The sequence below is a fragment of the Malania oleifera genome, chromosome 13 (assembly GCF_029873635.1).
Source record: "Malania oleifera isolate guangnan ecotype guangnan chromosome 13, ASM2987363v1, whole genome shotgun sequence".
Taxonomy (NCBI): Eukaryota; Viridiplantae; Streptophyta; class Magnoliopsida; order Santalales; family Ximeniaceae; genus Malania; species Malania oleifera.
In genome coordinates this window covers 2,973,681-3,045,769 of record NC_080429.1, presented here as the reverse complement: position 1 = coordinate 3,045,769, position 72,089 = coordinate 2,973,681, and the positions used below count along the sequence as shown (strand labels likewise).

The following is a 72,089-nucleotide window of genomic DNA, read 5'->3' as shown; positions in this document are numbered from 1 at the left end:
AATACTAATATTTAAATATTAAAGAGAGAGGAAAATGGACACAGGAACAGAAGAAGGCAGTAGACTTCGTCGACGAATACAGGATTTCGTCGACGAGAAAATACCAAGAGACAGATATGGGCTGCTCTGAATTTCGTCGACAAATACAGGGTTTTGTTGACGAATTTAATGAAGGACTCGTCAACGAGGTGACGTGTGTCGTCGACGAATCTGACAATATAAATAGTGAAAAATCGGGATTTTTATCATTTTCAGCGCCCCTCTCTCTCCTCTCTCTCTCTCTCTCTCTCTACGTCTCTCTCTCACTTCTCTCTTCATTACCGGGCTTGTTTCTCGCCGGATTGAGATCTGAGGCTACCACGACACTCCTAGCGAAATTCTTTGCAAGTCTGGCGGAGCTGATCGTTGGAAAAGTTGGGTTGGATTTAGTCCCAATCTTAGGATAAGACATTTTATTCAGTATTTGTCTTTCCCTTAGTTATGAAAAATGTTGTAAGTAAGAAAATACTGATGTTTTGTTTTGGGAGATTTTGTTTTTAGAATGTTGAGTTAGGAACCCTGCGGGTATAGAGCCAGAATTTTATAGGGGCTTTCCAAAATTAAGGTAAGGGAAATATGCTATGTTAGGAGTTTTCATAATGCTAAGAGAGATTTCATGGACACATATTTATACCAGTTTATTATATAGTATTTACAGAATATGAATCTAAATGCTTGTGTGGTCTGAGTAGATTTTCACGTGATGAAGAATTTATACAGCTTTTATAATATATCATACTATACTGAATGCACAGAGATTATATAGAGAAATTTAAATGCTTATACAACTTTTATACGAATAGTTTCATGATATAGATATATATATATATATATATTACAGTTTTATACATAACAATATGTACAGTATTATAACATGCTATGTTTTCCTATTACCATAACATATAGAGTATATAGACAGAGTATACAGATAGATATACAAAGGTAGCATCAAGATGCTACAGATACAGTATACAGAAATTACAGTATTTACAGTACATAAAGATAGCGTTATGGTAATTTTTGGGAACATGATGAAAACAGTAAAAGAGTATATATGTATATATGTATATAGTATCAGATCCCTGTGAAAAGATTACAGACAGATACGGTTACAGAGCATGGTACCGTTGCTATATACAGATAGAGTGCAACCACATATTTTAGATAATATGTGGGTACCGTCCAATTGTGCTCGGAGTAGATGCAGCTCCCCAGTACGCTGGGTTGAGGGGTCCGGTTAAATGAGGTAGCAGTCAGTCCTGCACTTAGGAGTGGATGCAGTTTGGTCGGACTGGGGTAGTGTATAGTATGATGACTTACCTAGAGGGCCGATCAGGTTAAGTCCCGCCTACGGGCCGCACAACCCTATCATGAGGGGTCAAATCATGACGTATAGAGTTCTAGGGATAAAACACAATTATGTATATGTATACAGTTTTACAGTATATGATAAGTATGGTATGGTATTATCAGTATGAAAAGTAGAAAATACAGACGATACAGTATATTTTAAATTGTGAAAGAAAGATATGCTTTATAGATTATTTATTTCATTACAGTTCAGTTATTACTTAAAAGTACTCTTAATTTAGTTGTCACACACTAGTAATAGCATATTTCCACTAACTGAGCGTCGACTCACCCCATTACTTTAACATTTTTCAGGTAAGCTAGTTAGGTGAGCAGATCAGGCTCGCGGATAGAGAGAGTGTTGATTACCCTGATTATAAGGTGAGTTTTTGACAGAGTTGTGTATATTTTTTGGGTAGATGATGCTGGAGGGGTTAGTCTTGTATGACTATGGTGAATATACACTGGATTTTGGTACTGTATAGTATATATATGTGAATGGTTGTATGATTTATGTTTCCGCTGCTTACGTATGGGTATATATATAGATATATAATTAAAAAAATGGATAGAATTTTGAGAATGTTACATTAAAAATTTGCACTTCAAACTTGAATAAATAACTTCAATACTAAATAGTAACAAACAAAGTTGATGAAATTTTTTTTACTTTGAAGTTCATAATTTTGTGTGAATCAATATGAAAAGTATAAAATTTTGAACTCGATAACTAATTTGAGTAACATATCTATGACCATGATTTGATGTTTGAAAACTAATGAAAATCACTGTCCTCCTCTTAATAAAAAATCCAACAACTATAAAACTATATTATCAACATTTGAATAATGGAAATAATTTCAAGGATTCAAAATGAGCATCGTTTAGCTTAAGCTAGTGATCTTTTAATTGCAATACTGCTATATTTACCATCTAAATATTACACTGATCAACTGGTTTATGCAGAGGTACCATGCATATAGCATGCAAAATAATATATAAACAAAGAAATGAGTAAGTATAATATTTGAGAGGTATATATAGTACTATATATTTCTTATTATATATATATAACATATCTGTAACGACCTAAAAAATCTTAATATAAAGTGAAACATAATAAATAGAAAAGTCAACCCGAACCCGTGGATAATGGGGACACCTGTCAATCACGGCGGAAACCTAAATAGCAGTAAGTATAAAATTACAACCATCCAACCATAAAACATAATACCAGAGTCTACTTACACCAAAATAACATATATATATATATATATATATATATATATGTTTTCAATCTCCCATAACATTCCAAATATAACTAGGATCTCACAACAAAATAATCCTAATCGCAGTACAAAATCTTACCCTCCTAGTAGGGTAACTCAATAAGCTCAACGGCGGTCTTGACCCGTCGGTCTCTCTGGGTTTCTTGAAAATCATTTAATGTTCAGAGTGAGACACTTCTCAGTAAGGGAAAATAAACTAAATACAGTTGTGTGGTAACATGAATATTTATTGCAGTTATACATACTCAGTACGTTTCATATATCTAAAAACATACCTCATAACATGGTGGAACAATCATATACTTTCATATTTTCTAATAAATCATATCGTACATAAAACATCTGTTATAACTGATAATATTGAAAACATACCCAGGATGAATAACTAACTGAAGTCATGTATTAACCCTCATGACGGGTTGTGCAGCCCGAAGGCGGGATCCGACAATGGCTGGCTGACCACTGTTGAGTCAAAAATGTCTGTAAGTACGATGAGCCCGCCACACCCTGGTCTGGACAGTCAAGTGGAAGTCCACACTCTATTGAAAACTACATCGACTATCTATCTCCCACCCCCTCGTGGAGTGGTTAGCACCAATCTGATCATAGATATTTGATCTATAAGTTACGGTACCGTGCTTCTGAACTGAACTAAACTAACATCCAAGTTCTGATAACATATAATACATGATATTATAGCATTTTTCATCATTTCATAAATACGGCCTCGTACCGAAATCATTTCATATATACAGCCTCGCGCCGAACATTTCATAAATACGGCCTAGCACCGAACATTTCATAAATACAGCCTCGCCCCGAACATTTCATGTATATATACGGCCTCGCGCCGAAATCATTTCATATATATCATTCTGAAAATGAATCAATTATCATGTATTTTCAACATCATTTGTATTGTAACATTTCATATTCCTGAAAACATGCTTCATTCGTAATAAAGTCATATCGTAATACATTTCACGTAAAGTAATATTCATGCCACACATTTGTTGTATAAAGTCATACATTGTATTCTAAAAATCATAATTTCTGGCATCTCATACATATATATACATTTCAACATAATAGCAGTATTTTCCCAAACGTGCATTTCCCTTATAATATACATATGTAATACATGCTTCCTTGAAAATAAATTTACTCATACATAATAATAACTTGCATGGAAAATAAGTGCTTTAATTTATTCCCTTACCTAGTTACTGAGAAACCCCCTATAAATTCTGGACTCACACCCGTAGGATTTCCTAATCAATACCCTGAAAATGAAAACTCCCATTACTAAACTTTAGTATTTGCATGTGAATATCATTTCCTATAACTATAGTATGACCAAATTTGGTTTAAAAAGTCTTACCTCAACTCAGGAATGATTTTCAACAGAGTTCCACCGACGATCCGCTCCAGTAGATATGCAGAGAACTTCTCCAAGAGTGTCATGGTGGCTTCAAATCGTCGATCCGATGAAAATCCGGCCCGAAATCGAGGGGAGAAGAGGAGGGAGTTGAAGGGAGAGAGAGAGAGAGAGTGACATATTTCTTAAATTTGACGTTTAAATATGAATTTTTGATATTTATAGGACTGGAGTCGTCGACGAGACACGTCACCTCATCGACGAGTCCTGTAGAAAGTTCATCGACGAACCTGTACCTTCAACAATTTTCAGACTTCTCCAAAACCCTCTTGGGGTATCTTCTCGTCAACAAATCTTGTCTTCGTCGACGAGGTCCTCTTATACCCTCGTCGACGAATCCCCTGTGTTCGTTGACGAGGCCCTGATAATTTCCCTTCTTCTTTATTTAAATTACATTATTATTATTCGGGTCATTATAATATCATTGTAAGAAAAAATTATATTATTTTATAAATATTCCCTTAAAGTGATTCACATTCTACCTTTATTTTATGGTTCCAATAACCACATTACGTGGTAGTTGTGATTGTTTACATTCCACATTAAGTGCACTTGGTGGTTATTTGTCCAATGAGTGCATGAGTTAATAGTCTTATTAGTGATAAAGTTACAAACTCTTCATGTTTGTTCCTTGATGGATGGAACTAAGGAGGGAGTTCAAAAGTCATAAGAGTTATGTGAAGGGTACCTAGCCTTACCTATAAAAAGGGTATGTGTATTCCATCAAACTATCTCATCAAGTGTAAGGTAATGACTAGAAGACACTTCATAGAATTGTAACTATCTTTTCTAGAGATTGAAGTAGTTCTTAGTAGTATATTTACAAGTCAAGTACAATGAACGGAGGTACAAATTTCTTCCGCTGCTCATGTTTTTAACATATTATTATGTTTGATATTCTTTCATTTGGTATCAGAGTTAAACTTCTTAGCCTATGCTTGATTTGTAATATTGACTCTATTTGGAGTTGTTTTTAGACCTAAAGTTTTTCACCCAAATAACTAATTAATCTTGGAAATCAATATAAATGTAATGTGGCTTGATTTAAAATTTCGAGAGTAGCCACAACATCCCAATAAAGCAAATAAATTTAAAAGTTTGTACCATAATATGGTTATTGAAATTAAAAATTGTAATTAAGTTATGAAGTCAGTGACCCAACCCTATAGGGAAGTTGTTGATTTTATAATTTAGTTGGCATGAGAGGGTAAATTTATCAATGTGGTGAGGTTGCCTTATGGGTAACTTTTGTCATATTGATTTTTTATTTTTTTTTTGTCTTACTAGTAAATTCATGCATTTTGCAATCTTGACCCATAGGAAGGTGGAGTTTACTATATAAAGTTTTAATATTTTATTTTATAGCATTAAAGTCAATTCTTGGTTTTGCAGTTTTTTCTTTAGTTAATAGTGTAGAGACCTGAACCAAAAAAATAAAAGAAAAATAAATAAAAGAAAAGAGAAATAAAGGGAAGAAATTAAAAGAAAAGAAAAGAAGTAAATGGGTTTGGATATGCCAAATCGTCGACGGTTTTGGGCACTCTCAGGAAAACCATCGACGATTACAACCACCAAAAGGTTTTGAGAAATAATTTGGTTTGACAAGTGGCCAAACCGTCGACAGTTTCGTGCGGGGCAGCTTGCCTATAAATAGAAGTTCACTCATTTTTTTGAAAATTTATTTTCTCTCTTTCTCTCTAAAAGCTAGGGTTCCATTCTCTCTCTCTTTCCCATGCGTCTCTCTCTTCCCAGGCTTCCTGGGATCCACTCTCGCTCCCCGATCGCCTTTCCCTCCTCTCTCAGCTTGTCGGATCATTTCTTGCGGCGAGTTAAGGAAGCCAAGGTTCCGTATTCTCGATCGTTTTAGGCTTATTTTCAGGATCAGGTAAAGAGAATAAATTATGTCAGTTTGTTTTTAAAATTGAACCGATTAAATTGGAGTTTATGATTTTAGAAACATTATGCTAGTTGTATTTTAAAAGCCAACCGGTTAAAGTTGAGTATGGGTATGGGGATTATATTATATCAGTTTAATTTGGAAATGAAACGATTTAAAATTGAGCATGTGGATATAGGAACATCATATGGCATTTTCTAAAAGTAATATACATTTGAAATCGATGGTTTTGGTGGTTATATACATATTTTGGGAAAACTAGGGTGAGCAGGGTCCATCATCTCCATTTTCTATAAAAACATATATTTTAAGTTGATCTGGACTGTGGAGATGATTGTGCCCTTATTTTCAGGAAAATTTATTCAAGTATACTATGATATATGTTCTTCAATCAAATTATTAGGATATGATATGACAGTTTAATCATGTCGCATGAGATTAATTCTTCATAATAAACCAGTTGTGATTACTATGATAAATAAACTTGTATGTTTGGATGATTTTCTTTGTGTGGTTATTCGTGTATTTCACAATATAACGTTGGCAGGCTTGAGGAGGTTTTTATATTGTCCTTGATATAAATTGCAATATAACGTTGGCAAGATATGAGGGTTCATTATATTGTCATTTATATAAAGGGATAAAAACGTTGGTAGGTCTGAGGAGGTTGTTTTATTGATTTACTATGAATAGGTCATTGTGAAAGTGTAATAGTGGATGTATGTTGTGAAGTACATGTTGAGAACGATGGGGGGGATGCCCAGTACGTAAAGGGAATGATAGGGAGGGATGCCCTGAGAACCACTGGAAGTGAAGTATTTGTGCATTATACTTTGTGGGTTTGAGTGTGTATGTATGTGAATTAAATGTATTGAGATTGTGGATGTGATATGGTATTACGTACAATACATGTATGCAGTTTTTCTGTGGTATGATTTATGACATAGGTGTGTGTTGGCTTTTTGAATCCGATCTCTGTTTTGATGTTGATAGACACAAGTATCTTATATGTGTACCTAGTGTTTTCAACAGGTTTACAATTCATAATGCACACACAGAAGAGGAAGATGGAAGCCACAAGGGACACATCATATTGGCGCATTCCATGGAGAGAATTGCATTGAAGAAGAAGAAGATGACATTTTATTATAATTTGTAAATGCATTTAATTTTTTGTTAATTGGTTTGTAATAATGCATGCATCTGCATGATATAAATTGAATGCTCAGAATGACCATAGTCTAGCCTTAGGACCCATGCACTTAATGAGAAAGCCCCTTAAGCTAAAATGTCACATTTATACAAAAAGGGATAAAACTTAGGGTCAAAATTAGGTTTTTAAATAGCCCTGGTCGACCGAACCATCCTAGTAATATTCATCTTGGTTGACCAAACCCTCTGTTGGCTATAAGTTAATCTTGACTAAGCCACGATCGACCGAGCGGTCAAGAAGTCAACATATTGACTTCACTCGGTTAACCATTCTACAATGAACGTATCGTCCACAGTCGATCGAATTGATACGTGTCTGACCCCCAACTACTTGGTCAACCAAACCTAATAGGTCAAATTGACCTTGATTGACCGAACCTCATGAATGGTCAATCGAACCTTGCCTTTGTAAGAACTTGACCCGAGAAATGTGGATTAAACAAATAAGAAAAGGGGAAGGAATTTAAAAAGTTGAAAACAATAGGGCTCATCGATGAGAATCCTTCTCTCATCGATGAAGTCTCTTCTATGACTCATCGGCGAGGTTCAAAGGATCGTCGATGAGAGGATACCGAGAGATTTCTGGAATTTTGGAATCACAGGCTCGTCAGCGAGGCCAGCTCTGTTGTCTATGAATGCCCTTCTTCTGCTCATTGATGAGCGCTCCACTTCGTCAAAGACTCTAGTTGGGTCAACTAAATTATAAATATCTTATTCATTGCTTTATGGTTAAGAAACTCAAAACTCTCTCTCTCTCTCTAGAACTCGAAGGAGACTCTCTCTCTCTAGGATCTCGGGTCGTCTGTTACCTGAACCAACGATCCGACATTACTACGTAGATCAGGGGGAAAACCTCTATGATTGTAGCAAATCAGATCTTCGTCTTGAGGATTTTTAGGTTTTATCCCGAAATCGAAATAAGGGTCTAAATTCGTTTTTGATTTAGTAGATTTGTAGTAAATAGGATTGTGTTGAAGTATTGTTATTTGATTTTTAGGTTTTGGGAACTCGGTTCGTTGTTTTGGAGCCCTATAGTTCGTGTTTTTGTGTTCATGGAAAGGTAAAGGGATTTGTTTACATAAGTTAATTTAGAAAAATAAACTGCAAGAACTGTAGCTTATGTTTATATGTATGATATGACTGCTTATTTGCAAAGTTACACCAGATAAAAATGTCGATTTTATGATTTTACGATTTTGATAAAAAGTCAGGTTTTGACATATGATTTCCAAACTTTCCAAAACTTCTTTATTTGCATTAAACTTAATGTAGGAGATGCTTGGAACCCTTGTTTTCTATTTAAACAATGTTGTAAGAACCCGACTCGAGATAAGTGTATTAAATAAATGAGGAAAAGAGAAGGAAATTTTAAAAGGTAAAAATATACAGGGCTCGTCGACGAGGCTTCTTTGCTCATCGACGAAGCCTCTTGTTTAGCTCGGTGACAAGATTCAATAACTCGTCGATGAGGAGATGCCAAGAAATTTTGGGAAATTCTAAAATTTCAGGCTCGTCGATGAGGCCACCTTGGCATCGACGAACTTCCTTTTGCGGCCCGTCAATGAGGATGTCGTCTCGTCGACGAGACTGGCCAGGTCAACTTGTTTATAAATATCCTTGGCTTTGCTTAATGGTTAAGAAACCAAAAACCTCTCTTTCTCTCTTTAGAACTTGAAAACTCTCTCTCTCTTTCTCTCTCTCTCTCTCTCTCTCTCTCTCTCTCTCTCTCTCTAAGATTTTGGGCCGTCAGTTGCCAAAATCAACAATTCGACATTGCTACATGGATCAGGAGGAGAATCTCTACATTTATAGCAGATCAAAAATTCGTTTTGGAGATTTTTGGGTTTGGACCAAAAATCAAGATAAGGGTCCGATTTCGTTTTTGTTTCGGTAGAGTTGTAGATAATAGTTTTGTAAGGAAGTATTGTTCTTCGTTGCTTAGGTTTTGGTACCTCGGTTCGTAGTTTTGGAGTCATTAAGCTCGTGTTTTGGTATTTGGGGAAAGGTAAGGGGATTTTGTTTATATCAATTATTTTTGAAATCATAATCGGTAAACATGTAGTTTACGATTATATGTATGTTTTGGCTACTTATTTGGGAAAATCTATTAGGTGAAAATGCGGAATTTTCAGGTTATAGTTTTGGAGAAAATTGGGGGTTTCGAGTATCGTATCTATTTTTGTTGGAAAATCATATGTTGTATAAAATTGTAGTAATGAGATGACCGTACCTGTATTTGTATTAAAATTTATTCTCAAATTGAAAACGATAAGATTTGTTCTAAACTCAAATAAGTGTGGAATGAACTGTTGTATTTAAATGTTTTTGGTTTTGTAAAACAGTCGTGACAACTAATTATCATAAGCTGAGGGGTATAGGAACATGAGTTCCAAAATTGTTCCAGGTTTTGAGAAATTTGCCACGTCTCGACTAAATACCGTGGGCGAGAGTGTCCAACTCTATATCCAAGGGTGTGAAATATCGCCTATTTGTTCTGCCTAGTCACCGATGGGTGTGAGCGGACACCATATTAGTAACAATATCATTGTGGGGCTTCGGTTATTGTAAGGTATTAGGTGCTTGAGTGTGATGACACTGACCATATGTTTGGTATTGTATGTACTAGAACTGGATTGTGAAAATACTAGAACTGTATTGTGTTATGTTTTATGTTGAAATAACACTTGTATATCACACACTAATATAACCCGTTTTCTTCCTTATTGAGAGGTGTCTCACCTTGAATATAAAAATGTTTTTCAAGTCCTTCGAGTAGTCATCACTAGCGTCCTAGCGTAACAAGAGCATGGTTGTTGGTTAGCTGCGTAGAGTATTTGTGTAAGTACTGATTTTGTAACTGGGTTGTCATTGTTGGGTTTTGTAGACACCTAAGGTAGGTACTGTATTTTGGAGCATAGACTCTAGTTATCTATAGACTCTGGTATGGTACATTGTATGTATTAGAAAGTACATTTATGCTACGTATTTGATGTGTATGTGATTGTGTATAGGGTTTACATGTACCCCATGGGGTCAGACCCTCATTCAGTGTAATATCACGTATTTTTAAATGATACATAGATAGGTTAGGTTACTAAATTCACACCTGAGGCCCATTTGCGGGTTCGGGGCGTGACAACTTAGTATTAGAGCAAAAACCAAGTTGTTAGGTCTTGTGGACTTGGTTAAGCAAAGTTATGTGTACATACCAAAGTATAGGATGTAGGAAATAGGTAGAGTAGGTCGAGGGTTGTCTTGTAACTAGACGACAACTCATTGGTGATGTTCTATGTTTTTCCTGGAATGATGATTTCAGTAAAATCATGGCAAACCATTGATGGTTTTGTGTTGATGTGGTAGGACAGACCTGGACCCGTGAGAGTTGTAGTTAACATGATTAGCTTCCAATGATTGTATTAATTGTGTATGATGTAGGAATTCTAATTGATTCCTATCCTTTTTTTAGAATGGAGCCCAAGGATAACAACTTGGAAAGTGGTTCTGAGGGGATTGCGAGTGACGAGTGTCCTTTTGTGCCTCGAGGTTTGACGAGGTAGGTCATGCGAGAGATTGGGTGGAGTGTTAAGAGGCGTGAACATTCTCCTACTGCTATGGGTTGTACTATAGAGAGGTTCACCTGCATGCACCCCCAACATTTACAAGAGGACCCGATCCGATAGTAGCAGAGAACTGGGTGCAGAAGATCGAGAAGATATTGGAAGCTTTGTACTGCATTGACCAGCGGAAGGTTCTCTATTCTACTTTTCAGCTAGCAGGAGAGACTAAAAGATGGTAGACAGCGGTGAGTCTGCTTGAGAAGCAAAGAGCTAGTCTATCTGGTATGACTTGGAGTCGTATTTGATCTCAAATGAGTATGAGAAGACTCGGAGGTTCGATAAGGGTCTGAGGAAGGACATCCGCATGCTTGTGGGTATGCTGCAAATTCGAGAGTTTTCTGTTTTGGTAGATAAAGCCACCATAGTTGAGGCTGACCTCCAGGGGGATGAGGTGGTACAGGAACAGAATAAGAGGCCTATATCTTCTGGTTCTCAGACTGGTCCTCGACAGGGACAGTGGAAGAAGAAGAAGAACTATCGTTCGAATTATCGCTAGAATACCAAACAACAAGGTCCTCAGGGGGATCCATCTTCCGTGCAATGCACCAAGTGCCATAAATGGCATGACGGTGAATGTTAGCCATTCTAGGGTAACTGCTATAACTGTGGCAAACCAGGCCACATATCCTGAAACTGTCAAGCACAGAGGAGCGATATGCCTGCACAGAACTAGAACCGTAAAAGTAATTAGGTGCCTTGGGGAAACTATCAGGAAAACACGGCTCTGGCGAGGGTGTACCCTCTTACTCCAATAGATGCGGAACATGTTGGAAACTTGGTGACAAGTACCATGTTATTACTTTCAAATAGAGTTGTTGTTTTATTTGATTCGGGAGCAACCCACTCTTTTATATTTGCAAGTTTTGTGAAAGTATATGGGGTTGAAACCCAAGTGATGGATGAGTGGCTGTTTGTGGCTACACCGACTGGGAGTGTAACGATCTGTAGTAAGATGTTGGGAAACTGCCCAGTGGTTATTCAGGGAAGGCTGCTACCAAGGAACCTAGTAGTGTATGACATATGCGTATTTGACGTTATACTGGGGATGAATTGGTTATTCTCTAGATATGCGGTGATTAATTGTCATAGGAAGGTAGTAGTGTTCAGACCTCTTGGGGAGCATGAGTGTGAATTTGTGGGATCATGTGTGCGTTCGACGCCATAGATTATATCATCTATATAGGCGAGAAGGTTACTTTTGGACGGTTGTCAGGGGTACCTAGCTTGTGTGAAGGAACTGCCACAGGACGATCTGAAACTTGAAGATATATGAGTGGTTAACGAATTTTTGGATGTATTCCTGGAAGACTTACCCGATTTACCTCTTGATCGGGAGGTGGAGTTCGCTATTGATCTGCTGCTAGGCAAGAGGCCGATTTCTAAAACTCCACACCAGATGGCTCAAGCTGAACTTAGAGAGTTGAATGACCAGTTGCAGGAATTAGTGGACAAGAGCTTTATCTAACCTAGTGTTTTGCCATAGAGAGCTCCAGTGTTGTTCGTAAAGAAGAAGAATGGGTCGATGTGAATGTGCATTGATTGCCGCGAGATCAACAAGGTAACAATGAAGAACTGATACCTGTTGCCTCGTATAGATGATCTGTTTGACCAACTGCAAGGAACACAGGTCTTTTTGAAGATCAATCTATGGTTAGGGTTTCATTAGGTGAAAGTTAGGACTGAGGATGTGGCGAAGACTGCTTTATGAACCAAATACGGTCACTACGAGTTTTTGGTCATACCTTTTGGGTTGACAAACGTTCCGACAATATTTATGGATCTAATGAATAGGGTTTTCCATGAATACCTGGATCAGTTTGTAGTGGTATTCATCGATGATATTTTGGCATTTTCCAAGAGTTCGAAAAAGCACGGAAACCATCTGAGGTTGGTACTTCAGATTCTACGGGAGAAGAATTTGTATGCTAAGCTAAAGAAGTGCGAGTTCTGGCTGAATCAGATCGCATTTCTAGGCCATGTCGTGTCGAATGGTGGTATCTCAGTTGATCCTGGTAAGATAGAAGCAGTGGTTGACTGGGTGAAACCGAAGAGCGTGCAGAATGTTCGAAGTTTCCTAGGATTGGATGGGTATTACCGGCGGTTTGTGGAAGGATTCTCTAAGTTATATGGCCCTCTAACACGATTGACATGAAAGGATGTGAGATTTTAATGGACCGACGAGTGCGAGCAAAGTTTCCAAGAGTTGAAACACCGATTGATCACTGCTCTGGTTTTAACGATCCCATCTGGGGATGGTGGTTTTGTGATTTATAGCGACGCATCGCTGAAGGATTTGGGATGTGTGCTGATGTAACAGGAGAAAGTAATTGCTTATGCTTCTTAGCAACTCAAGGAGTACGAGAAAAATTACCCCATGCACGATCTGGAGTTGGTGGCAATAGTATATGCGTTGAAGATTTGGGGACACTACTTATATAGTGAACAGTGTGAGATCTTCACGGACCACAAGAGCCTCAAATACTTTTTCACACAAAAGGAATTGAACATGAGGCAGAGGAGGTGGCTAGAACTGATTAAGGACTATGATTGCACCAGTAGCTATCATCTAGGGAAAGCTAATGTGGTAGTCGATGCATTGAGTCGGAAGTCAGAGCACGCGTCAGTATCTGCAGTAGTAGGTCAGCATCATATCAGACAGGATCTGGAGAGTCTTGGCGTGGAGTTGGTGGATGGTAATCATCAGGCTTTCACTGCTAGTTTGGTGATATAACCGACATTATTTGAGAGGATTAAAGCTATGCAGGCTAATGATGCGGAGTTAGTCGAGGTCCTAGAGAAGGTGCAGTAGGGGCTGGCTACAAATTTTAACATCTCCGAGGGAGGTGTCTTGAGATTTGGAAATAGACTGTGTGTTCCAAATGAAGAGGGGATAAAAAGGACAATCCTGGAGGAGGCGCATTGTTCTTTGTATATGGTACCTCCGAGTAGTACGAAGATGTATCGGGATTTGCACAAGTACTTTTGGTGGAATGGCATGAAACGAGAGATTGCCCAGCTCGTGAAGTAATGCCTGGCGTGTCAACAGGTGAAAGCTGAACATTAGAGGCCGACAGGACCGCTGCAGCCATTGAGTATTTCAGAGTAGAAATGGGAGTATATTTCCATGGACTTTGTCACCGGGTTACCACCAGTACTACACGAGCAAAATGCAATCTGGGTAATTGTGGTCAAGTTCATTAAATCTGCTCACTTTGTACCAATGAATGTTAACTACTCCTTGAGTAGGCTAGCAGATCTATACGTGCAAGAAATAGTTAGAATGCATGGGGTACCGGTATCCATTGTTTCAGATCGAGACTCGAGGTTTACTTCTCGATTTTGAAAAAGCTTACAGGAAGCATTGGGCACGAAGCTTACTTTCAGTACAATGTTCCACCCCCATACTGATGGACATTCAGAGAGGACGATACAAATCTTGGAAGATATGTTACGGGCTTGTGTATTAGACTTCGGGGGTAGTTGGATTCAGTTTCTACCATTGGTGGAGTTTGCCTATAACAACAACTTCCAAGCTAGAATTGGTATCGCACTATTCGAAGCATTGTATGGTCAGAGATGCAAGTCTCCTCTATACTAGGATGAAGTCTGTGAACAATAGATATTGGGGCCTGAACTCGTATAATAGGCTTCTAAGAAAGTCAGATTGATCAGGGATAGGATTAAATCAGCTCAAAGTCGGAAGAAGAGTTATGCGAATGTTCGTCGTCGTGAGTTGGAATTTGAGGTTGGGGGTAAGATATTCCTAAGAATTGCTCCGATAAAAGGGGTGATGAGATTCTGGAAGAAGGGCAAGCTGCGTCCGAGGTATATCGAACCATTTGAGGTACTGGAACGACTGGGTCCGGTGGCCTACATGATTGCACTACCCCCAGCGCTCTTGAGGATCCATGATGTGTTTCACATATCCATGTTGAGGAGATACGTGCCAGATCTATCGCATGTGATTAGATACGAATCTTTAGAGATTGAGGATGCTTTGGTGTATGAGGAGATACCCATTTAGATTCTAGACCGTAAAGTTCAAAAATTGCGTACCAAGGAGATACCGTTAGTGAAGGTATTGTGGTGGAATCACGTGGTTGAGGAAGTTTCTTGGGAATTAGAGACGGAAATACGCCGAAAATATCCATAATTATTCTAAGCAGTAGTTTTGATAGCATGATCGATATGGGTATGTATGTATGTAATATTCTGCTATTGTAGTAATGTTGTGTGGTTAGTCTCTGGGGTAGTGTGTGATATTGTGAGCTCCCGAGATAGTGTATGTATGTAACCAATGTATTCCTCCGCCATAAGTGAGGGTATGTATGTTTTTGGGACGAGGCTGCTATGTGGGTGGCCGCCGGCTCTTTCTAGAGTCGAGTATGCGTTTAGGTATGTAGTTGAGTTGGTAAAAGATAGATTACAAATTTCGAGGACAAAATTTTGTAAGGAGGTGAGGTTGTAAGAACTCAACCCAAGATAAGTGTATTAAATAAATGAAGAAAAGAGAAGGAAAATTTAAAAGGTAAAAATCTACAGGGTTCATCGACGAGACTTCTTTGCTTGTCGACGAAGCCTCTTGTTTAGCTCGGCAACGAAATTCAGTAGCTCGTCGACGAGGAGATGTCGAGAGATTTTAGGAAATTCTGAAATCTTAGGCTCATCAACGAGGCCACCTTGGCGTCGACAAACTTCCTTCTGCGGTTTGTCGATGAGGACACCGTTTTTTCGACGAGTCTATCCGGGTCAACTTGTTTATAAATATCCTTAGCTTTACTTAATGGTTAAGAAACCAAAAACCTCCCTCTCTTTCTCTCTCTCTTTTACTCTAGGATTTCAGGCCGTCAGTTGCCGGAATCAATGATCCGACATTGCTACATGGATCTGGAGGAGAATCTCTACATTTACAGGGAATCGAAAGTTCATTCCTGGGATTTTTGGGTTTGGACCAAAAATCGAGGTAAGGGTCCGATTTTGTTTTTGTTTTGGTTGATCTGTAGAGAATAGTATTGTAAGGAAGTATTGTTCTTCGTTGTTTAGGTTTTGATACCTTGGTTCGTAGTTTTGGAGCCGTTGAGCTCGTGTTTGGTATTCGGGGAAAGGTAAGGGGATTCTATTTATATCAGTTATTTTTGAAATCGGAATTGGTAAACATGTAGTTTACGATTGTATGCATGTTTTGGCTACTTATTTAGGAAAATCTATAGGGTGAAAATGCGGGATTTTCGGGTTACAGTTTTGGGAAAAATTGAGGGTATATCATCTCTATTTCTGTTGGAAAATCATATGTTGAATAAAACTGCAGTAATGAGATGACTGTACCTGTATTTGTATTAAACTGTATTCTCGAATTGAAAACGATATAATTTGTTGTAAACTCAAATAAGTGTGGAATGAACTGTTATATGTAAATGTTCCAAGTCTTGTAAAACAGTTGTGACAACTAATTATCGTAAGTGAGGGGTATAGGAATATGAGTTCCAAAATTATTCCAGATTTTGTGAAATTTGCCACGTCTCAGCCAATTATCGTGCGCAAATGCCATGTCTCGGCTAAACAGAATCCCTTTACCTTTCCCGAATACCAAAATATGAACTCTACGACTCCAAAACTACGAACCAAGATACCAAAACCTAAACATCCAAGAACTATACTTCACTACAACTCGTACTACTACATATATTCCAAAATAAAACTAAAATCGGACCCTTACCTTGGTTTTGGATCAAAACCCAAAAATCCCTGTAATGAATATCTGATCCGCTAGAAACGTAAAGATTCCTCCCCTAATTCACACAGTAATGTCGGATCGACAAATCAGGCGACGAACAACAAAGAATCGAAGAGAGAGAGAGATCCCGCTGGTTTTAGAGAGAGAGAGAGAGAGAGAGAGAGAGTGAGAGAGAGAGTTTGGGGTTTCTTAGCAACTAAGTAAGAGAAATGGACATTTATAGCCCCAATGACCCGGCCAACCTCGTCGACGAGACGACGCCTTCGTCGATGAATCATCCATACATTTCATCGATGAACCAGCTCCTTCGGCGACGGATCCTATTCCAATATTTTACAACACGTTTGATATTTCTTCATCGACGAGACTCTGAATTTCGGCGACGAAGAGTACGAGGGCCTTCGTCGACTAGAACAATGACATCATCGACGAAGCCTACAAAATTTACCTTTTTACCCTTTTGTTATTTAGTCAATCTACATATGGTCGGGTTCTTACAAGCTATATCTTGGAGGAGTGTGAAACAAAATATTATTGCTACATCTACTATGGAGGCAGAATTTATAGCCTGCTATGAAGCATCAACACATGCCTTATGGTTAAAGAATTTTATCAATGATCTCAAAATTGTTGATTCTATAGAAATACCGATAAAGATTCTTTGTGATAATTATGCTGCAATGTTCTTTTCTAAAAATAATAAAAGCGGAAGCAAAAGCAAGCATATCGACATAAAGTATCTTAGTGTGAGAAAGTATATTAAGAAAAGAATTGGTTACAATTGAACACACCACTACATACTTGATGATTGCGGATCCAATGACCAAAGGTTTACCGATTATGCAGTTTAAGGGTCATGTGGATAATATGGGCCTTTGTGGCATTTGATTTTTTATTTTCTTGTACTTGTTGACATTTTGTCACACAAAGAGTTATTTTGATGAATTATTCAGTTTTAAGCGTATAAAGATAAATTCATCATATCCATCGGGATATTAAGGTTGGACCCGAATGACGTTGGTCATTCATAAAGGTTTTCCTAAAGTGCTTATGTAACGACCTGCTTAATAAACTGGGTTTATTTATTTATTTATTTTTATACTATGATAATCTATATGCTCTGATACCATACTGGGGGTAAACCCAATCATTAACCTAAGCAGCGAGAAGCAGAATTCAAATAAACATAACCATATGTAAATATATATATACAATACCAGAGTACTAACATGCTTCCCAAAACATACACATATATCTGTTCCCCAAAATACTCTCAACTATGCTGGGATATACAAAAATCCTCCACAATACTCACTTCACTGACAGGGCACTACTGAAGCCCCTTTATCTGCGAGCCTGGTCTGCTCGCCTACCTGGATCACCTGAAAAATGATACAACACTAGGATGAGACAATGCTCGAAAAGATGAAATATGCTATTACTAGTGTGTGGCAAATGAGTTACAGTATTATGAAAATATGTTTTCATATAATCATGTATAACTGGATACGTAAGTACAATACAAGTAATAAAATACACCACCTTTTCTATGTTGCTTAACATAACAGTGTTGTGGATTACTATTCAAAATACTTCTAATGTACATAAGTTTATTCCCCGTTTCTGTAAATCTGTATATACGTAATAGTTACTGAAAACTTTCCCTGTGGATAACTATGTGTCATGATTTAACCTCTCATGACAGGGTTGTGTGGCCCGTAGGCGGGATCTACACTAGCTGGGCGACTAGGGTAAATCACTATAATCCATTGGTCTGATCTGCCCACCTTAACCCATATCTGATGGGGAGCCTGTCCACGTCAAGGGCGGCCTAGGTGATCGACCTACTACCACGTATTATCTAAATAGGTGGTTGCACTCATAACATAACATAACATCTGTAGCAATGGTACCGTGCTTTGTAACTGCATAGTCCAATAGGGTCTGATACTATATAATATATCTCTACATACAACTATCTGATTTACCATGATTCTGAAATAACCGTAATAACCATGATACTGAATAAACTGTAACTGTAATCCGTACATCATAACACTGAGAACTGTATAATCATAACACTGAACACTGCATAATCATAGTACTGAAATTCGTATAATCATGGTACTAAAATTCATATAATCATGGTACTAGAATTCGTATAATCATGACACTAAAATCCATAAAATCATGGTACTGAAATTCGTAAAACATATCTCCGTACTATATTCCTATTCTTAAGTCACACCATACTTTAATACATAATTTTCATAATTTAGTAAACTGTATAATATTTTATAAATACCTTGCATAGCATATTTCCCTTACCTGACTACTGGAAAACCCCTATGGTTTACTGGCCTAATTCTCGCAGGGCCTCCTACATAACACCCTGAAAACAACATTTGTCAGAACAGAATATCAGTATTTCTTCGCCTACATCATTTCCTATAACTGTCAGAGGGCCAACAATAGGCTAAAAGACGTTACCCTGAATTTGAATGAAATCCAACTTCGTTTCACCAACGATTCACTTCGGCAGACTTGTAGAGAACTTCGCCAGGAGCGTCGTGGTGGCTTCGGATCGTCGATCTGGTGACTAGCGGGGCCAAAATTGAAGAGGGAAGGAAGAGGGACCATAGGAGAGAGAGAGAGAGAGAGAGCACTGAAAATGGGTTAAAAATCCGAGTTTACACTATTTATAAGGCCAGATTCGTCGATGAGACACACCATCTCGTTGACGAGTCCTTCAGTAAATTCGTTGACGAACCTTACCCTTCGTCGATGAAATTCAGAGCAGCCTAAAACCTTTGCTCGGTATTTTCTCGTCGACGAAATGAGACCTCATCAACGAGATCCTTAATACATTCGTCGACGAACCCTGAAAATTATTGAAATTATATTCTCCAAAATGCAATGTCGTCGACGAAGTCTATGACCTCATTCTGTTTTTGTTTCCATTTCTCTCCCTCTTATTATTAAAATATCATTATTCTTCGGGTCAGTATAGCTTACTTATGAAGTATTATACATTGCGACACATAGAAGGGAATGCTTGATAAATAAAGCGCTACCGCTATGGTTCCTTGTGTAGTATGGCTTAAGTGAGCGGGAGCAATCACAATAAAGATTATGTGCATGCAATTAAAGTTATATCATGACTCATTTGGATAAAGAATCTGTGTTATGTGAACAAAGTGGGAGAATGTAAGAAATATTTATATTATTTTATAAATATTCTCTTAAAGTGATTCACATTCCACCTTTATTTTATGGTTTCAATAACCACATTAAGTCGTAGTTGTGATTGTTATATATTCCACATTAAGTGCACTTGGTGGTTATTTATCCAATGAGTGCATGAGTTAATAGTGATAAAGTTACAAACTCTTTATGTTTGTTCCTTGATGGATGTAACTAAGGAGGGAGCTCAAAATTCATAAGAGTTATGTGAAGGGTCCCTAGTCTTGACTATAAAAAGGGTCTGCATATTCCATCAAACTATCTCATCAAGTTTAAGGTAAAGACTAGAAGATATTTCATAGAATTATAATTCTCTTTTCTAGAGATTGAAGTAGTTCTTAATAGTATATTTACAAATCAAGTACAATAGACGGAGGTACAAATTTTTTCCGCTGCTCATGTTTTTAACATATTATTCTGTTTGATATTCTTTCAATCATACTTTTTATAAATTATTGTAACAATTTTGAAAAATTAATATTTATGATCATTCGCTCATTCATTTACTATGACAATCCTTTGTGAATATAATAAATGCAATATATTGCATTATAATGAATTATTATGTTTAAAACATGTTTAGAATTATTAATAATTTATTTTTGAGTTAAAAATAAGATATACATCCTCAAAAAAACATTAGTGTACGATTATCAAATGTTTGCTTGCTCAAAATTCGGTTGTATTAAAATTAATCATCTACTTAAAAACTTAATTATTAGCAAATATTTTAACAAATTACATTTAATATTTTTTGATTGAAAATATAAATGATGAAATATGTGGTTCTTCTTTCTCTTAGTAGATGCATAAATATAAATGTATTCATAGGCATTGATCAAATTTAATGAATTTAATGTATTTACTTACCAAAAGTACATGTTCATAAAGACTATTAAAAACTTTATGAAATTAAAATATATGCGAATCTCAATGTATCTGTCATATTATACTGCATTAACATTTTTTAAGAGTGGATCCCACTTATATAAAGCATAATTAAAAAAATGAGAAATGCACATATTAAGGAATATCGACTGTACGTCTTTTCCGCACATATTAAGAAATATCGACCGTAGGTTTTTTTTGCACAATAAAATAAAAACTTATTTCCCTTTATTTATATTTTTTCACTTATAAAAAATGCAAAGACATGATAAAAAAATTTAAGAGATAAATTGTATTGTTTTCTGTGCTCTAATTCTACGCGTGCTCAAAATATTTTTGGGATGAAATAATAATTATTTTTAGAGTATTAATAGTGATTTCTTGAAAATAATGTATTATAAATATTAGGCAGCTAGAATTCATTCTATTTTAATAATTTTTTTTGTCTATAAAAATGTTCTTATTCCATAATCAAACAATGAAAATTGCGGATTGCATCCATTAAAAACTTAAAATTAAAAGTTTCGTAGGGTTCACAAGATTCATGTTCATTTCAGTCCCTCGCCATGGAGCGAACTTGTAAAACAGCCACCTTGTAAAGCTATCCTCTGTTCGTGAAACTCTCACACCCATGCACTTCGCTTCGCTACTACGCATAGGGATTTCCCAGTTTCTTTCCACAGTGCCCCTTTCCCGAAGCAACCCGCTGTCTCATACAGACTCAGATCGGGAACTAGCTGATTAGATGCTCATTTGGCAACAGTTGAATTAATTAATTGGGGCCACTGCCAGCCGTGACCGTCCTCTGTTCTTTTCTCTTGATCTTCCCCAACTATCCCTTTCTCCGATTTTATTGATTGCTCCTCTTCTCCTCGCCACTGCCATTGATTATCTCGATTCTTTTCCCCTTACATACTACTGCCACTTTGTGGGTCTCTCTCTTTCTCTCTCATGGAGTCTGTGCAAGCCGCTCGACTCGTTTCCTGTAAACCTTGTCTGAGTCTATCAGATGCTGGGTTTAGGTTCAGCGCGTTTAGGCAAGTGGGTTCTGTTCCTTTGTGGAGAAAATCACAAGGAAGTCGTTCTCTGATGCTTGTAAGATCAGTTGCGGATAAAAATGGAGCTGGGTTTCGCAGTTCTCAAAATGGGTCTTCTTCTGCTGTTGAAAATGAAGAGGAGGGTCTTGTGTTGGACACGGAGAGGGATTGCTCTGGCGCCGTTGTTGGGTTTCACTTGATTCCCCAGACTCGTAATCTCGGAGGTCTGAGTCGATATTGCAGTTCTTGTTTTGCTTAATTTTTTTAAAAAACTTTTTTTAAGTCTATGTTGTTTTATTCTTTTTTTTGGCTATTTTCGTTAGTTTTGATCGAGTTTTTGTGTTTTTGCTTAGGCTTTTCGCCTTTTCTTTTGCATATGCATATACAAATATTTTTTAATTATCTAATAATTGCTCCGGCCCTTTTACTTTCTTTTCGATATATAATACGTTTTGTTTTTACCATTCGAGATCTTTTTAGATCGAGTGGGGTCGTATTATACATTTGATACAGTTGAACCCTACAAACGAAATGAAAATTTGAATTATTTATAGGATTTTTAGCACAGTTGCATTCTCAAAAATATGGATTTGCTAATAATTCGAGATCAAAATTTTAGGGAGAGTCTGGATTAATTCTTCCACTTGCTGTCTTCATTGCCACTTGCCATTAGAAAAAGGAGGATACTCCCAGGGTGTGGTTTAGTGCGAGTTGTGGGAGTGCACTTCACGAGGTCAGGTGTTCAAACCCTTCCGAGTTCGTTTCCGCCCTGGACTCCTGAATTTACCCTCCTTTTGGAGTTGTGGGGTCAATTTCAAAGGGCGCAGGATTAGTTACGTGTACCGTAAAACGGACATGTGGATACCCAGTGCGTAATCCAAAAAAAAAAAAAGAAAAAAAAAAAGAAAAAAAAAAGGAGGAGGAGAAGAAGAAGAAGAATGTGAATCCAAGTTTGGATTGATTTGTCAAGAATAATTCTATTGTTACGAATACCAGATTTTGTGAGTAATTTCAGAATTAAGTTTCCTCAGTCTGTGTTTCATTTGAATATGCTTTCAGTCATTCTTAACTCATTTTCAGTAATCTTTTTTTCCCCACATGGTGCTGAATTCTATCATCATCCCTGGCCTTCTAAGTCTAATTTTTTTTTTCCTCTACGGATGTTCTTTTCCGTATATTTTTTGTTATCTTGGATGCTAAATAAATTTGAATTGAATCTATCTTTGTTTTTGTTTACATGTTTGAAGTACTCTGCTCACATATTTAAGAGAGAAAAGAAATGAACATGTTCAGCTGCTCAATACTAATGCATTAAACTTGAAATGCAGGTGGCAATGGAGTCATTGGCTCTCCTGAAAATATAACTATTAATAGCATAGAAGGAACTGAAGATACTGAAGACACTGAAGATGCTCAAGACACTGAAGACATTGAAGATACTGAAGATACTGAAGACACTGAAGGAGAAAAGAAAATCCAAACCAGAGTCACTCACAATGTTGTTTTTGTTACTGCTGAAGCAGCACCATTTTCAAAGACTGGGGGTTTGGGAGATGTTTGTGGTTCTTTGCCTATAGCACTAGCTGCCCGTGGACATCGTGTAATGGTTGTCTCTCCTAGATATCTAAATGGTACTGCATCAGATAAAAAATTTGCTGGTGCTAGTGCTGTTGATTGCCGCATCAAAATTTATTGCTTCGGCGGGGCCCAGGAGGTTACCTTTTTCCATGAGTACAGGGCAGGTGTTGATTGGGTAAGAAGTTTGGATGCTTTTTGATGATTTATGGATGGGACCCCCTCCCCCAAATATATTGATTCTTAGACTTATTTCATACGCCTGGCTATAGTAGTTGCATGGAAAATTAACTTTTCTTTTAAATTTTAGTTTCCAGTAATGTGACCAGAGGAAAGAAGAAACGGAGTATAATTGTTGAACCCTAAAAAAGGAAGACATCATAATGACTACAATCCTGAAATATGCTTTTTTACTCCTCTTAGGTTTTTGTGGACCATCCATCATATCACCGACCAGGAAATCCATATGGTGATGCTTTTGGTGCTTTTGGTGATAATCAGGTATGTTCTATTGGTTCTTTTTTTCTTAATTGTTTAGCTGCAGAGCTGGGTTCATGTCATATTGCTCTAACAAAATTTTGGCAGGACCCAGACAATAGGACTAATGGTTCAGATATTGTTCTGGAGTTGAATTCAATGAAAAAGAATAAGCTATTCTGATTATAAAACATGACCAGTTTCCTCCCTTTTTTGGTTACAGTTTCGGTTCACGTTGCTTTGCTACGCAGCATGTGAAGCTCCGCTGGTGCTTCCATTGGGAGGGTATACCTATGGAGAGAAATGTTTGTTCCTTGTTAATGACTGGCATGCAAGCCTTGTCCCAGTGTAAGTGATTTAGTATTGTTCCCATACCCTGGGTAAAAAACTGCCCTTCCTATGCAGCAGGATATTCCCAATCTGCCATGTTATATTGTTTTATCTATGCTTTGAGCTCAAGTTTTTATTTTTTATTTTTTATTTTTTTCCTTCTTATATTTATTACCTTGCACTTCCTGAAGTAGGGGTGCAATCGGTTCTTATTGGTTCAGTTTTGACCAAAACTGATAACTAAACCGAAAAAATCGGTTTTCTAAATCTGAAACCAAAACTGAACCATACACCAATGGTTTAGTGTAACCGTAAACTGAATTTTTACGGTTTGGTTCGGTTTCTACTTGGTTTTTAATGCAAAATTTATTTTAAAAAAAATGATTTGCAAGCCCAAAAGAGCCCAAACCTAAATCAAGTCCATCTGAATGTGGAAAGGGGTGGCTCACTCACACAACTTGAATGAAGGGCCTTAATGCAAAATAGAATGCCTAGATGGACTTTTATATATGGGAAGGGAGGGAGATTCTATTCTTCCTCCAACCGATGTGGAACAAATGTTCCCCCAACCCAACAGTGGGATCTGCCACTCTCCACTACTCGTCCCACATCGCCAAAATGAGGATTTTGAGAATCATGCATCTTATATAAAATCCGTTCCCACTCCTTCCTTATTCATGAACAAGTCCAACAACAACGCAGATTTAGTAAGTCAAACAAATTAATTAAAAAAACAGTATTAAATGCTTTCGGTTATATAATTAAAGAAATAATATATTTTACAGTATATATAGTATTAAAATAATCATTTTAAAATTATAATCGGTTTTTGATTTTTCCAATTTGGTTTTTTTTGTGAAACCGAAACCAAAACCGAGAGTCAATTTTTTATAAATTCAAAACTGAAACCAAAGAACGAAATCGAAATGCCGAATCAAAGTTTCAAATGGTTCGAGTTTGGTCTGGTTCTTGGTTTTTTGATAAATTTTGTACACCCCTACCTTGAAGAGGAGAAAAGAGAAGGGGAGGTATTCCAAAGCCAGTTGTTCCTGATAAATCAACAGGTTTGGAGTGCTTTTTTACTAGGGGGTAAAAAAGAAACAAGAAGCCATTCTTGACTTCGGTATGTGGGAACTAGTCATTAGCTAGGGAATCATATCTTTCAGGACATTGCTTAAAGTATTCTTGACTTATCCTTTTACTAGGCAACAAAACTCTTCTTCTAACCTTGAAACAGGCCTCCCCATTGCACTGTGGTAAGTGGGGTAGCTAGCTATCTTAAAAAGCTTACATTTAGGCATTGCATTTTAGATAGACATGTCCTAGTTCTAGAAGAACCATTAACCAGCTGATGTCATGATGTTACCTGTTTTGCATGATATGTTCTCATTTATATTTACTTTGGTCAAGACTATATTTTACTTGGGCTGTGAAATTTGTGTTCCTTAGATTTAGGACCTCTTATTCAAGTTTTTATTAAGTATTCTTTCTTAAATTGTTAATATTTTTGGAATATTAATTTGTAATTGTCTTCTGGTTCAGGCTCTTGGCAGCCAAGTATCGTCCATATGGAGTTTATAAGGATGCGAGAAGTATTCTTGTAATACATAACCTTTCACATCAGGTGGGCATTTTTGCAATTTACGTGAATATTGCCATTTGCAAATCTGGCAATAATCACATCCATCTGGTTGACCTGTTAATATTTTTTTTGCTAGTAATTTCATGGGTGGATGTTGTGGTTGAAAAATTTAAATTCAATTCCTGGAATCATAAGCACACATAAAATCTTGGGATCACAGTGACGGTGAGATCTAACAACCATGGAAGATGCTTCGGCCAATTATGAAATACCCTCAAATTTCATCCAGAATGGCTACAGTACTTCTGTATTTTGATACTAATGGATTTTGGGTCCCATTGATCTACTCTCTACTTTGTACTAATCTTGACTGCAAAAGATATAAACGCATGAAGCTCATTTAATTCTGAGGGTGAGCCTTGGCCCAACAGCTAGGGTGTTGTACCCACACAAGGAAGGTCATAGGTTCAACTCATGGGACCAACCTCTCCAACTGCGGAGGTAAGGTTGCAGAGATCATTCCTTTTGTGGACTGTCGATTGACATTGGAGGTTTGGAGTCTTGCATGCTGGGTTTGGGTTTTACAAGCAAAGACCCTTGTAAATTGGTTGAACTGAATCTAAAGAGAAGCTCCCTCTTCTGGCTCTACACCTAGAATGCGAGCTGATTATTGACCAGAGAAACCAGATTTGGAGTGAACAGAGGTTGACCCGGCTAACCTGGTTAAAATTGGCCTGAACCACTGTGGCTGAGTCAATTGTGGGTCAACTTGTCCCCTACCCAAAAATGCAAATATTGTGTAGGCAAATTGCAGGCAGAAGGATTCAATTCCAGCACCTCAAATAAGCAAATTTTGACTTGAGTTACCACTCAACCAACTGTAATTTGGTGTTCTATTCGCTACTGCTATGTAGATAATACATATCCATGATTTGTAATGCCTCTGCCCCTTGGGCTCCAACTTAATATAAATTTTTAATTAAATAAAACTATTCTCTCTCTGCCTTCTGATATTTGTTCGACTCTTAGTATGATGTGATAATAAGTTTCAAGAATATTTTTAAAAAATAGAAAAGTATAAATTTTATCTGAATTGATCCTAGCAATTATTATTTTTTATTATAATTAGTTAATTGGTGATTATGACCACATAGTTGTAATATTATCTTTGATGAGTATAATATTATCATTGCAATATGTCATTAATGCCACATATTTGTACTATTGTCTTTATGAGTGTAATATTATAATATGTGTACACACACACACACACACACACACACACACTTCATACTGGTTTGACCCACCAGTTGGATCAACCTGGTGGCTTCGCTGGATTGATGGTTTTAAAATCATGATTTTTTTTCATGACATCCAACCATTTGTCCTCAAATCATCTCCATTGAGGGTAGCTTGCTTTTTGTAAAGCTGCTGCTTATTGTTCATAGAGAATTAGAGGTTGACAATGAACTTTTCATAAATTAATATTTGAAAGTACAATATGAAAAAACTAATATAAAATCAATTTTCTATATGCAAGGGAGTGGAACCTGCCGCAACCTACCCAAATTTGGGACTGCCTCCTCAGTGGTATGGGGCACTGGAGTGGGTGTTTCCTACATGGGCAAGGACCCATGCCCTGGACACAGGTGAAGCTGTCAATGTTCTGAAAGGCGCTATTGTGACAGCGGATCGCATAATGACGGTTAGCCAGGTTAGAAATTTTACATATCATGCTTTTATTTGGAAGTGTCTTGGTGGAATGTCTGATGCTGTGTGGCAATTTGTAAGGATGACCTTCCAGTGAATTATTCATGTTAGGTTGCCACTTCACTTAAAAGCTGAAGCTGTTAGATTGTGGGCCAACAGTGTATATCAAGCTTTAACACTCCCCTGTACGTGCAGCCTGATAGCCCGTGGAGAGATAAAAAAACAATAAACAACACCCATTACAAGGAATACAATAATTTTTAAACACCATACAGTAAATGCGGGCAACAAGACAGAACCTCTTGGTAACCAGCTCTGATACCATGTTAGGTTACCAATTTACTAAAAGCTTAAGCTGTTAGGGTGTGAGTCAACAATATATATCGAGATTTAACAATTCACATGCATTATTTACATATGCAGAAGCACCTTGTATGTCTATTTGTTATTTGAACCAAGCTGCCACAATGTCAATATTCTGTTCCTGCCAAATCCATACTTTGTAGCCACTACTTTCATGTAGTGTTCACTTTAATGTTGTCTTTTGGTTTGCAGGGCTATTCTTGGGAGATAACAACTGTTGAAGGTGGATATGGTCTGGATGAGCTATTAAGTAGTCGAAAGAGCGTTTTGAATGGTATGCAGATCTCTGCTTTGTAATTAGGAGGTTACATTTTTGACAAATCACTTTCCCATTGTTAGTAGATTGTCATACTACAATAGTATGTGTGATGCTTCCCCTGATTTGTCAAGAAATTTTTACCTCAAAAGACCTTAAAGAATTTTGTCATTTCATTTTGATTTCAACCCATATACATTTTTTTATCTTATGCAACATTTGCATTCAGATTTGAATTCCTATATATGTAAATTTATTTGAGTTGGGGATTTATAGACAATTTAAAGGCAAAATGAGGCATAAGCTGATAAATGTTAGCTTATATTATTGATACTCGATAGATAAGTGCAGTGGGCTGGGATTTGAATTGAGTCTCTTATTTTACAAGACAAATATAACATTTTAATCTGTACGTTTTTAAGTAGTTTTTACTGTGGTGTTTAAACTGCTTATCATGGGACCTGATGACAGAGAAGCAGCAGGCATGCTTGTATTGTGGACAATGGGATGCTGGACAAAGGTGTGTATTGAGAACCGATGTGCAGCTTGTAGTGAGCAGGACCTAGCTTGGGGTGCAATCGAAACAGGGAAAGGAAGATATGAGCCCTTGACATAAGAAAGTTGGAGTGCACAGTGGACTAGGGAAGTATCTATGGTGCATAGTTAAGCAACTGTTGAACTGGAATTCTTTGGTAAATTAGTCATACATCAACCATGGAGTGTGTTTGAGAGGGGTTTATGCAACTAAGTTGAATCAGCTGTTAACTTGATTGTTGAGCACTTATGTAAGCAAGTTATGAGGATTAAATTAAGAAGTTAAAACAACTAGGTCTTAGGCGTTTAGTTTAGTTGTTGAGCTTTTAGATGTAAGCAAGTTATGGCATATTCAGCGTGTCTGTGGTGAGGCAGGGTTGTTACACTTTTTCCGGGGAAACTATCGTAACACCCATTTTACTAGCACATAAATACATATCGCTGACCCTGAGGCTTACAAGTACTTGTCATCCCTGTTATCTGGTCCTGATTTTTTGCAATAACAAAATTGCATTAAAAATTTAAAGCCTGCTGCTTCACAAGTCCTTTGCAACTCTGCATGGGAAGTGACAAATTGAGCAAATGGGCAAACAGACTGGGAATTTTTAAGCAATGGGATGCATTTGTTGGCTCTTTTATGTTTGTGTTTTACCACTTCACCTCTGCAACCGCCATTGAGAAAATAAATCTTTTAACATTAGTCCTAGAAGTTTCAATTGGGTTCTGATATAATGGTCATAGACTCATATGGTGGAAATTGTTCAGTTATTTAGATAATTATGCTAATACTCGTAGATCATCTAAGGATAAAAAACTTAAAAATGCCAGACTTATATAGGACAAAAATTTTCTGCATGAGAAGTCACAAAATACTTCCCACATATGAAGAGGTCGTTTTACTGTAACTACATTAGGCAACGTCAAGATGGAAAAGAGAGAGTGCAGGTTGTTGTGCACGCAACCAGTTTGAAGGAACAATTTTGTTGTTTGTCTTCGGCACTGGGATTTTTGTTCTGGTTCAGGGTCTAAACCAATCTTTGGCAGGCCTGAGTTTTCAAAGTGCAAAGTGAGGTAGAAACTGTTTAAAATCTCAACCTTAAAAAAAAATTTCTCAGAGAATATGTGAGATGCCAAATTCAAATTTCTTCATTGTTGCATTTATGTATACAACAACAACAACAACATGCCTTAAGTACCTCTAGATGGGTTTGGCTATATGAATCCTTTTCCTCCAGTCCACATGATCAAGGGCATTTTCCTCAGCTAGATTAAGATGGTTTATGTTTCATTCATTGTAATACTGTTGATATTTTTGTGAAGTCGCATAACAATTGGAGCTGGAAGTGTCCAATATGATTCATATTTTACATTTATTACTGGAATTTGAAGTAGGATCTGGCTTTGCTGCTCAATGTATCATTGAATTCCTTTGAAATCCCTTCAGGAGAGAAAATAAAGATGTATCCACTGCGTGCTGTGTTAGTCTAGATCTTTAGTTCAGTTACTTGTGGGATTTTCCAGGGGTGTAAAATTTATCTTTTATGCTCATGTTTCAAAATTATATGATTAATTTATATATTATGTGAACTAATTTGTCTTATGGTTACTCATCAAACTAATTTCCATGGTTATGATCAGGGATCACGAATGGAGTTGATGATGCTGAATGGGACCCATCTTTAGATGAGCATATAGCTTTTCATTACTCCACTGATGATCTCTCTGGAAAGGTGACTAAGGTTTATGCTTCTGCATTAGCTGTTGAAAAGGCTATGTTTCTGGATTATACCCATTTTATCTGTTGTATGCAGGTCAAATGCAAGATTGCTCTACAGAAGGAATTAGGTCTTCCTGTTAGACCTGATTGCCCATTGGTGAGATGTAAATTCATAATAATACACTAGCAATTGACAAAAATCTATTCCTATTTTGTTTTTGATTTGAGTTTGGTCTTTATAGATTGGATTCATTGGGAGATTGGATTACCAAAAAGGCATTGACTTGATCAAATTGGCAACTCCTGAGCTTATGGAGGAGGATGTGCAATTTGTAAGTAAACTAGTGTTTATTATTTGTTAGATGGCAGTTAATGACATTGCTTCCTTTCTGGGAAGAATTCTAAAGATCAGTTTTGGGTTTAGAAAAGTAGTAGTATATTTAGTGCTGAAACCATATATATCATGCTGGTTTTACCCCTTCCTTATAGCATGTTAAGTGGAGCTATCGAAACAGAGTATTGTGGCATTAATAGTCATTCTCCATTGGTGTAGTTGCTCCTGAACTCTTAAGATATATTGATTGAACTCCAGTTTCTCATTTGTTGAACCCATACTTGCCAGAAAATGCTCCTACCCTAGCGAACCAATAATTGGGGCGCACATTCTGAAACATGGCACATTTTCATTCCAGAATAAATATCTAACGATCCAAAGTTTTAGTTCAAACTTTTCCATAACATATTTTTATCAGTAACAGTGGAGCGTTATCATATTATAATTTTTTTTTTAGTCATTGTTAATCTAATATACTAAAGAAGATCTCTCTGCATCCTCTCTTGAAGGGAAAGTGCCATTACCCAATTTTCACCTATATATTTATATAAGGATACCATATGGTAATCCTATTTCCATTCCTCAAACTGGCATGTATTGCATCCTAGGTAATATTTGGTTAAAAATCTATTTCTTTTTTTTTGTTGGGCAAAAGTTGAAAGAGGTCTCATGTGCATGTATCTAGTATATATTCATTCACATATATGAGTATTACTGAATGGAAGTGTGGGGAAATAGGTATCAGTTGTTCTATAGTCTTTATTAAGGGACCAGTTGCAGTTCCATGTAAGAGGTCTCTCTATTATTTTTATTAAGGAATAGGTATCAGTTGCTCTATAGTCTTTATTAAGGAACCAATTGCAGTTCCATGGAGGAGATCTCTCTAATTCTTTTTTATGGATCTTCTAAGAAAAATTCTTGCCAACATCTAAAGGTGCTTGATCCATTTCAGGTTATGCTTGGGTCTGGAGAACCTCAGTATGAGGACTGGATGAGGGCAACAGAATCTACCTATCGAGACAAGTTCCGTGGTTGGGTTGGCTTCAATGTTCCCATTTCTCACAGAATAACTGCAGGGTAGTTGGCAATATGGATTTCATAATTTAATGTTTCTATTAAGAGTTCAACATGTTTATCAATGTCAATGATGCGGACTAAATTGAGATTTTGAAATGAACAGCTGCGACATACTATTGATGCCGTCACAATTTGAACCTTGTGGGCTAAACCAGTTGTATGCTATGAGATATGGAACTGTACCTGTGGTTCATGCCACTGGTGGACTTCGAGTAAGTTAACTTTAAGAAACCAAAGGCAGTTCGTTACTTGGGCCATATTCATTAGATGCCTTTTACTCTTCAAATGTCAGGATACAGTACAGAATTTCAATCCATATGCCGGAGAAGGCAGTGGCGAAGGCACCGGGTATGTCAATGTCACTAAAAATTTGGCCTCAACATTTTTATTTAGGATGGGCCATTAAATATTTTTCGTGTCAAGTTTTGGTGCCTAAGAGAGGTCTAATGCTTAAGAACAAGGAACCTAGACAAGAACTGATGATTAAAAAAATTCAACTTCATAAGGAGTTAGTCGATTGGGTGTTTTAGAATGATATGACAATAACTTGAATGACTTGATTCAAACAACTGACTTTTTATTTATTAAGCCAAATAAGAAAAAGTAATCTATTAGAGTCAAGACAGAAGCCACTTGTATAAGCTATTACAAGCACTCCTTTCATGACTTACTTCCTGATTCTCACTAGGGCTTCTTGTTTTGGGGTTTTTTTTTTTTTTTTTTGGGGGGGGGGCACAGTACCACTAATATGTGCTATTTAGATTTTTTTTTTCTCAAAATATAAATAAAATGTACATACTACTTGTGCCTGCATTAGGAAGAACATTTCATTTCCATGAAATATTAATAACATCATTGTCATTGAATGTTTTAACAGGTGGGCTTTTGCACCACTATTGAAGGAGAGTATGTTAGCGGTAAGTTAATATCTTGTGCAAGCACAGCTAGCCAATCTACCCTTATTTTTCTCACTTAGTGTGTTATGTCCAATTTGGTACCTATCATCAATTCTCTTTTGAACAATTTTTATTAACAAGCTAGGCTAAATAATCATTTCTGCTAATATATTGATCATTTGACAAATTTGGAAATGCCATCAGACATGGCTAATTGAATGGAAAATGTGATGTAAAGATAGATGATTTTGTGTTGCCAGCCTTGGATTGGCCTAAAGAGTCAATGAACAAAATTTAAATCTAACTACATCAGTTATCCATGCCTTGATTTTGAATGGAGCTATTATGTGTTTATTTATGTTCTAGTCAACTTTTCAGATTCCAAATAATCATGTCTCTCCCTTCTTCAGACATTTTTGAATTGGCTTTACATGTACTCTTTAAGAATCAATGGCTGATTGTGGACAGGCCTTAAGAGTTGCTGTCCGGACTTACCAAGAGCACAAGTCGTCTTGGGAAGGAATAATGAAGAGAGGAATGCAGAAAGACTACACCTGGGATAAGGCTGCAGTTCAATATGAGCAGGTCTTTGATTGGGCTTTCATGGATCAACCTTATGTTGGCTGAGTTCTGTTTTTTTTTTTTTTTTGGGGGGGGAGAGAGAGAGCAAATAAGGAAAAGTTCTTAATTTTCTGCAGTTAGTCCCATATATAGGATCATCCATGGTCACATTAGCTGAAAATTGCACATAGGAACATCTTTTTGTGCCCACATGTGGTGGATAATTGTTCACCTTCCCTTGGTCATTTTCTCTGTTCACAGAGTTGCTTTTTTGTAGCTCTCATTCTCACTTCCACCCATAACCTTGTTTTATATTCTTTATATTTATCTTTGGGAGTATAATATCATCAAGGGCATTATATTTTTTAAAGCCAAATCCTAAGGCCTATTGTTTCATTTCCTCTTTATCCTACCACTTAATTGTATGAACAGAGTGCTAGATTATCAATGGAGTTAAATGTACTTTTGGTTGTTGAATTTTTTTTTAAACAAATTTTGGTCAGCAATTTTATTTTGATAATTTTGCCTTTTATTCAATGTGCTACCCAAATCACTACAATTTTAATTTAATAATTGTACTGAATTTGCAATTGAATTACAATGATTTAAAATGTACAATGACTATATCAGAAAAACGAGGTTTAGAAGTTTTTAAGAATTATAGAAACCAAGAAAAGCATTTGCATCATTGTGCATGCACAACTGTATTTTGTTTGACTTCAAAATCTACGGGTCTTCAAGGCTAAATTTTCAAGTTTGGCATACAAGGTTTACCCTTAACCCTAATCCTTTTTTCTTTTGATGGAGAAGTAAAGGTAGCGTTTCGAAGAATGATTTTTGGAGTTTGAATTTAACTTTATGTAGATTTAGAATAAAATTAATATAATGTTGTATTATATTTTATTTAAATTTATTGAAATATAAATTAAAGACTTGACTTATATGTTTTTGAATGCAGGGTAACTCTATGTTTGGAGAGGTCTTAGACATTAAATTGTTTAGAATTCAAATAAGATATAATATAAAATTATATTTAAATTTGTTCAAATTTAAATATAAAACTCAAAACCCATACTTTCTTTCGGAAGTGGTTTATTTATAAAATGTAAATTGTTCTTGGGAGTTCAAAAGCAGCTTGCCCACAATGTGAGATTTGGAATTAGATTCTTGGGAAAGAATAAGAGAAAGTGGAACAGAGGAAGGTATATATTCCTACCTATAAGATTAAAATTATGTAACATCTTATATTTATTGGATAATTTTGCAAGATGAAATTATTAAGCCCTCAGATAATAACTAAGTCATTTAAATGCAAAAGATGTATTCTTGTGGGATGTTTTTCTATGTTTTTAAAATCGGGTTTATGAATTAGTTTGTCAATTTATGTTTATATAAAATAAAATAAATAAGAGATCTCTACACGACATATATTTTATAAATATTTTAAATAAAAGTAATAATTTTTAATATGAAAACATCTCATATTAAATATTATTTGAAAATAGCCAAAAAATTGACCAATTTTTTTGTCTGAGTCCAATTTTAAATTTCCATATGCCAATCAATTGTGTTATTTTGTCTAATACAATACTAAAGAGAATTAATTTTAATTAAAATCTCAAGATAAATTTAAAAAGAATTTAACATTAAAAATAGATTATTCATTATATAATTTTGATCTATCGATTCAGTTGATTGGTCTGATACGATTCTAAAAGCATTGATTTTATATTAAAATCTCAAAATAATTATTTTAAAAAATATACCATAAAAGATAGATCATCTTTTATATAATTTGAGCCCAATGAAAATTTTTAATTGAAAAAATGCAACAGTTTTTTAATTTTCTTGCAAAAGTAGAGAGAAGATTTTTTAGCCCAATATAGGCAATGGCACTTTCGTAATTAAATTGTTCCTCGAGATTATAATAGACATTTCGCCAACCCGGCAATGGTACTTCCGTAATTAAAGTGGTATTCGCGGACATTTTTGTATAGTTGGCCGTTATTCCGTTGGCTCATCTCTGCTGTTCCGCCCAAATTGAAATGGAAACCCTAGGAACTTTTGAAAATTAACAGAAACCCTACCATTTCGGTGCCATCCATGACTTCCATTTCGCAAAAAGAAAACGAGAATTGCAGAGATCTCGATGCTCTCTCTCTCTTTCATCAAAACAGCGCTGCATCATAGAGAGAGAGAGAGAGAGAGAGAGAGAGAGAGAGATGTTTCTAGGGAGAGAAAGGGAAAGATTCACGATGCTTTAGCGGTGGAGGTTTCTTGTTCTTTTTTGGATTGTACGCATGCAGCTGCAGTAGATTGATTCCGTGTAAAGGTTTGTTTGAAGAAATGTTTAGTTTTTGAAGCTGCAATCTGGCGAGAAATTGTATTTGCGGTTCTCGTAGCGTCTTTCGGTCGTTTTAGATTTGACTGTAAGTCGAATCATTGGCGTTGTTTCTTGTGATTTTGATACCTAAACGGTTGATTTCTGAGGTTTTCACAGTCTCGGATCGATGAATTTGATCCACGCTGGATCTTAACGCCTGTTTCCAGGGGACTACGATGCTCGCCGAGCACACCCGGGAGATCCCGATCTCGAAGCCCTAGACACGAAAGTCATAGAGAAGACCCCTCCTTTCCACTCCGTGTTCTCTGAAAAACCTTTCAAAGAAGAACCTACACCTTTTAATTGACAACCCTTATGTGTATTTGGCCGGTACGATGAAAATCTAGAGAAAGCACAGGGCTTGTGGTTCCTCGCGCGTATAAAGGAGGTGTTCGAGACATTCTTGAGAGCAAGTCGATCACGAGGTTGATGACCTCAACATTCCCATTGCTTCAAGCAGACTTCAATCCGATTTTCCGGGACTTGTTGGCATTGCCGTTCGAATTTCATTGGGACCCAAGCTAGTCAAAATGCAGGTTGAATTCATTCAAAAGAAGACAGAAGACTGATTTCGTTGCAAGTTCGGGAAGCCGGACAGGGGTTGAAGAAAGAACCAGAGGGCTGTGGGGGGGGAGAGTAATGGTATGGGAATGGAGAAATGCAGGGATCTGCAGGGGAGAACAAGGGGTGGTGGACGTTTCAGATGATGGGCTAGGGATTTTTTTTTCTCTGCTCTGGCGAAGCACGGGCTTGTTGGCAGCGATGGGGACGACAGAAGGCAAGCAGAATGGAGCAGCAGGGGTGGATGGTTTTGGTGCTGACTCTTGGTGTGTGTTCTCTGTTGTTGCGATTGGCTGTGGATTTGCAGGGGCTTCAAGTGCATTTGATGGTGAATTGAACTGGTTTGAAGGTGACTGAGGGGTGGTCTGACTGGTCTTCTGTGTGAAAATGGTTGGTAATCAAGAAGAAAGAGAAGGTGTGTGGCATTCTGAAGTTGTTCAGTAAGAACTATAGATACAACGTAACCGTTAATGGGCTTGTACATACATGGAGCGAGGAGTTCTCAGTTGTGTTTCAGCTGGTAATCTTCTTCTTCTTCTTCTTCTTTATCTTGTTTTGCGTTCTGTAAGCGGCATGCACAATGTTTATTTCAGGGAAAACATAAATCTTCCCCATACAGTTGTACTAGTGTGGTTATTATTGAAAGGGTGTTATATAGATATGATCTTGAGTTTTCTTTGTCCTTTTTCCCAGCTTAGTGTTACTGAATGGATTCACTGAACACTTGGCACTTTGTTTCCCTTGATTCAGTGGTATCTCAGCATCAAGCATGAACTGATGTCACCCTCATTTTATTTCTTGTCAGTTGGGGATTTTTCCATGTGCCCAAAGTATAGCAATAATGGTCAGACCAGCAAACGTATATGAGATATTACCTGGCATTTTTTTGTTAAAGGAATTGTCAGTTCGGAGCATGATTACAATATATCAGCTATAACAGCTTTTAGTGTGGTGGAAGTACCGTAGGGCCCTCCATTAAAATTATGCCGGGTAACCAAATGGGTCGAATGCTTAGTGCATATTTTAGTGAACGGGCCGGTACCCAGGGTTCGAATTCTTTCCGTTATATAGATTGATGAAAGATGGCGACAACGCAACAAAATAAAAGAACATAAAATGAAGGTATGGCTATATGAATCCTTTTCTCCAGTCCACATGATCAAGGGCATTTTCTCAGCAGATTAAGAGGGTTTAGGTTTCATTCATGGAATACTGTTGATATTTTTGTGAAGTCGCATAACAATTTGGAGCAGGAAGTGTCCAATATGATTCATTTTTACATTTATACTGGTGAATTTGAAGTAGGATCTGGCTTTGCTGCTCAATGATCATTGAATTCTTTGAAATCCCTTAGGAGAGAAAATAAAGATGTATCCATGCGTGCTGTGTTAGTCTAGGATCTTTTAGTCAGTTACTTGTGGGATTTTCCAGGGGTGTAAAAATTTATTCTTTTATGCTATGTTCAAAATTATATGATTAATTTTATATTATGTGAACTAATTTGTCTTATGGTTACTCATCAAAACTATTTCCATGGTTATGCTCAGGATCACGAATGAGAGTGATGATGCTGATGGACCCATCTTTAGATGAGCATATAGCTTTTCCATTCTCCACTGATGATCTCTCTGGAAAGTGACTAAGGTTTCTGCTTCTGCAATTCGCTGTTGCACAGGCTAGGTTTCTGGATATACCCATTTTATCTGTGTTGCAGGTCCATGCACGCTTGCTCTACAGAAGGAATTAGGTCTTCCTGTTAGACCGATGCCCATGGTGAGATGTAATTCATAATAATACACTAGCAATTGAAAAAATCTATTCTATTTGTTTTTTGATTTGAGTTGGTCTTTATAGATTGAATTCATTGGGAGATTGGATTACCAAAAAGCATGACTTGATCAATTGGCAACTCCTGAGCTTATGGAGGAGGATGTGACAATTGTAAGTAAACTAGTGGGTTTAATTATTTGTTAGATGGCAGTTAATGACATTGACTCCGTTATGGGAAGAATTCTAAAGATCAGTTTGGGTTTTAGAAAAGTAGTAGTTATATTAGTGTGCTGAAAAACACAAGATATATCATGCTGGTTTTACCCCTTCCTTATAGCATGGTAAGGTGGGAAGCTATCGAAACAGAGATTTGTGGCATTATAGTCATCTCCATTGGTGAGTTGATCTGAAACTCTTAAGATATATTGATTGAACTCCAGTTTCTCATTTGTTGAACCCATACTTGCCCAGAAAATGTCCTACCAGCGACCAATAATTGGGGCCGCACATTCTGAACATGGCACATTTCATTCAAAGAATAAATATCTAACGATCCAAAGTTTTAGTTCAAACTTCTTCCATAAACATATTTTATCAGTACAGTGGAGCGTTATATAGTATAAGTTTTTTTTTAGTCATGTTAATCTAATATACTAAAGAAGATCTCTTGCATACTCTCTTGAGGAAAGTGCCATTAACCAATTTCACCTAATATTTATATAAGGATACCATATGGTAATCTATTTCCATTCCCAAACTGGCATGTATTGACATCCTAGGTAATATTTGGTTAAAAATATATTTCTTTTTTTTGTTGGGCAAAAGTGAAAGAGTCTCATGTGCATGTATCTAGATATTCATTCACATATTGAGTATTACTGAATGACGTGTGGGAAATAGGTATCAGTGGTTCTATAGTCTTATTAAGGGACCAGTTGCAGTACCATGGAAGAGGTCTATCTATTATTTTATTAAGGATAGGTATCAGTGCTCTATAGTCTTTATTAAGGAAACCAATTGCAGTTCCCCCCCATGGAGGAGATCTCTATAATTCTTTTTTATGGATCTTCTAAGAAAATTCCTGCAACATCTAAAGGTGCTGATCCATTTCAGGTTATGCTTGGGTCTGGGAGAACCTCAGTATGAGGAACGGATGAGGGCACACCGAAATTACCTATGAAGACAGTTCCGTGGTTGGGTTGGCTTCAATGTTCCCATGTCTCACAGGAATAACTGCGCAGGGGTAGGTTGGCAATATGGATTTCATAATTAATTTCTATTAAGAGTTCAACAGTTTATTTCCAATTGTCAATGATGCGGGAATAAATTGAGATTTTGAATGACAGCTGACGACATACTATTGAGGCAGTCACAATTTGAACCTTGTGGCTAAAAAGTGATGCGTATGGATATGGACTGTACCTGTGGTTCATGCCATGTGCGACTTCGAGTAAGGTAAATTTAAGAAACACAAGGCAGTTCGTTACTTGGGCCATATTCATTAGATGCCTTTTTGACTCTTCAAATGTCAGGATAAAGTACAGAATTTCAATCAATGCGGAGAAGGCAGTGGCGAAGACCGGGTATGTCAATGTCACTAAAAAAAAAAAAAAAAAAACAAAAAAAATTTGGCCTCAACATTTTTATTTAGGATGGGCATTAAAATATTTTTCGTGTGTCAGTTTTGGTGGCCTACGGAGGTTACTGCTTAAAGAACAGGAACCTAGGCAAGAACTGATGATTTAAAAAAATTCAACTTCATAAGGATTAGGCGATGGGTGTTTTAGAAATGATATGACAATAACTTGAATGACTTGATTCAAACAACTGACTTTTTATTTATTAAGCCAAATAATAAAAGTGATCTATTAGAGTCAGACAGAAGCCGACTTGTATAAGCTATACAAGCACTCCTTTAATGACTTACTTCCTGATTCCACTAGGGATTCTTGTTTTGGGTTTTTTTTTTTTTTGGTGGGGGGGGCACAGTACCACTAATATGTGCTATTTAGATTGTTTTTTTTCAAAATATAATAAAATGTACATACTACTTGGCCTGCATTTAGGAGAACATTCATTCCATGAACATATTAATAACATAATTGTCATTGAATGTTTTAAAGGGGGGCCTTTTTGCACCACTATGAAGGAGAGATGTTAGCGGTAAGTTAAATATCTTGTGCAAGCACAGCTAGCCAATCTACCCTTATTTTTCTCACTTAGGGTGGTCTGTCCAATTGGTACCTATCATCAATTTCTCTTTGAACAATTTTATAAAAGCTAGGGCTACATAATCATTTCTGCTAATATATTGATCAGTTGACAATTTGGAAATGCCATCAGACATTGCCTTAATGAATGGAAAATGTGAGTAAAGATAGATGATTTGTGTTGCCAGCCTTGTATTGGCCAAAGAGTCAATGAACAAAATTTAAATCTAAACTACATCAGTTATCCATGCCTTGATTTGAATGAGCTATTATGTGTTTATTTATGTTCTAGTCAAACTTTCAGATCCAACAATATCATGTCCTCTCCCTTCTTCAGACATTTTGATTGGCTTTACAGGGACTCTTTAAGAATCAATGGCTGATTGTGGACAGGCCTTAAGAGTTGCTGTCCGGACTTACCAAGAGCACAAGTCTCTTGGGAAGGCCTAATGAAGAGAGGAATGCAGAAAGACTACACCTGGGATAAGGCTGCAGTTCAATATGAGCAGGTCTTTTGATTGCGGCTTTCATGGATCAACATCTTTGTTGGCTGAGTTCTGTTTTTTTTTTTTTTGGGGGGGGAGAGAGAGAGCAAATAAGGAAAAAGTTTCTTAATTTTCTGCAGTTAGTCCCATATCATAGGATATCCATGGGGAATAGGAGTTCCTCCCCTTACTTTCCCTTATTTGCTTTACGTTCCTTCTTTCCCTCTCCTACCTCGAGTTTCTGTTTTCTTGCTTCTTCTCTTGCCGTTTTTTTCATCCCCACGCCCCTATCTTTTTTACGTTTTTTTATTCGACCTCCTTTGTTCTTCGTCTTTTTTGTCCTGTTGATCTTTGTTCTTCTTTCTTTTGTTTGTTTTTTCTCTCGTTTTTCTGCTCTTTCACCTTTATCCTTTCTTTCTCTGTTTTTTTCTTTTTTTCTTTTGCTTTTTTCCTATTGTCCCTTCTCCTGGGCTCCGCTGAAAATTGCACATAGGAACATCTTTTTGTGCCCACATGTGGTGGATAATTGTTAACCTTCCCTGGGCATTTTCTCTGTTCACAGAGTTGCTTTTTTGTAGCTCTCATCTCACTTCCACCATAACCTTGGTTTTATATTTCTTTATATTTATCTTGGGAGTATATATTCATCAGGGATTATATTTTTTAAAGCCAAACCTAAGGCCTATTGTTTCATTTCCTCTTTATCCTACCACTTAAAAAACTTTATGAAACAGAGTGCTAGATATCAATGAGTTAAATGTACTTTGGTTGTTGAATTTTTTTTTAAACAATTTTGGTCAGCCAATTTTAGTTGATAATTTTGCCTTTTATTCAATGTGCTACCAAAAGCACTACCATTTTAATTAATAATGGTACTGAATTTGCAATTGAATTACAATGATTTAAAAGGTTGACAATGACTATATCAGAAAAACGAGGTTTAGAAGTTTTAAGAATTATAGAAACAAAGAAAAGCATTGCATCATTGTGCATGCACAAATGTTTTTGTTTGACTTCAAAATCTACGGGTCTTCAAGCTAAATTTTCAAGTTTGGAAATACAAGGTTACCCTTAACCCTAATCCTTTTTTCTTTTTGAGGGAAGTAAGGTAGCGTCGAAGAATGATTTTTGGAAGTTGAATTTAACTTTATGTGATTTAGACTAAAATAATCTAGTTGGTATTATAGTTTATTTAAATTATTGAAATATAAATTAAAGACTTGACTTATATGTTTTGAATGCAGGGTAACTCTATGTTTGGAGAGGTCTTAGACATTAAATTTTTTAGAATGCAATAAAGATATAGATAAAATATAGTTAAATTTGTTCAAATTTAAATATTAAAAACTCAACAACCCATACTTTCTTTCGGAAGTGTTTATTATAAATGTAAATGTTCTTGGAGTTCAAAAGCAGATTGCCCACAATGTGAGATTTGAGAATTAGATTCTTGGGAAAGAATAGAGAAAGTGCGAACAGAGGAAGGTATATATTCCTACCTATAAGATTAAAATATGATAACAATCTTATATTATTGGATTAATTTTGCAAGATGAAATTATTAAGCCCTCAGATAATACTAAGTCATTTAATGCAAAAGATGTATTCTTGTGGGATGTTTTTCTAGTTTTTAAATCGGGTTATGAATTAGTGCAATTATGTTTATAGAAAATAAAATTAATAAGAGATCTCTACACGACATATAATTTATAAATATTTTAAATAAAGAATAATTTCGAATATGAAAAAATCTCATAGTAAATATTATTTGAAAATAGCCAAAAAAATTGACAATTTTTTGTCTGAGTCCCAATTTTCAAATTTCCATAGCCAATCAATTGTGTATTTGTTAATACAATACTAAAGAGAATAATTTTAATTAAATCTCAAGATAAATTCAAAAGAATTTAACATTAAAAATAGATTATCATTATATATTTTGATCTATCGATTCAGTTGAGTTGGGCTATCGATTCTAAAAGGCATTGATTTTATATTAAAATCTCAAAATAATTATTTTAAAAAAATATCATAAAAGATAGATCATCGTTATATAATTTGAGCCCAATGAAATTTTATTGAAAAATGAAACAGTTTTTAATTTTCTTGACAAAAGTAGAGAGAAGGTTTTTTAGCCCCAATATAGGCAATGGCACTTTCGTAATTAAAGTGTTCCTCGAGATTATAATAGACATTTCGCAAACCGGCAATGGTACTCCGTAATAAAGTGGTATCGCGGACATTTTGTATAGTTGGCGTATTCCGTTGGTCATCTCTGCTGTCCGCCCAAATTGAAATGGAAAACCCTAGAACTTTTGAAAATTAACAGAAACCCTACCATTTCGTGCCATCATGACTTCCATTTCGCAAAAAGAAAACAGAATGCCAGAGATATCGATGGCTATCTCTCTCTTTCATCAAAACAGCGCTGCATCATAGAGAGAGAGAGAGAGAGAGAGATGAGAGAGAGAGAGATAGGTTTCTAGCTGGAGAGAAAGGGAAAGATTCACGATGCTTTAGCGGTGGAGGTTTCTTGTTCTTTTTTGGATTGTACGCATGCAGCTGCAGTAGATTGATTCCGTGTAAAGGTTTGTTTGAAGAAATGTTTAGTTTTTGAAGCTGCAATTTGGCTTTACATTGTATTTGAGGTTCTCTGTAGCGTCTTTCGGTCGATTTGATCTGTAAGTCGAATTCTTGGCGTTTTCTTGTTGATTTTGATACCTAAACGGTGATTCTGAGGTTTTTCACCAGTCGGATCGATGATTTCTGATCCACGCTTGATCTTCTACGCCTGCATTTCCAAGGGGACTACGATTCTCGCCGAGCACACCTCGGGAGATCCCGATCTCGAAGCCCTAGCCCTGAAATTCATAGAGAAGACCCCTCCTTTCCACTCCGTGTTCTCTGAAACCTTTCACAGAAGAACCTACACCTTCTTAATTGACAACCCTTTTGTGTATTTTGCCATATACGATGAAAATCTCGAGAAAGCACAGGGCTTGTGGTTCCTCAGCCGCGTAAAGGATGTGTTCGAGGACATTCTTGAGAGCAAGTCGATCACGAGGTTTGATGACCTCACATCCCATTGCTTTCAAGCAGAACTCAATCCGATTTTCCGGGAATTGTTGGCATTGCCCTTCGAATTTTCATTGACCCAAGATAGTCAAAATGCAAGTTTGAATTCATCAAAAGAGAAGAAGACTGTTTCGTTGCCATTGTTAGGGAAGCCGGGAAAGGGGTTGAAGAAGAAAAAGAGGGCGGTGGGGGAGAGTAATGGTAATGGGGAATGCAGGGATCTTGCAGGGGAGAACAAGGTGGTGGAAGTTTCAGATGATGGGGCTAGGGATTTTTCTCTGTCTCTGGCGAAGAACGGGCTGTTGGCAAGCGATGGGGGACGACAGAAGGCAAAGCAGAAATGGATGCAGCAGGTGTGGATGGTTTTGTTGCTGGACTTGGTTGTGTGTTCTCTGTTGTTTGCGATATGGCTGTGGATTTGCAGGGGCTTCAAGTGCATTGATGGTTGAATTTGAACTGGTTTTGAAGGCTTGATCTGAGGTTGGTCTGACTTGGTCTTCTGTGTGAAAATTTGTTGTGTAATTTCAAGAAGAAAGAGAATGTGTGTGGCATTCTGAAGTTGTTTCAGTACATGAACTATATATACAAACTGTAACAGTATAATGGGATTTTTAAATACAATGGAGCCGAGGAGTTCTCCAGTTGTGTTTCAGCTGGTAATCTTCTTCTTCTTCTTCTTCTTTTATTTCTTTTGCTTTCTGGTAAGAGCAATTGAACAATTTGTATTATTTTCAGGGGAAAAACAATAAATCTTCCCCATACAGTTTGTAATTAGTGTGTTTTTATTGAAAGGGTGTATACTGTAGATATGATCTTGAGTTTTCTGTTTTTCCTTTTCCTAGTTTTTAGTGTACTGAATGGATTCACTTGAACAATTTGGCACTTGTTCCCTTGAATCAGTTGTTATCATTCAGCATCAAGCATGAACTGCATGTCACCCTCATTTTCTTTATTGTCAGTTGGGGATTTTCTGCATGCTGCCCAAAGTATAGCAATAATGGTCAATGACCAGCAAAATTATTATGAGATATTAACTGGCATTTGTTTTGTTAAAGGAATTTTTTCAGTCGAGCCTGATACAATTATATCAGCTCTAAAAGCTTAGGTGTGGTGGAGTACCGTATGGCCTCCATTAAAATTATGCAGGGTCACAAATAGGGTCAAACTGCTTATGTGGCATAATTTTAGTGGACGGGCACGGTACCCCATGGCTTCGAATTCTTTCTCGTATATATATTGAAAGATGGCCGACCACTCCAACAAAATAAAAGAAAATAAAAATTGAAGGATATGCTAATTAATGTGAGATAAATAAATTTAGGCAGAGGTTGAGTTTTTCCCCCTTTGCATATCACTTGTCTCCTTTTATTTGAGAAAAGAAAATTAATTTTTCATTATATTCTCTCAGGATCAAATACTAATAGAAATGAAAATTTATGCAAATATAATGAAAAATTAATAAAATTGGAGTAGTGATGTGTAAAATTAAATTTTGTTAATTGATTTATTTTGTATTTTATTTATTTATTTTTTTGTGTTTAAAACTTGAATAGCCTTAAATGGCCCAAATCCCATCAAGAATTGTCTAGGAAAATCATTTTTCTTTGTATTTTCTCTCTATATCAATATTATTAAAAATGAAAGTTTCTTTTAATATGATTACAAATTTTAAAAAAATCAAATATTAGTGATGTGTAAAATTAATTTTTTGTTCATTAATTTGATACATTTTTAATTTTCTTTGATAATCAAACATGAAAAAGTGAATTTTTTCGTATTTTCCTTAAATGTCTTCGAAGTTCCAAATCGAGACATAAGGATGCGTTTAGATATTTTGTTCTAAGAAAGAAAAATAAGAAGAAAATACATTTTCCATTATATTTTCTCTTGATATTAAATAGTATTAGAAGTAAAAATTTATTCGATATCATTACTTTTTTTTTTTTACAAAAAAATTAAATGCTAATGATGTGTAAAAATTAAAATTTTGATAATTAATTTGGTATATATTTTATTTTCTTTTTTCATTTAATTAGACATAAAAAATAAAATTCCTTCAAAATTTTCTTTCCTTTTCCTAATTTCTTCAATGTTCCAAATACACCTCATCAAAATGAGACTTTCAATTTTACATGTCATCAACGTTTAATTTGCATAAAATCTAAGAGAAATATTTTCATTCTTTATATTACTTGAATAAAGGAACAATAAAAATGAATTTATTTTTTTTTATTTTTTATTTTTATAATAAAATTTCTGAACAAAATTTTATTTTATTTTTCAAAGATACAAATGGGCTTTAGTACTTAGTAAATTTGTGAAATTGTTATGCTTGGAAGGCGTACCGCATTTCCAAATACATTGGCTGCCATTGCAGGCATAACAAAGCATTTTACTATAATGTACATACTCTATTCTAAAGCCTCTACATATGTTTATTTTTGTACTAAAACGTACATTATGCATCTTAAATCATTACAATTTTAGATCAATTTAGTGCAATTATTACACTAAAAATGTAATGATTTGTAAAATATAGTAATTATTAAACTTAATCAAATATTTTTTTAAAAAAAAAACTATAATTCAAATACCGATCTCATATAAAAATAATTTTTTATCTATTTCTTTCTCTCTTCTCTCGATAACCAAACAAGTATAACTTCTTTTCCCTTGATCCTAATCCCTTATAAGAGAAAAGGGCAGAACAAGAGGGAACGTGCACAAAACAGGGTACAACCACAGTAACAGTCAGTATTTGGCTCCCATTTAAACTACTGCTTCACCAACTGTTCACCAGAATGAGCCTAAGTAACATCTTAGCATGATGGAACTCCAGGGATGGCATTCATCATCTGTATGAATCATACAATAGCAAACATTTGTGAACAAAAATCCATTCATTCATTCAATGACGTCAAATATGCTTTGCCACTTTGGAAAAAATAAACAGGAAGCTTCCATACAATCTCAAGACTAAATCTTTTAGAGGTGTAATAACTTGTTATACACAACACTAGTCCTCAAAACCCAAACTTTCTTGAGGTAGTGGCATGCTAGTTGAAATATGGGGAAACATCAGAAATAACCAAAATTAGAAGGGATCAATCAATGGAGATTGATCTGTCTTTAAGAAGACTACACAACAAACAGATCGATCTGTCTTTACCCGCAGGGAGTAAGCTTCTTGTTGCCTGCACCCCGTGGATTATCATCTTTCCAGTCATCCCATGCCCTTGCCTTCTCTTGGGCAGCATCATCTTCGTCTTCATCATCCTTTTCTGCTGGTCCCAACCTATTGTCCTTGTACCATGAGGAATTAGCTTCTTGCAAAAGCTTAGCATTTCTCTCCTGCCATTTGTTCATCATCTCCATCTCTCTTAATCCAGCTTCCTCAATGCTCATGGTTGGCAACCTAACAATTCCATAAAATTCAAATTTAGCAATTCAAGCCAGATGTTTAAAATGAAAGTGTACATCTCCCCCAGCACTCATTGTCTGCAGCCTAAAATTCCATCAAGAACTTAAATAGCACTTCCTTTTTTGGGATAAATTAAAATAGCACTTCCGAACAGCAGATCAAGAAAGACGACAAATCATACCAATGCTACCTGCCTACCCAACATCAAAACAGATAGTGCACAGGACCCTTTAAACCCTTAACAGAATTTCAGCCACCCTTCTTACCAGCTCAATATTTATTTATTCGTTCGGTAGCTCAATATTTACTTCACAAATAGAAAAATACCTGTAGCCAGGCTGGAAAACCTGAGCTGCCATTCTCTCTCTCTCACTTGTTAGGCCGCCACCCACAAGACTTGCAGGTCCAAATATCAGAGGCTGGTGCTTGTGTTCATGTGCCTGTGAAGCATTTGCCCTCCCTTCCAAAATATCTTGAGCAAAAGTAGCACATGTGATGGGCGGTGCTGGTTTTGTATATGGTGCTCGAGCAGCAGCATCACGATGCCATGCTTCTGCTCTCTTGGTGCGTTCATCAAGTATGGCTTGAGAAATTTCCTTGTCCCCTTCCTGGGGAAAACAGATAACAAACAAAACATGAGCTCTTCTTGTATCTGTAATACATATAGTTGTTTTAGAGGAGGCAAATGGGCAACTGTGTAACAGCTAGGTATATTGATGTCTGGAGAGGAAGCACACCTCCAGAGAAAAATATCTTACATGTATAGTCGGCATATGTCCAATACAATTTTGTATTCTGAAAATAACCTCACGGATATTGACTATTTTATTCAAAATACATATTTAACAAGATAGAACTACCATTTGCAGGACAGTGAGAAAGCAAAGGGCAGAAACACACAAATTTTCAAGAACCATCTCAAAGGATGTCTAAAAATCTTAACTACCTTCAAATCAAGAATATCAATACCTTTTGCTGTTTTTCCTTTATAGCAGAAAGCATTTCTTCCTCTTTCTTTAGCATTTCCAGTAGATCAAAAGCCTGCATTTTATTCCAAGGAAGTAGTTTGAAGATATGCAACTAATTTGAAAGGAAAAAATCTACAATGCTGTAGAATATACTCACAAGACTAACCTTACAGATGGACAAAGAAATAGTTGTGAGCCAAGCCTGTGCAAAAAGAATATTCTGCTTTAGAGGAACTAAAATGTCACAAGTCACAATGCCCAATTAATTTTTAAAAGGAAAAAAAAATAAAACAGGACATTTTGACAATTCACACCCAGCATAAAATAAACAGCAGATATATTTTTAAGTCCAGAAACGTATTTACATTCAATTTATAATGTTCATGCTAACATAGATTACATAATAATAATAATAATAATAAATCTCTTTTCTATACATAGATGACGCCCCACATTTTTACTTTGTAGGAATGACTTTGTTCATCGCAAAATAAAAACACAAAAGAAATCCCTTCACACAAAAAACAACAGATTATTGCCACAAGCAACTCATTACTAAATAACGCTCAAATGATTCTCAAGACTTTGTTAATTGACATTGAAGGCTATTGCTCACTGAGATGCATTTGCATGATCTGAAACTACAAGCCAACAGATCTACGTTGCCAAACAATTCGGCTACATTATATTTCACAAGAGGTCACTCATGGCAAAAGAAAAAGTCAAATATTTTAATATTTTAAAAAAGAAGAGAATCAAGCATGCCACCTGAAGAGTAAAAGACAAAAAACCCATTACAAGGTAAATTAACATGAGAAACAAACTTAGGGATATATCAGCTGGAGCAATGATATAATCAGCTGAACAAATATGCACAGAATTTATCGTACTTGAAAATTCTGGATTTTTAATGAAAAAAGACCTAGACCAATTAGCTCCACATATAAATACATAAACATGAAAAAAGGTTCGCAACAAAACAAGAAAACCCAACTCTAGTAGCAGATGTGGGATCTGAAACAAGGATAACAGTGCAAATGCCAAATTGGAAAGTCATAAGTTCAAGTCACTGAAAGTGCCTCTCCAAATAAACAACAACAACAACAAAACCAAGCCTTAGTCCCACTAAGTGGGGTAGGCTATATGAATCTTTTTCCGCCAATTTATGCGATCATGGACCATTTCTTTTGATAGATTCAAGGATATTAAATTCTTACCCACTATCTCCTCCCAAGTTATTTTTGGTTTACCCCTACCCCTTCTACTGTTCCCCACAGTAACTAAGTCACTTTTCCTCACAGGTGCACTATAAGGCCTATTTTGCAAGTGTCCATACCATCTAAGTTGTCCCTCCCTTATCTTATCTTCTAAAAAGTGCCTCTCCAAAATGTGGAAGTAAAATTGCGACATCATGCCATTCTCAAAGCCCTGATACAGCGTTCAAGTCGCTGAAAGTGCCTCTCCAAATGTGGAAGTAAAATTGCAACATCATGCCATTCTCAAAGCCCTGATATGGCGTTCAAGTCACTGAAAGTGCTTCTCCAAATGTGGAACTAAAATTGCAAATTTGCAACATCATGCCGTTCTCAAAGCCCCGATATGGCGTGGGAGTCCAGATTTGTACACTCAGTCTTACATTATATACTCCTTTCCCTAAAAAACTGCTAGCATTAATTTTTCAAGAAACTTAACCATACTACCATTCAAGGCATGTACAGTGCATTTTAACAATCCAAGCCATTGTCAAGCTAGCAGCTAAGACACTGGTAGTATGCAAAAATTCTGGTAATCTGGTGACAGTCACTAGCAACTTTTGTGCCAACATGTGGCGAGGGGGCAATCCTAGATTGGGGCTAAGATTACCAATTTCTACAAACATCTGTTTACTGAAGAGTCCCTGAATAGATTAACGGTTGAGGGTCTCGATTGGAGCCCCATTGTTGTGAGTTCAGCTCAGTGGTTGGGGACCTTTCAAGGCTAAGGAAATAAAAAATACAGTGTTTCATCTGGGCAGGGACCTGGCCCTGATGGCTTCATGATTGGCTTTTTAATTAGACAAGATTTTGTGTATTTGGGGCCCGAGGATTTAGGGTTATGTGTAATTTCATGTGTTAGAGGCTTTCTTATAAAGAGTGTGTGGAAGCCATTATCTTGCTTAAAATCTTCAAAAAGATATTGGGTTTCAAGATCAATTTGTCCAAGAGCATGGTGGCTGGAATCAATATGGGTGCTAGGGATCTACAACCTTTTAAATCCTTGGGAGGGTGTGGTTCTCTTGAGTGACTGCCGACTTATCTTGGTATCTTGTTTGAAGGAGATCCAACTCCATGGCCTTTTGGGATCTTGTGATTGAGAAGGTGGGTAGGAGATTGGAGGATTCGGAAGGCTGTATCTGTCACTTGGAGGCTGTGTTACACACATTGGCACCTCCCTTTCCAACATTCCTACTTACTCCCTTTCCCTTTTTAGAGTGACCCTAAAAATTGCCAAGGATTTAGACAGGTTGATGTGTCTTTCTTTGGTCAGGTCATGGAGAGGGTAAGGGAGAGCATTTAGATAATGGGAAGTGGTTAGTGAACCTAAATCTAAAGGGCGATTGGGGATTGGCAATGTGGTATCCAAAAACATCTCCGTAAATGGTTGTGGAGATTCCCACTAGAAGTAAGCTCCCCAAGGCAAAAGGTGATCAAAACAAATATGGGATCCATCAAAATGGGTGTGAAACAAGAGGATGCAGTATTATTTCTCCTGCATGCTTGTGGAAGTATGTGTACCAGGTAAGGAGCCAATTCTCCCTCACCTGCTACAAAGTTGGAAATGGAAATAGGGTGCCTAGGAAGATGTGTGGAATGCATGAGGTTCCTTTGGGGGTTTAAGGTACCTCATTTGTTTAAGATTTGTTTTTTCCATGATGCACCTACTACATCATTCATCTCTTCTAAGGGAGGCCCTCTTTCTTGAGACTTCCATTTTTTTCAAGAATCTCAGTGAGAAAGAGAGGTCAGCCAGCTTACCACCTTGCTTTCCATGCTGGACCATTATCACCCTACCGGAGGATAAAAATGTGAGAAGGTGATTCCTTAAAGCTTTTCCCTACTGTCGTGAGTCCAATGAAATGAATGCTCACCTCTTTCTGCACTATAAGGTAGCATCACACCTTGGAATGTTCTCTTTCTATTACACAGGTGAAGCTTAGATAGCGCCTTGGAATGTGAGGAACTTCTTGGTTGTGACGCATAAGGGCTTTGGCTCAAGTAGAAAGGACCGTGTACCATGGAGTGGAGCAATTCTTGCAACCTTATTGACCCTTTGGACAGAAAGGAACACGAGAATCTCTAAGAGCAGCAGAACTTGCCCTGGTTTATTGTGGGATATGGTGGTGTTTTTGGCTTTGTTATGGGCCCACTCTTTCAGCATTTTTTTTTTTTTTTTGGGGGAGGAGGGAGGGGGGGGGGGGTGGGGGTTTGTTATCACTGTCCAATCTTTAAGGGATTGGAGGGAAGCTCTTTGGAAACGTTTCGGATTGTAGCTTTTGTTAGACATATTGTCCTCTTCCATAGTATATTACTTTGGTTCTTAATGCAAATTTTCTCCTATCCAAAAATAAAATAAAGAAAAATGAATTCTCATAGTATTTATGGCAAATTTTGCCTCCATCAATCAAATTTTAAGGAAAAAGGAGTAATTTAAATTAGGAATTATGGATAAATATCTTTAAGCAACTATCTGATCTTCCTCACTCATATAATTGGATGAGAAAATAACTAACCTCTCGTTCTTCTTCTAAATCATCATCCAGCATATCTTCCTCTCCAACCTCAATGGGAGTAGATAATGCAGCTGCTTTCGTTGAACGTCCCCGTCTCTCTTTCCTTTCTTTTATTTCTAGCAGCTTGGACTCTGCAGCCCTTTGGCGTTTGAACCGAGCAATCTAAAACATTCACAGTTGAATTAAGAACTACATTCCAACCGCAAGTATCCACTACCTATACATGTTTCAGAAAACAGTAAATTACCTTTTTAGCCCTTCTATCAGCATGAGCATTTGGACCCCCTTGGCCAGATGTTTCCAACTCCTCTTCAGGCACAAGTTCCATTGCCTCACAAAATGAAATGAATTCCTAAAACAGACCAAAAAAATAATTGAAAACTACAACAAACAACTCTGAACAAAGAGTACAAACCTAACCTAAAAAACATAAAAATTATAGGGCAATAAATACAAGTAAGATTTAGTTTACGCAACAAGTACCAAACAACATGCACCTTCAACTTTGCTTGGGAAGATTTGAGAATCTGTACCCTGTCGTCATGTGCAACTTTTTCAGTCAACTCAGCGAGATAAAATGGCACCTGTAGCACAACCATAAGCAGCAATCAATATGCACCGAACAATTTTGATAGCATGAAAAGGAAGATGAAAAAACCATAAATGTAGTATTACATTGCTTCTAAAATTGTAAATTGAAAATTAAAAAAAAAAAAATTCCATCCCATAGTCCTCAATCAAAAAACAAGATAAGATAATTACACCTTATGAACCAACATAGAAAGAAAACACTTTTCATCAACGTTTTCCCAGAGAAAAGAAAATGTTTGGCCCATAGAATGACCATGTCTTTTTGCACTGGATGATGTAAGAGAAATGAAAAGTTCTTAACCCAGCTACACAACATCTGTTGACATAAATAAACCATTGACATAGCATTCAGGAATAAAAATTTGGGGCTGTGAATGTGGAAAGTTTTTAATACAAAAATGTATAGAATTTTGTCAAAATTTCAAGTTCACTAACCAAATTTGTGCTCCCAGAAAATACTAATACATTCCTTCTCCAGAAAATTTCCTAGAACTGTTCTCAATCAACACAACAGGGACAGGCAAAGAGAAAATGAAATGCTCAAATAACCATTTCTATTGTCTGATAACCCAGAAAATCAGAAATTCAAATTGCAAGACAACAAATTCAAAATTTTTAAAAATAAAAAATAAAAAATGAAGAAACAATTACCATCACATATTTGAGGTTGGTTGTGCTGATATCTTCTTTGGTCTCATTAGCCGAGAACAACCCCAGCTTGCTTACCATGTCCTCGCACTGCCTCAGAGCCTCGCAGCCCTTCCTCAGAGTCTCCTGAGTACCCCACGACTCAAATCAATACGTAAAATCAAATGATTCCAATCAAAACGACCAGCGCATGGAGAAAAGAGCAGGAGAGATTAGATTACCTGATCAGCCCCCGAGTCCGACGCCATGAGATGAATTTTCCGAGCTTGCTCGAAGAGAGCAGGCAATGACATCTCATCCATCTTCCATTCACCCATCGCTGAAATTTCAAATTCAAAACCCTAATTATGGAACCCAACAATTGTTTTGGTATTCCAGCACCCAAAAAAAACTAAAACGAACAGGAATTTAGAACCCTAGGAACGTTGAACGTGAAATCGAATCACAATTCTAAATTCGGATTCAAAAACTTAACAGTACCTACCAAGTTTTTCGAACCCCGAAATCGATTTGGAATTCGAGCTCAAAAACCTAAAAGCGACCAGGATTTTCTCCCTAAAAATGTCTGAATTGTTAAATTGAAAGCGGGCATCGAGTGTGGAAATCAGAAGAGTCAAAAGAACAAAGAGGGAGGCGTCGGGAAATTAATTGAGGGGAATCGTGGACATTAGGCGTATGTTAGCGAAGCCGGGGAAATAGTGCGCTGTCTTTTGTCGAAGGGGATGACATTGGGAAAAAAGTTTTGTGTGTAGTTTTGGTGTAAGTTTGTGACGGTGTGAGTGGGCTTTAAGGACTGCCCGAATTTCTATGACCATTCGATTTGATTATATGTATGAGTACAAACGAATCAAGCTGTTATATTATTTTGATAGAAACTCGTTATTATTATTATTATTTTTTTAAAGAGGGTGACACCTCAATTTATTTATTGATATACCTTCATTTTTTATGAAGGAATACAGTGATTATAAGACAAGTAATGAGAGATTACAGATAAAAGATATTAAAAGTCTCTCAAAAACAACACCAGCAATCACTCAAAATATGACTACAAATCCAAATAAAGCTAAATGAGAAAAAAATTTAAATATGCCTATCAAAAATCAAAATAATAAAATAAACTAAAATCAAAAAATCAAAAATCTATATCAATCAAACAAAAATCGAGAGGTTGAACTATTGACGAAAGGAAATGAGACCCAATCTATCCATCCAAAAGATACATTTCAGAGAACATGGTAAACAATATTTTTCGTAGATGATATTATTTTTCATTTCTCATTTTCTAGCAAAAAAAGCAGCCGCACATTTTTTTTTTTATTACATAGGAACTCCAACCACTAACAAGCCTTTTGGACCCCTTGGTGCGGCACCAAATATGACGCCCCGATTTTCGTATAATTTTTTTTAATAATAAATAAATAATCTCGTCATAAATCCACAAAATCCACAAATCGGCCACGTTAACAATCCTATTACCATTCATACAACCCGACCCGCATTGGGTACCGGGTAAAAAGTATTTTATTATATTCAACCTAACAGCGGAAGACAATATACACATATCAGTCAGAATACAATACCCAGAGTATCAACATACATACAAATATTCATACTACCTTCCCATACTAAAAATTATTATTCAACTCTAGGAGAATTACATCCCCCCTAGTCCAAAAACTCACCCTGTGTATCAGGGTCTCAGCTCCCTACTATCACGAAGCTCTATCACCCGGCCGGTTTCTATTCCCTGAAAAATTTAAATAAATTGGGTGAAACACATCTCAGTAAGAAGGAATAAATTATTTACAGTGTGTGGCCAAATGAATACAATTATAATACACTTTACTTTTCGAATCACCATTTTATTTGAGAAAATACACTGATATTCACATACACATAATCATATAGATATACAACACAACCTTTTATAAGCTTTAAAATCATTTATCAAATTCAATGATTTCCAACACATATTTACCCGCGAAGTTCCTGAGAATAGGGAAGATTACCCGTCCATACAGGTAGCTTCCCTCTGCCCTAACATGTTATGTAATTAGGTATGACCACATCTGATACCCATCAAGGCACTCACCTTACTTAATAAGCCCTTAGGCGGAGAGTTTCACTTCGCCTTAATTATTTATATTATTAACTCACACTGTTCCATTTCTCAATTTTATCATTCTTTATTTCTCAATTTCCATTCTTTCTTTCATTCCTTATTTTAGCCAATTTTATCATTCTTTCACTTTTCATTTACACTTTACTTTCCGGCTCATGAGTATTCTCGGTATCAAATACCAACATTGCGTCTGTAACTCATTGCCACCCTAAGGATCTTTCTATACATGTCATGCTTCCCCCCATGGTCAAGGTTGTGTGGCCCAAAGGCTGGATCTAACCGCGGTTGACCGACCCGGTTAGATCAAATATCATATCACATATTGCGTCTGTAGTACGACTGGCCGGCCTAATACCCTGATCCGGACTCAGGGGGCCCAACAACCCTACACAATGGCACAGTCGACTATCACGCCACACGCTCCAAGAATCTGTGTGGTTGCACTAACACCACTCGCAATGGTACCGTACTGAATATCATAACCATCCAATAGGGTTTACCACCATATACCCGTAATCATTATGCGGTATTGACATTTCATCAATTATATTCCAGTATATCACAATTCAGTTCAATATAAATATTCTTATCATTTTCTGTGCACATTTCATCATCTCATAATATCATTTATCATCTTTCATGTATTTTTCACATTTTCCAAAAATACTCATTTCTCATGCAAATAATTTCCACTCACAAATAAATACCACATTTCATTATTTTCCAATATCAATAATTCACAAAATCTCATTTTCCAGGCAAAACATTTCTACTCATATAATAATACCATATTACATTATTTTTCACTAATCACATAAGTAATTCTCATCTCAATATTTTCTTAGAAATTACTTATCGTTATATTTTACACTCCAAAATACCACAATTTAACATCACTCAAATGCCACACAGTTTATCTGATATTTATATCATAATAATTTTCAGACAAAATATCATATGCTCATTTTCATATATTAATTCAAATAATAATTCTAAAAATACTGTTATAATTTATTCCCCTTACCTAGCTTACTGAGAGTCTCGCTAGAATCCAAAATTTCATGCCCTTGGCGCCCAAAATTTAACTATTGCAATTTACATTTTTTCCAAATTAATTAATCTATTTCTCCAAAATAATACTCATCTAGCCTTCCTTAGACCCCACATACTTCAAATTAATCTTTAAACTATTATTTAAAACACCCACTTAATTTTTAAAATTTTTCCTGCGGGTCTCAAAATTACACCCGCGGTGCTTACCCGGGCCCTAAATTCCAGAAATCCTACTTCAACCCAAAATGCTTAATATTTTAGCATTTTTAAATTAATGCTAATTAATTAAAAATAAGCTCCTTAATAACCCTCGTACCCTAAATTTGGGGTTTTGGCCCGACATCCCCACGAGAATTTTGTCCCACTAGACTTGTAGAGAATCATCCCTAGATTCTCGTGGTGGTGTCTGTTTGTCAATTGGGCTTATATTTTGCAAGAAATTAAAGAAAAAAGGAAAAATAGCTTACCTCAGGGAATATGCCTAGCTACTCCTACCACCGATCTGCTCTGGTAGAAATGACAGCAGTGGCGAATAGAGTCCAGTGGTATCTTCGGATTTTCGATCAGACGAAAATTCGCCACGAAATCGAGGAGAGAGGGAGAGAGAACGTGAGGAGAGAGAGAGAGAGTTCAGAGAGTTGCAGAGAAGAAAAGAAGAAGAAGAAGAAAAAAAAGAAGAAGAAGAAGAAGAATAATAATAATAGTATATATATATATAAGTTTGAATCTCCTGAAGCTTCGACAAGCTTCAGGAGGATAAATATAATAATAATAATAATATTTAATTAATTTTTTTTCTTTTTTTTTAAAATTCGTTTAATTAATTAATTAATTAATATAATTTTTTAATTAATTTTGTTTAATTTTAATTTATTTTTTTAAAATTTTTATTTTTATTTTTATTTTTATTTTTTGGAATCATTCTATTAATCCTTTATATCTCTTTTTGGGGTTTTTACACCAAACCTACAAATCAATGTCCTCCCCCTAAGTCTGACTGATCAAATAAAGTCTGAAATGCGGACACGGCTTTCGTGCATTAGTTAGACTTTCGGCTAACCCGACCCCCGGGACACATCTCCATTATCATTCACTGTTCCCGCTGGCTCATAGAGAACTCTCACCATCCACGGTCTTTGCTGGCTCACAGAGCAAACTCTCACCAACCATGGCCCCCCTGGCTCACAGAGTAAATTCTTACCATCCACAGGTACCGTTAGCTCCGTGAGTGTATCTACTTGCAATTGAACCCCCGATGCTCCTTTTTAGGCGCTATTGCCTTCCCTATTGATGGATCACCATGAAGTTCACTCTTTCTAACTCCCTATATTGATAGAAACTCGTTTAATTTCATTATAAGTAAGTAAATACTATATTTTATTTTAGCCGATTTAATGAACGAAAATTTAAAAGAAGTGAAGTTTAGTTTTGTTTAAATCTTTGGCAATTTGTTTGACTTTTGCATACATATTTGTGAAAATTTTTATGAAATTGTTTATGAATTGTAAATTATGTGTTATTATTATTAATTCTAATTTATTTTATTTCCTAAGTTATGAATGAGTTAGGTAGTTTTTAAAAGTTCTTAAAGTCGGCTCAATATAATTTGTTTATTTGCATTAATTAATTATTTTGAAATTGAGTAAGAACAAGATTAAACTTGAAATATTTAAGCTTGTTTAAAGCTTATTTAGGAAAATAAACCAAACATGAAGTAGAGCGAGTTAAGCAAATTTAGAGTTATTTTTAACTAATTAATATAGTTTAAGATTGACATTTAAACTTATTTAATGAATCAAGTTCAAATATGTTAAAATTCATTTAATTACAGTCTTTAATTATACAGTGATATGTAGATAATTGTATGTGTTTGACCATAATTTATAAAATATATCAGACATTCAATTTTTCACATAAAAAATTAGTAAAAATAATTAGGGTAACAAAAAGATTTGACTATGGATATTGAGTTTGTGAATTATGTCTTTTATAATTAGGGAGTTTTACCTCTTCTAAGTAGCGAATTGTAAGGGAAGTTCCGTCCCAATTTAAGGAGCAGAGATTATAGTGAAATCCTTGAGTGGGTTGCTCAAGGCGAGGACGTAGGTCGAGTTGGCTGAATTTCGTAAAAATTGCGTTTGTCTTCTCTCTTCCCTTGACTTTTTACTTTCTGTACTACATTTTATTATTCATATTGCATATGTATATTGAATAACTCTACACACACTTAATTGGGTAAAAAGGAACTCATTGATAAAATAAATTTAATTCAGTCATAAATCCTAGCAATTGATTCGTTAAAATACAAATAGGGATTAAGTGGTAAATAGGTTCAAAAGATTTTTTAAAATACCCAATTCACCCCCCTCTTGGAATTACACCTTAATCAACGCATACATTTAGCTACGGTACCGAGCTTTAACATGAGAACATAATAATAGGGCTCTACTATCATATATGACAATTTACATCGTATAAAACTGCATTCATAATTCATTTGATAAAATGGTACAAAACTCTGCTATATATCTGCTGGATAATAACTCGGTAAAAACCGGCATATCGTATCATATCATTTCTCATATCTCGGCATATAGTCGTTACATTTCATTATTTCACAAAACTTGCTCATTTAATGTCAATTAAAAACTATACTCATGCCACACAATATTTTCATCAATTAATTCATAAATAAATCATTTGCTTAATAACGTAGTTTTTGATGCTAAAACTGGGGTATGCTTATCTCCAGGCTGATACTTTATCAAATATAAATATATATGTAGCGACTTGCTTATTAAATGGGTTTTTTTTTTAAAAAAAAAACATTGTAAAAATTAACATACTCTGATACCATAGCATTAACCTAAGCAGCGAGAAACAGAATCATGTAAACATATCCATAACTATTATATACAATACAAAATCAATATCAGAGTACTACTATGTTTCCCAAAATATACACATATAACTGTTTTTCAAAAATCCCTCAACTGTAGTGGGATATACAAAAACGCTCCCACAAAAATGATACTCACTCTGCTGACAGGGCACTACAGTCGCCCCTCTATTTGCAAGCCTGATCTACTCGCCTACTTGGATCACCTGAAAAATATTTCAACACTGGGATGAGCCAACGCTCAGTAAGAAGAAATATGTTATTATTAGTGTGTGGCAAATGAGCTACTACATATCATAAAATCTGTTTCATATAAATATGAATAACTGAGTACAAAAGTACAGTACAAATAATAAAACACACCACCCCTTTTCCCTATTGCTTAACATATCAGTATTATGATTATAATTCAAAATACTTCTAGGGTATATAGTAGGATCCCTGTTTCTGTAAATCAATACGTAAGTAATAGTAACTAAAACTGTTCCCTATGACTATCTGTGTCATGACATGCCCCTTATGACGAGGTTGTGTAGCCCGTAGGCTGGATTTACCCTGGCTGGCCAACCAGGAATAAATCACTGAACTCCGTCAATCGACCTGCCCACCTCAACCCATATCTGGATGGGGAGCCTAACCTCTTCTAGGGCCTAGGTGGTCGACTTTACCACGTATATCTGAATAGGTGGTTGCACTCGTAAAGTAACATAATATCTGTAACAACGGTACCATGCTCTGTAGCTGCAAGTCCAACAGGGTCTGATATCGTATAATATATTTCTATATACATGTCTATCTGATTTACCATGATTCTGAAGTACAGAAATAACCATGATACTGCATAATGTACTGAAATCTGAATAATCATAACATAGAACTGCTTATTCGTAATACTAGAATTCGTATTATCATGGTACTGAAATTCATAAGATCATGGTATTGAAATATCGTAAAATCATGGTATTGAAATGCGTATAATCATAATACTGAAATTCGTAAAATCATGAAACTAAATTCATAAACATATCCCCGTATCATATACATAATCATAAGTCACACCATACTAAAATACATAATTTTCGTAAATAAATAAACTACATAATATTCAGAACTTTCCTAACATAGCATATTTCCCTTACCTTATCTCTGAAAAGCCTCTATTGTACTCTAGCCTGATACCCGCAGGGCCTCCTACAAAACACCCTGAAACCAATATTTGTTAGAATTAAACATCAGTATTTTTCTGCTTGTATCATTTCCTATAACTACCACAAGGCCAAAAGGAGACTAAAAGGTCTTATCCTGAATTTGGGATGATTTCCAACTCTGATTTCCCAACGATCCGCTCTGCTAGATGCGTGGAGAACTCCGCTAGGAGCGTCGCGGTAGCTTCGGATTGTTGATCCGGCGACTGGTGGGGCCGAAAATGAAGAGAGAAGGGAGAGAGAGTCGTAGGAGAGAGAGAGAGAGAGAGAGCGGCGAAAGAATGAGAATTATCCCGGTTTCCCTCCTTTTATACTGCCAGACTCGTCGATGAGCCACGTCACTTTGTCGACAAGTCCTTCACAAAATTCGTTGACGAGACCTTGTGTTTGTTGACGAAATTCAGGCTACCTCGGAACCCCTCTCGGTATTTTCTCGTCGACGAAGCCCTGTGTTCGTCGACAAAATTCTGAAAACCTTCGTCGACGAGACCTTGTGTTCATCGACAAAGCTGGGCAATTTTCTGTATTTATGATTATTTAATATTATCTCCAAAATGCAATGTCGTCGACGAAGTATACGGCCTCCTTTTGTTTCTAGTTCTATTTTCTCTCCCTCTTTAATATTTAAAATGTTGTTATTCTTCGGGTCACTACAATATAGTTAAATACAGGAAAAATAGAGAAAATCAACCCTACCGTCTTTGGTTAATTTTAAAATTAGTTTATGGTTTGAAATAACGATTTCCAATCGGTGAAAACATTCATAAAGACCTATACTACATTTTAAAAATATCATACTTAAATTTAATCGGTTGCTTTTGAAAATAAAGTCAGTTAACTGAACCCTCGGCTCGAAAACCTTAGAAAAGTCGTAACTAAATATATAAAAATCATTTTAATATTCCATTCAGTTAAAACTCTTAAATATAGTTGACATAATATAATCCCCTTACCTGATTCCTAGAAACGACTCGAGATGCTCGAAAATTGAACCCTCGACTATAAATAAGATTTTTGTTTGCTTTTTCATTAAGAAATCTAAACTCTCTCTCTCTCTCTAGCTCCCTTGACCACGTATAATTTGCCAACGAAATGACACTTTCGTTGACAAGCCACACAAGGTCGTTCGTTGACGAGGGAAGTCAACGAACCCTAAGCCTGCTATTTTCCTGACGTTCTGGATCTCTTCGTCGACGAAGTTCTAAATTTTGACGACGAAACATAGAATAGTCTTCATCGACGAGAACATGGAGTTCGTCAATGAAGCCTGCTAAAAATCCCTTTTTCCTTTCTTAATTAATTTCCTTATTTTCTTGGTTCGGGTCTCTACACATCAAGGGCACATCAAGTTTCGTTTCCATTTCAAATCAACAATTGGAAAGAAGAACAGTCAAATAAAAGGAATATTAAGTGAGAGAAAAAGGAAAGGAAGATAATGAGATGTGCGAAGAAGATAATAATAGTTTAAGCAAAAAGTTAAAAATAAGATAAGGTATTTGAAAAGGTTAAAAAATAAAATATATAAAGAGGCGCTTCTAAACTTGTAATAAATTAGAAACCTTTAAATAAAGTTTTTTAATGGATTAGATATCATATACCTAATAAAACTCAAACTTTATTGGAAAATTAATCTGCAACAGTAAATTTCCTTAGAATTGTTTAGCATTTTATGTGCAAAATCAAGCCCGAAAAAAAAAAAAAGTGCTCCTAAACTTGTAAAAAATTATAAACCTTTAAATAATGTTTTTCAATGGATTAGATATCATATACCTAATAAAACTCAAACTTTATTAAAAAATTAATCTGCAATAGTAAATTTCCTTGGAATAGCGTTTTATGTGCAAAATCAAGCCCGAAAACAAAAAAAGTGCTCCTAAACTTGTAAAATATTATATTCCTTTAAATAAAGTTCTCAATCGAAAACTATGTTGATGAACACTTGAATGAGCATATCCATTGTTTGGAATATATATATATATATATATATATATATATATATATATATATGCAATTTAATGTTTTAATTATTTCAAAACTTTATTTCTAATTATTTATGCTAATAGTTTTTTTATGACAAAATTTTATTTGTGATAATTTATGCATGTATTTATTATTTAAAATATTTGAAATTCTTGTGAATTTAAATAGAAATGCAGAATGCATAAAATTTATTTCTACAACAACATAATTACTGGATTTTATGGTGAAAGAAATCAAAATTATTATTTCATCAAATTTGGCATTAGGCAAATATTGTCACAGCTATTTAGTGGCATACAATCATATCTACTTGAATATTCATTTATTATAAGTTTTAGATTAATTTTTTATCAAGAAAGCTCACACTGAGCTCGAGTTACACAATAAGAGGTAGTCATCTCCCTTTGTAAAGATTGCCTCTTTTATATGTATTCTCCCACGAAGAGGAAATACCATTCCTTTATTGTTGGAATTTCATTTCTCTGTCTCTTGAGGAACACCCAATAGTCAAAAGAGTGAGACTACACTATTTTGGAGGTTATAGACATGAAACCTTGAAATAGACATGAAACCTTGAATCTTAATGGGGAAAAAGATTTTTAGTGTAAGATGAGTTACCTTACTTGTGTAATTCAAACAGACTTCAAACTTAGATTTTTTGAGTCAAATTGAGTTTAAGTACATCATTTTATCAAATACACTTATTTTATTTGGTATGCGAGAATAGAATGAAACGAAATATAATTAATCTTTATATTTTGCATATTTACTATTTATGGAATAGAATAAATCTTTATGTTTTACATATTCGTCATTTAATTTTTTTATTCCATTCCATCCAACATACCAAACATTGATTAGACTCAAATATACCTCGAAAACCTAATTAGAAGAAGACATCTTAATGCAATGCTATGCCACCATATTTTATAATCAAATTTCATACCAAAGTAACAAAATACATTGTGTCACTCAATCCAAGTTCTGCTCATCCTCCTCACTTCAAAGGAATATATTTTTATAAAGAGTAAAAATGCTTTCTCAGCCCATTTTCTTTATTTCGCTCCTCACTTTTCCAACGTACCAAACAAAGAAAAAAAAGCCAATTCCCTTTTTCTTCCCCATTGCCCTTCATCATTCTTTTCTTTGTAAAAAAAAAAATGGATGCACAAAGTTCCTGTTCGGAGCGTAGGAGTCAATAGGTAGTCTTGATACATATGAGTGAGCACCAACTTGACCAAAAAGGTTAAGTATATTGGGTTTTGAGTTTAACCATATATATAAGCACTCATGGTTCAATTTGAGACAAACTCATCTACTCAATTTTTTCAATTTGAGACAAACTCATTAATGAAAATTTCAACAATTTCCCCCTCATTTGTGAGTTCCAACTGCTTCCCTTTGAACGGAAATCTCTCATGGGAGTACACCCAATTCTCCAACAATTGCTTAAGTGGGCCTTACCACCGCGCCTCGGATTGCATTTCACGTGCCTCCAAACCAATCTTTCCTCCCACGTCTTGACTCTATTCGAATCCATCTTTCGAGCCTAAATGATCCTTTATTAGCCTCAGTTACACACTTGGTCTTCCAAGTGTTAACACGTTAGGAGTATTAGCTTCACGCCTTGACTTTTTTTATGATATCACTTATCTAGAATTATGAACCATCGCCTCTAATACCACTTATTAGGAGCGGACGAGTCCATAAGTAATCTTGATACACATGGATGAGTACCAACTTAATCCATAAGCTTAAGCCTATTAGAGCTTGGGTACAACTATGTATATAAACACCCATTGTCCACTCAATTTTTTCAATGTGGGACAAACTCACTAGTGGAATTCTTGACAATTCCCACATATGCAGAGTCTAAATGAGGGCAAGCCACAACAAATCTATAGTATACCATCTTATCTTTTTTGTAAAAGACTATTTCCATATTTCGAACCCGTGATCTTCAAATTATACGACCTATACTCAAAGACTTTTCATCTAGGTTGACTCATTTAGATACTTATTTTCTAGATAGTTAATTTGGTGTTTTAGTGATTCATCAGCTACCCTTTCTTGGGACATGAGAGGACCACAAAATCAAAATCTCCCTTGGTCTGTTCTTAGTAATTTGACGATACCATTGGATCTTGAGAGACTTGAAGAACACTGAAGAAGAAAAAATGAATTTATGGAGTCCTGTCAAATGTCAAACACCACCTCTGAGATTTATAATGGCCCAACATATCTTCCTTCTGATCCTGTGAGTAATTTGATGATTTGATAGTTATTGGATCCATTGGTTTTGCACTGAATGTCTGCAAGTAGCATTGACCAAAGAGAACAAACATTTCACCTCAAGAACTATGCATAGAAAGTTTCCTAGGTCAGTGATTAAGTTCTTCTCTTCACAGTTTAGTAGATACAGCATCTGTTTGGTTGGGAGGAAAATATTTTCTTTTTTTTCTTTAGTTTGGTGTGCACACATGGGAAAGGAGAATGTGCTCTTGAAGGAAATATGATGTGGGCTGGAGTTCCTCTCTACGCAGTTTTTGTAAATACAGCATCTGTTTGGTTAAAAGGAAAATATTTCTCTATTTTCTTTTGTTTGGGGTGCACATATATGAAGAGAGAATGTGTTTTCAAAGGAGATATGATGTGGGAAGGAAGAACAGAATTTGAGATTTATTTTTATTATTTTATTAATTTTTTTATTTGAAAATATTAGGATGTATTTTGTAACTTAGAAATTTGATATTATTTCTCTATATTGTTCTCTTTTCTTTAGATTTAGGATTTAAGTCTATATAATGAGGGGAGCTTCAATTTGTATGATTGAATTTTGAGAACCCTATTGAGATTTTGCCTTTTTTTTTTATTTAATTTCTTTTCTTTTCTGATGTACTTTCCCTCAGTTTCCCTCTTGCAATAGGCTTTGCATCAAAATGGATTCTTCCCAGAACGAGTGACCGTTCTGATTGTGCAAATAGGGGCCACTGATGACTAAACCATTTCCCTATTTAAGCACCTTAAAATGATTTTGGATCTGTTTGTTTCTGTGGAAAATGACATCAGGAAAAGAAATATGTTAACACTGGTTGTGATGTAACCTGTGCCGCAGCTACAGTTATAATTTCTGAGATCAGTAAGAGCTACAATCCGTGACTGGGGATTGTCTTGGCTCTGTTTGTTTCAATGGAAAATGACATGGGGGAGGTAAAGGACTCTAATTTTGATGTCAGCTAAGCTGCACTATTTCTGAAATTAGTGCAGGGTTGTTATCAAATTATCAACGAGGGCCCTAAGGGTACACTGTACAAATGTACTAAAGGCAAAAATAAAATAAAAATTGAAGTACCTTCAGTACTGAAGTTTAAGTCCCTTAGGTGTTGTTTAGAATTAGGAATATATTAGGTAAAGATGAGAAATATCTGAAAAAAAAAAGTGAAGAAGAAAATAAAAAATATACTAAATAGTCTATTTATATAAAATGATAAAAAGGGTCTTGAAAAAAAAAGTGATTTTACACATCAATAATTTTATTTTTTAATTTTTAATTGCATTAGGATAAATTTTTACTTTTATAATATTTGTTATAAAGAGAAAATGTAATGAAACTGTACAAGTACTTTTCAATCTTGGAAGGGCCCAAAAGATTGATCTAGATTTGAGATGTAAGGGCCTTGAGTCCAACTCCAATGAGATGTTGTCCGCTTTGACTCATTAATCTCACGGGTTTGTCCTATGTAAGATGGCTCACATAGTTAGTAAAAGAGGAAATTAAACTTGTATTTCAATCACCAAATGATACATGGTTGTACACGACTTTATACATATTCAGAGATGAACGCTGAAGACTGATGGTAGGTAGGGAAGGTCTGGGCAAGGTTGTTGTGAGAGTCGAGTGTTGTGGTGAAGTGGGTATTATGCTAATTGAAGTCAGTCATTCAAAGACGTTTCCTCTATTCTGGCCTCGCACCAAGGATGCCCCCGTGGTTAGATCCTTCACAAGAAAAAAATTAGGAAAAAATTCAATAGAAGTGTTATTGTGAGTGTAAAATTGAGAGACATAAAGAAGATTTTCTTGATGTTGGGTGCACACAAAACATTGTTGAGTTTGAAAGTGGAATCACGGGAATTTAGAGTGGTAAACCCAATATGAGTAATAGGAACATTATTACCATTTCCAACCATGACATCATCATTGCCACCGTACTCAGAGTGAATAGATAGGTTATGCAAATCTGAGGTGATGTGATGAGATGCCCTGGAGTCAACTATCCAATCCGATTGAGTACTCAGAGTTTTGTGAGCTGTGAAATTGGCTTGCGGCCAGATGATGGGTAAGGGAGCTGTGATTTGCATACTTTGACAACATGACTAGACTTGTCACACAATTGATAGATGACTCGAAGTTGATTTCCATTGAAGTTAGGCCGCTAATTCTAATTTGAGTAGTTTGGTGAGTCTTTGAGTTTGTAAGTTGTTGGAAAAGTTTTGATTGCCACAGTTTCTATAGAAATTCTATTAGAGGTGATTGTTGTTATTCCTTGTGTAGCCATTATTGTTTCCTTCGAATCGTAACTATTTTTGAAAGGTATTGATGTTGTCATTTCTGTCTTTCTTGCTATGTTGCTTTTGAGAATATTGAGTAGTGATGTGAGAGTCTGTCGAGTGTAATTGGTTGAGACTCGTTTCATAGTCCACAAGTTTTTCCACTAATTCTTCAAAGGATATAGGTGATTCCCTTACATGTAAGGCAACTTTGAGTTCTTTGTAATCATTAGTGAGACCATTTAGCGTATGTACCCCTATTTCTCCATCACTCATATCGTGCCCAATTATAGCAAGATCATCAATAATGATTTTAACACTTTGCATAAATTCAAAAATGCTTTTTTCTGCTTCACTAATCTTGGTGAGAGAGTCAATTAGACTAACCATCTGAATATTAGATTTATTGGCATAGACAGTTTTGAGTTTGCATTAGGCTTCCTCAGCATCTTTGCATCGAGATACAATTGGTCCTGCTGGTCCAGAGACAACTATTTGGATAACAAGAAACAATAGTCAATCAGAATCCAAGTTTTGTACTTTGGATCATTAGCTGGTGAGCATGGATAAGCTCCATATACAAATCCCATGAGATCATACCCAAGGAGAATAATTGTCATCTGTGAGTTCCACATTAAATAGTTTTCTCCGTTTGAAAGTTTGTGAAAAATAAATGTAGATGTGTTGATTGAGACAACATGAGTATTTCCACCAACAGATAGAATTGTGGCTTCACTTGATTCAGCCATAAGGCCCATAATTAAAAGATTAGATAAAGGTAGATAAGCTAGCTAGTATGGATTGTTGAGTGGTGGATTGAGAGAAAGAGAAGTTTATATTTAGGGGTACACGAGTACATAAATTATTACGAGAAAATTCTGGATAGCAAAAAGGACAAATGAACGAGGAGATGGAAATTGTGACACGTTGAGAGTTCCTGGGGAGGGCGGTCATCACCATAGCAGGGTATGATTGGAGGAATTAAGAGAAGATTCTTAACACGGGCGAGATTGAATGTGTAGGTACGCAGGGGGCGTACGCTGCAACCACTTCAAATCTCAAAACTCAAGATGTGTGGGCAAGTCGCAGAAACAAACAGCCGGAGACAATCACCTTGCTTAGTTGTGCGAAGAAAGATGAAGATCAGAAGGATCAGACTTTGCTTATGAATCTAATTCTGATGATAGGAGCAGTCGGAGAAGAGCAGAGGGCACAACAGAAGTCGAAGCACGTGGGTCAATTTATGAGGACGAGATCGTAGGAGTCAGGCAGGGAGGAGGGTGGCGATCTCGTCGGCGGGGAACAGGGTCACAGAGACACGGAGGAGGGTGGCGAACTCGTCAGCAATGAACAGGGTCACAGAGACACGGTTTTGAACGCCTATTTGCCGAGGATGGGGAAGCCGAGCTTGCTGGCGGCGATGGCAAACTTCCTGAACTTCCATGTGTATGATCTGGAGTTGACGGATCTCCGGTGCAATTTCGATCCAAGGAGATTGCTGATTTCGATGGCAAATTGAAGATCAGGAAGGGGTGTTGAGCGGAGAAATTGAAGGCCAGAAATAAGAATAATGGGAAAATGGGGAGGAATTATTTGGTTGGTGAGACTGCGTGGAGTGGAGAAGAAAGAGAGAGGGCGATCGTTTCGTCGATTTCAGAAATAGGCAGGCTCTGATACCATAAAAGATGAAATTAAACTTGTATTTCAATCCCCAAATGTTGTACACGACTTTATACATACTTAGAGATGAACGCCGGAGTTATACACAATAAATACAACGTAATTGCAGCCAGATTCCAATGAGGGGATTGAGGCTTGATTGAAGGAGATATTGTAAGTGATGACTTATCGGTTGGTTAGAGTTCAATTCATCCTTAAAAGTTCAAGATTTTCTTAACACACATTCGATGTGAGATCGTGACAAACTCTCCCGATCAATCTTTGACGTTCTTTTCAAAGTGGATTACAACTCTATTTAGGATCCATTCTCATAATAGTACTCCTAAGATGACTCTGATTCCAAATGTAATGGTCTTAGATTCAATTTTAGTGAGGTATTATCCACTTCAGCCTATTAGTCTCATGAGTTTATCCTATAAAAGATGTCTCACAGAGTTGAAACTCAAACTATTCTTGTAAGTTCAAGATCTCCCTAGTACACATTCAATGCGGGACCGTGTGAGTGTTCATCTATTCATAAAACTCATTAATTACTACAAAAGTGTTTTACCTACTTACCTCCCTCACTAGACACACATTGTTAACAGATGTGTTGCTTAATGATTTACGTTAACTCAATACTTACCGCTTGCATATCATTACTTTTATGAATTACTTAATGTTTTTACTTTCTTTTGATGAGAATGAAAATATTCTATTAGTAAATTGAATTAAACTTTAAGTTGACTAGTTAAATAAAAATATTTTAATTAGTGTTGTATGATTCGTCACAAAGGTATAAATATTTGGCATGTGACACTTAGTAATAATTTTCATTATCATACTGTAATTTACGACTAATTGCCATAAAATACCTAGAGGAGCTATAATAGTACCCAATGGCAATCATTTCATTAAAAACCATATTATATATGAATGATGGCAAGTGGTCTAGTAGTTGTCCCTCCCCGCACGTGTGAATCGATTGAAAGATTAGAAATACCCTAGTGGTGGGTCTCAATAAAAAGATGGGTATTTGATTAATTGGATAACAGATTGAAAATTGGTGTGGGTTGTTATCAATGAATGCCCCAAGGGTATACTGGACAAGTGTACAAAAAAATATTGAAGCACCTTCAGTCCTAGAAGTTTAAGTCTTGTTTAGAATTAGAAAAATATTTAGTAAGGATGAGAAATATTTTAAGAATCTCCTTTTCATGTTTGGTTATCAAGAAAGTGGGAAAAAATAGTAAAGAATACACCAAAATAACAATTTATATAGAATGGTTAAGGGGTAGAATAAATTTTTATTTGAGATAGTATTTGAGATATAAAAATAAAATATAATGAAAAAAAAGTTTTCTTCTTATTTCTCTTTACATTTTCCTTTTCTAAACGAAATTCTTGATCCAAACAAACTCTTGGGAATTAGGGGTGAGCAAAATTCGGCCAGTTCAGTTCAGTTCAGTTCAGTTAATTTTTAATTCGGTTCGGTTCGATTTTATAATTTTGTAAATTCGTTTTTCGGTTCGGTTATAGAAAAAGTGAATTTTGGTTAACCGATTTAACTGAATTATGTAATTAATTAATAATTAAATATAAATTATATAATTTAGGGTTCCCACAAATTCCTAAATCCATAAAATTCCTGAATTATTTAATTAATTAATAATTAAATATAAATTATTAAGTTGAATTTTGAAAGCATACAAATTATACAATCATATTTTTTCCATAATTAATTATAATTTAATTCAGTTAAATTCGGTTAACCGAATTAACCGAAAATTTGGTTCGGTTGGGTACAATTCGATTAAGGGGTGTAATTCGGTCAGTTCGGTTATAATGGAGAGTTAACCAAAAAAATTCAGTTAATTGGTTGAATTGACTGAACTGACCCATTGCACACCCCTACTTGGGATTGTAATGGACAAATTTATGCCATATATATTGTCATATACAATCTTTTGATATATAATTAAAAGGGACAATTCATGCACGTAAGATTTAAAATTCACTGATTAAGAGATATTCAAATTGCAAGGATTGATATTAAGAAGGGTTTTAATTCAATTTTGCTTGAAAAATAATCCTTCATTTATCATATAAAGAAATTGTGCACCGTACTTTTCAGTTTAGTGCTGCTTGGTGTTGGGGTTGAATCCTGGAGCAACAATCACACATGAAATGTAAACACACAAAATGGAACACCGAATTTACGTAATTCGATCGAATTGACCTACGTCCTCGGAGCACACATCAAATCACTATTACTACTGAGAGAATAATACAAGGAGGAGCCATACTGCTCAACTCAACTCTCTTTCTCTCTCTCTCTCTCTCACACCACAACTCTCTGCTCTACACACTGTTAGGACCGGAGGAGCTCATGGGTGGGCTTGATACACATGGGTGAGCACCAACTTGACCCAAAAGCTTAAGCCTCTTGGGTCTTGGGCCCAACCATGTATATAAGCACCTATTATCCACTCTAATTTTTCAATGTGGGACAAGCTCACAAGTGGAATTCTCAACAATCTTCCCCTCACTTGTGAATTCCAACTGCTCCCCCTTGAACGGAAATCATCTCCCTTCTGAGAGTAAGCCCAATTCTCCAACAGTTGCTCAAGTGGGTCTTACCACTGGCACCTTACGTGCGTCTGTTGCATTCCACGTGCCTCCGAACCAATCATACTTGTCACGTCTTGACCCTATTCGGATCCATCCGCAGTCTAGATAATCCTTATTGGCCTCAGCCACACACTTGGTCCTCCAACTGTTAGCACGTTAGGAGAATTAGTTTCACGTATCGACTTTTTACGATATCGCTCACCTAGAGTTACGAACTGTCGGTTCTAATACCACTTGTTATGACCGGAGGAACCCATGGGTGGGCTTGATACACATGGGTGAATACCAACTTGACCCAAAAGCTTAAGCCTATTGGGTCTTGGGCCCAACCATGTATATAAGCACCCATCATCCACTCTAATTTTCCAATGTGGGATAAGATCACAAGTGGAATTCTCAACAATTTCCCCCTCACTTGTGAGTTCCAGCTGCTCCCCCTTGAACAGAAACCATCTCCCTTCTAAGACAATTCTCCAACAGTTGCTCAAATGAGCCTTACCACTAGCGCCTTACATGCCTCAGATTGCATTTCACATGCCTCCGAACCAATCCTACCTCTCACGTCTTGACCCTATTCGAATTCATCCACAGCCTAGATGATCCTTATTGGCCTTAGCCACACACTTGGTCCTCCAACTGTTAGCACGTCAGGAGAATTAGCTTCTCGTCTCGACTTTTAACAATGTCGCTCACCCAGAGTTACGAACCGTCTGCTCTGATACTACTTATTAGGACCGGAGGAGTCTATGGGTGGGTTTGATACACATGAGTGAACACCAACTTGATCCAAAAGTTTAAGTCTATTGATTCTTGGGTCCAACCATGTATATAAGCACCCATCATCCTCTCTAATTTTTCAATATGGGACAAACTCACAAGTAGAATTCTCAACACACACAACACTCTGCACACAACACAACTCCACACTCATATATATATATATATATATATA

General features: G+C 36.1%; 3 protein-coding genes across 5 annotated transcripts; 2 read left to right on the top strand and 1 right to left on the bottom strand.

Moving 5' to 3' along the window:
- Window positions 1-21,197: 21,197 nt before the first annotated feature.
- Window positions 21,198-33,640, top strand: LOC131146187 (soluble starch synthase 1, chloroplastic/amyloplastic). The gene is made up of 15 exons (XM_058095577.1): window positions 21,198-21,968; window positions 23,073-23,497; window positions 23,743-23,820; window positions 24,020-24,144; window positions 25,669-25,750; window positions 27,249-27,422; window positions 27,974-28,055; window positions 30,210-30,301; window positions 30,383-30,445; window positions 30,531-30,620; window positions 31,575-31,699; window positions 31,803-31,911; window positions 31,992-32,047; window positions 32,577-32,616; window positions 33,064-33,640. Exons 1-15 carry the CDS (start codon window positions 21,659-21,661, stop codon window positions 33,220-33,222), a joined length of 2,010 nt encoding a protein of 669 aa, XP_057951560.1. The 5' UTR covers window positions 21,198-21,658; the 3' UTR covers window positions 33,223-33,640.
- Window positions 33,641-35,170: 1,530 nt separating this feature from the next.
- On the top strand, window positions 35,171-44,449 carry LOC131146186 (phytolongin Phyl2.2). 3 transcript variants are annotated; one of them, XM_058095575.1, is made up of 2 exons: window positions 35,171-35,467; window positions 43,134-44,449. In XM_058095575.1, exon 2 carries the CDS (start codon window positions 43,325-43,327, stop codon window positions 44,087-44,089), a length of 765 nt encoding a protein of 254 aa, XP_057951558.1. In that variant the 5' UTR covers window positions 35,171-35,467; window positions 43,134-43,324; the 3' UTR covers window positions 44,090-44,449. The 3 variants fall into 3 exon arrangements, with proteins under 3 accessions (XP_057951558.1, XP_057951556.1, XP_057951557.1); XM_058095573.1 differs by having other exon boundaries at window positions 35,176-35,509; window positions 43,176-44,449; XM_058095574.1 differs by having other exon boundaries at window positions 35,194-35,422; window positions 43,086-44,449.
- Window positions 44,450-46,521: 2,072 nt separating this feature from the next.
- Window positions 46,522-53,796, bottom strand: LOC131146185 (PP2A regulatory subunit TAP46). Its single transcript, XM_058095572.1, has 10 exons — window positions 53,522-53,796; window positions 53,259-53,356; window positions 53,041-53,163; window positions 52,296-52,382; window positions 52,046-52,150; window positions 51,799-51,960; window positions 48,196-48,231; window positions 48,031-48,102; window positions 47,389-47,669; window positions 46,522-47,055 (listed from the first exon to the last, which is right to left on the bottom strand). Exons 2-10 carry the CDS (start codon window positions 53,352-53,354, stop codon window positions 46,806-46,808), a joined length of 1,212 nt encoding a protein of 403 aa, XP_057951555.1. The 5' UTR covers window positions 53,355-53,356; window positions 53,522-53,796; the 3' UTR covers window positions 46,522-46,805.
- Between the last annotated feature and the right edge of the window lie 18,293 nt (window positions 53,797-72,089).

Coding starts and splice junctions, on each gene's coding strand:
- LOC131146187 (XM_058095577.1), top strand. CDS start 21,659: ATGGAGTCTGTGCAAGCCGCTCGACTCGTTTCCTGTAAACCTTGTCTG. Junction 23,498..23,742: donor ACAGGGCAGGTGTTGATTGG/GTAAGAAGTTTG, acceptor TACTCCTCTTAG/GTTTTTGTGGACCATCCATC. Junction 31,700..31,802: donor TCTCACAGAATAACTGCAGG/GTAGTTGGCAAT, acceptor TGAAATGAACAG/CTGCGACATACTATTGATGC.
- LOC131146185 (XM_058095572.1), bottom strand. CDS start 53,354: ATGGGTGAATGGAAGATGGATGAGATGTCATTGCCTGCTCTCTTCGAG. Junction 52,383..53,040: donor CCAACCTCAAATATGTGATG/GTAATTGTTTCT, acceptor GTTGTGCTACAG/GTGCCATTTTATCTCGCTGA. Junction 47,670..48,030: donor TAAAGGAAAAACAGCAAAAG/GTATTGATATTC, acceptor TGTTTTCCCCAG/GAAGGGGACAAGGAAATTTC.
- LOC131146186 (XM_058095575.1), top strand. CDS start 43,325: ATGATTTCTGATCCACGCTTGATCTTCTACGCCTGCATTTCCAAGGGG.